Genomic DNA, 72,089 nt, shown 5'->3' with positions numbered 1-72,089 from the left:
CTAGTTTTTAGGACATAGATTTTTATTCTACTTCTTATCTAAATTTCTTAAAATTACGAAAATTTATTTTAAGTGGTTAAATTGATAGACATCAAAATTTTCTGGTTCGTAGTAATAGTTGGATTTGTACGTGGACCGGGTTATTGGAGCCAAACAGTCCTCAATTATATTGAGACCAAACGAATCCTGCCCCTCTGCTGCATCTTTTGGCTATTCGAAACGTGGGCAAAATCAGAAAAGTCTATTAATTGGATAACTTATATAATTTTTCTTTCCTTTTAAAAACTAATAGGATATTCAGTGAATGCACCGAGCAAGACGTTCACCACCTTTTGTACGTTCACCACCTGTAACTAGATCAAGACATTTAGCAAATATTACCGCCGTTGATTTTTCTTTAGAATCGTCATCCAGTCGACCAAGTACTCCAATTCAAATTTCCAATAATCCATTTTTTGAACCCGACCTCACAATTGAGAATCCGGAGAATATTCAGGGACAATTCATAGATCCTAAACCATTAATTTTTCCTCCGGAACCACCAATCATTCAAACAGAGATTGTTGAGGAACGAACCATTAAATCAGAATCCTCTAGTGATTCAGATTCAACAAATTCAATTATGGAAGTAACAGAACCTTTAAGTATGGAAGACCGAATGAGAGCTAAACGCACTGGCCAAGGTCACGCAATTACTCATCCAGACATTAATGCGCCAGATTATGAAATCAAAGGACAAATTCTACATATGGTGACTAATCAATGCCAATTTAGTGGTGCGCCGAAGGAAGATCCAAATGAACATCTTCGTACCTTTAATAGGATCTGCACTCTATTTAAAATAAGAGAAGTTGAGGATGAACAGATATATCTCATGTTATTTCCCTGGACTTTAAAGGGAGAAGCCAAAGATTGGTTGGAATCGTTACCTGAAGGGGCGATTGATACATGGGACGTTTTAGTTGAAAAATTTCTTAAACAATTCTTTCCGGCATCTAAAGCCATAAGACTTCAAGGAGAAATTGTTACATTCACACAGAAGCCGAATGAAACTCTATATGAGGCGTGGACAAGATTTGGAAAGTTATTAAGAGGATGTCCGCAACATGGTTTAGACACCTGTCAAATAGTACAAATATTCTACCAAGGATGCGACATCACTACAAGGAAAGACATCGATATAGCAGCTGGTGGTTCTATTATGAAGAAAACCGAAACTGATGCTTACAAAATTATTGATAACACTGCTTCCCACTCACATGAGTGGCACCAAGAAAAAGATATCGTTAGATCATCTAAAGCAGCTAGAGCCGATTCTAGCCATGACTTAGATTCCATTTCTGCAAAGATAGATGCTGTCGAGAGACGAATGGAAAAGATGACTAAAGATATCCACTCAATACGAATTAGTTGTGAGCAGTGTGGAGGACCACATTTGACAAAAGATTGTCTTAGTATTGAATTAACAATGGAACAAAGAGATAATATTTCATACATAAACCAAAGGCCTGGAAATAATTATCAGAATAATTATCAACCGCCAAGACCGATCTACAATCAAAATCAGAACTATAATCGAAATATTTCATACAACAACCAACAAGGTCCTAGCAATCAACAAGTATCCAATAATACTTACAACCAGCAAAGACCTAATTTTCAAAACAAACCACCACAAACCGATGATAAAAAGCCGAATTTAGAAGATATGATGACGAAGCTAGTTGAAACTCAAACGCAGTTTTTCACATCTCAAAAACAAACTAATGAACAAAATTCTCAAGCATTTAGAAATCAACAAGCTTCTATTCAAAACTTGGAACAAGAAGTAAGTAACCTAGCAAGGTTAATAGGTGAAAGAAAACCGGGAAGTTTACCTAGTGATATAAATGCTAACCCCCGGAATGAAACAGCTAAAGCCATTACCACAAGAAGTGGTACAACACTTAAACCACCTGAAATACCTGTAACTTCTGATGAAGCTATTCCTACTCCACAAGAACCACAACCTGAACAAGATAAGGAAAAAGAACCGGTAGTTAAAAAGGTTAATGAAGATAACACAGTTAAGGCTAAACCTTATGTTAAACCATACCAACCACCACTTCCTTACCTGAGTAAAATGAAGAAAGAGAAACTTGAAGCCGAGAAATCCAAATTCTTGGATATGTTTAAACAGATAAATGTAAATCTTCCTTTCATTGATGTGATTTCAGGAATGCCTAGATATGCTAAATTTCTGAAAGATCAAATCTCAAATAGAAAGAAAATGGAAGAACTCTCGGCTGTTACTATGAACGCTAATTGTTCAGCAGTGCTGTTGAATAAGATACCAGAAAAATTATCTGATCCAGGAAGTTTCACAATTCCATATTTTCTAGGTAGTCTTAGTTCAATAGAAGCATTGGCAGACTTAGGTGCTAGTATAAATTTAATGCCGTATTCACTATACACTAAACTAGACCTTGGAGAATTGAAACCAACAAGAGTAAGCATACAACTAGCCGATCGATCAATAAAATATCCTAGAGGGATAATGGAGAACATGCTAGTTAAAGTTGGTACTTTAGTATTTCCAGTAGATTTTGTTGTTCTGGACATGGAAGAAGATTCTCAAGTTCCTCTCATATTAGGAAGACCATTCTTAAACACGGCTAAAGCAATGATAGACGTGTTTGGTAAGAAATTGACCCTAAGTATAGAGGACGAGAGTGTTACCTTTTCAGTTGATAGAGCAATGCAACAACCGCAATCTGCAGATGATACATGTTATTATATTCAAACTATAGATTCACATGCAGAATTATTAGAAGAATTTCCAGAATTACAAGGAACAGGAGAATGTTCTTTAGGAGAAGGTAATGAACCAATTGATGAAGCTGAAATATTAGCTACACTAATAGCTAATGGATATGAACCAACAACAGAAGAAATTCAAATGCTAAAAGAAGAAGACAGATATCGATATAAATCATCGATAGAAGAACCTCCAACATTAGAGTTAAAGCTACTTCCAAACCATTTGGAATACGCTTATTTACATGGTGAATCTGAATTACCTGTAATAATATCGTCTTCTCTTACTGAAAATGAGAAATCACAACTCATTTCTGTGTTGAAATCTCATAAACCAGCCATTGCATGGAAGATTCATGATATTAAAGGAATAAGTCCTTCGTATTGCACACATAAAATCCTTATGGAAGAAGGTCATAAAACGTATGTGCAACGCCAATGAAGACTAAATCCGAATATGCAAGATGTAGTTAAAAAAGAAATAATTAAACTGCTAGATACAGGTTTAATTTATCCAATTTCTGATAGCCCATGGGTAAGCCCAGTTCAATGCGTGCCTAAGAAGGGTGGCATGACTGTCATTACAAATGAAAAAAATGAGCTTATTCCTACTAGGACTGTAACAGGATGGCATGTATGTATTGATTATAGAAAATTAAATGACGCCACCAGAAAAGATCACTTTCCCTTACCTTTCATTGATCAAATGTTGGAAAGGCTAGCCGGAAATAGTTACTATTGTTTTCTTGATGGATTTTCCGGATACTTTCAAATTCCAATAGCACCCGAAGATCAAGAGAAAACTACATTCACGTGCCCTTATGGTACTTTTGCTTACAAACACATGCCATTTGGACTTTGCAACGCCCCTGCAACCTTTCAAAGGTGCATGATGGCAATTTTTCACGACATGATAGAAGAATGCATGGAAGTTTTCATGGATGACTTTTCAGTCTTCGGTGATACATTTGAATCATGTCTAGCTAATCTTGAACGAATGCTGATTAGATGCGAACAATCAAATCTAATACTTAATTGGGAGAAATGTCATTTCATGGTTAAAGAAGGCATCGTTCTTGGACATAAAATTTCAAAAGAAGGAATTGAAGTGGATAGAGCTAAAGTAGATGTAATTGCTAAACTTCCACATCCCACCAATGTTAGAGGAGTTAGGAGTTTTCTAGGGCATGCCGGTTTTTACAGACGTTTCATAAAAGATTTTTCTAAAATTGTCACTCCTATGAATAAACTCCTAGAAAATGATGCTCCATTCATCTTTTCAGATGAATGCATCAAATCTTTTAATATTCTTAAAGAGAAACTTACTAATGCGCCGATCATGATAACACCAAATTGGAATCTACCATTTGAACTAATGTGCGATGCAAGTGATTTTGCAATGGGAGCCGTTTTAGGACAAAGGATTGAAAAACGATTTCAACCTATATATTATGCTAGTAAGACGTTACAAGGAGCACAAATGAATTACACAACTACTGAAAAAGAACTCCTTGCTATTGTCTTTGCTTTTGACAAATTTCGATCATATCTCATTCTAGCAAAAACGGTGGTCTATACCGACCATTCTGCTCTCAGATACCTATTTTCGAAACAAGATGCCAAACCAAGATTAATCCGTTGGATCTTACTCTTACAAGAATTCGATATTGAAATCCGAGATAAAAGAGGAGCAGAAAATCTCGCCGCTGATCATCTTTCTCGTCTTGAAAATCCCGAATTAGAAGTTCTAAATGAATCGGCCATACAAGACAACTTTCCTGATGAATATCTATTGAAGATAGATTATAATGAAATTCCATGGTTTGCAGACTATGCAAACTACTTAGTATGTGGATACCTTGAAAAAGGATTGTCGTACCAAAAACGAAAGAAATTCTTCAGTGATATAAAACACTATTTCTGGGAAGATCCACATCTGTTTAAAAGTTGTCCAGATGGAATAATACGCCGATGTGTATTCGGAGATGAAGCTAGTAAAATTTTAAACCATTGTCACACAGGACCAACAGGAGGGCACTGTGGGCCTCAACTAACAGCAAGAAAAGTTTACGATGCTGGATTCTATTGGCCTACAATTTACAAAGACGCACACCTTCTTTGCAAATCCTGTGATGCTTGTCAAAGGGCCGGAAAAATAAGTCAACGTGATGAAATGCCACAAAATGTCATTCAAGTATGTGAAGTATTTGACATTTGGGGTATTGACTTTATGGGTCCATTTCCAAAATCTCATAATAATCTATATATTCTCGTAGCCATTGATTATGTATCTAAATGGGCAGAAGCACAAGCTCTCCCAACTAACGATGCACGAGTTGTAGTCAACTTTTTAAAACGTCTTTTTGCAAGGTTTGGAACACCGAAAGCTTTAATAAGTGACCGGGGTACTCATTTCTGTAATAATCAACTTGAGAAAGTTCTCAAAAGATATGGAGTAACTCATAAAATCTCCACCGCATATCATCCACAAACAAGTGGACAAGTTGAAAATACCAACCGAGCTTTAAAACGTATTCTAGAAAAAACCGTAGGATCAAATCCGAAGGAATGGTCCATTAAATTGGAGGATGCACTCTGGGCTTTTAGAACAGCCTACAAAACTCCAATTAGAACCACACCTTTTAAACTCGTCTACGGAAAAGCATGTCATCTTCCAGTAGAAATTGAACACAAAGCATTTTGGGCTTTGAAAACATGTAATCTTGATTTACATGAAGCTGGACGTCTACGATTAAGTCAACTAAATGAATTAGAAGAATTAAGACATGAAGCATACGAAAATTCGTTAATCTATAAAGAAAGAACGAAGAAATGGCATGATAAAAGAATCAGAAGTTCAAAAAAATTTAAAGAAGGAGACAGAGTTCTTCTTTTCAATTCACGATTCAAGCTATTTCCTGGAAAATTGAAATCAAGATGGTCTGGACCATTCATAGTCAAAAGAGTTTTCCCATACGGAACGATAGAATTAATAAATTTAAATGGGATTGAATTTAAAGTTAATGATCACAGAGTTAAACATTACATACATGGTCCGATGGAAGTTGACAATGAAGTTAATCATAATTTCACCACCCAAGAAAACCTTCAAAATGAAAACATAAATATGTTATCAACAACATATGAAAAATCAAAATTAGAATATAAGGAGGATTCAAATTTGAGTGATGAAGAAGAATTCTTATACAAACCTCCCATTCCAAGAAATGAAGAAAAATGTGAACAAGAAATTCAAATAGAAGTGAAAGAACCAACGAAAGAACACCCGAAAAAGGTTTACAAACCAACTCGACTTACTAAAGCAAGAGACCCGGGTGAATTTATAATTTCTTGCTTGCTTAATGATGGTGCTGTATATAATGGACTCGCAGATTTAGGAGCAAGTGCAAATATTATGCCTCTTTCCTTATACAAAAGACTAGGCATAGGTAGATTAAAACCAACCAAAATAGGTGTTCAATCATTTGACCAAACCATTAAACACCCGGTTGGAATAGCAAATAATTTACTTGTTAACGTGGGAAGTTTGACCTTTGTTGCAAACTTCATAGTGATTAATATGGAGGAAAACCTTGATATTCCTCTAATTCTAGGTCGCCCATTTTTAGCAACCACCGAGGCATTCATTGATGTAAGAGAAGGTAGAATGACACTTAGGGATGGTGATACATCGATCACCTTTGTGAACCGAAAGTTTAGATCTCCACCAACCAAAACTGTTAGACCAATAAAAACGCATAAGTGTGGGGAAGATGAAGAAACACTTAATGATGATCCAATCACAAAGAATGCCGTTGATGATATGAAATTAGATGAACCCATTTTTAACAGTTCAACGAAGAAACTTTATAAACGGATTCACGATGCTAAGATTAAAGGAAACTTTAAGTTATATAACCGATTAATATCCAATTTATCGTCAAAAGAAAAGGCGATGTTAGTTGAATTTGTGAAAGTTACGGAGGAAATCAACAAATGGATTGAAGTAAAAGTCAAAGATATACAAGTTGTTGATGATTCAATTGAAAATAATGTTAATCACAATTTCAACTAAGTATAGGGGGGTTTATGTATTTCTGTTAGAGTTAGATTTTCTGTTTTCGTGTAGTTCTCGAAAATGGAACTCGAATGGTCTTTCCCTAGCAGACCCTAAAGAACTAGTCTTCTCCCCCCATTCTGAATTTTTATTTTTTTAGGTTTTTACGAAATGAAGACTTCCTGTGAACTAAACCATGGTCTAATGCTACACGCTTTGATCACTAAACGTAATAATGACACACTTTCGAGTGAACTAGTATCAGTAATCAGAGAAAGATTGGACGGAGTAAGAAAAGAATCCAGATGCGAAGATAACAAGTTACAATTTGGTAAAGGAAAATCAAAATCCGCAGCGAAAAGAAGAGCACGACACCTTGAAAAATGTCACAAATGCGGAAAATGGTCACATGGAGGTAAATGTTCAAATAATCAAACCTATTCAAACACCGAATTTGTTACTTTATGCAGAGACGGACCGTTCATATGTTTAGAAGAAAAAACACTGAATGCTCGAGGTTACGCCTATGTAGCTATGGAAAACCAATTAAACCGACTATCTTATGAGTGGGATAGATCGTATCACTAAGAATACTATCTCACAGGTAAGTCTGTACAGTTTTTATTTTTTATTTTTATTTTTAACCTTTTGATAATAAACGCTAATTTATTCACTATAAAGTATTAAATTGGTATTGAATAAAATTAAGTTTGGCAACCGAAATTATTGATATCATACAAAAAATTTATTACATCACTGCGTAATTTAACGTTTATTCTTAAGGTATAAATATCTTTAATCAATCAACCCAAAATATTTCAAAAATTCGTCATGAGTTAAGTTAGGTCATGGAACCGAAATTACTTTACCGAAAAGAGGGGCGTATATTTTTGATAATATTTGATTGATTAAAGTGGGATAAAAGCCAAAAAGATTTTTAATTTTATTTTTACCATATTTTTAAAATTAATATATAAATATTAATTTAATATTGTAAACTTATTTAAAATTGTAAATATTTGAATATTTAATATAGGTTTGTATGTATAAAAACAAAAATATAAATTAAGTTTGGTGTGAATTTTTAATTTTATGCATTCTAAATTTAAGTTTGGAGTGAATTTAAAAACAAAAATTTACTTTATTTTGCTAAGTTAAAAATATGATTTTTAAAATTCGTTGTAAGTTGAAGACTAGGTCGTTGAACCGAAATTGCTTTACCCGAGGGAGGGACGAGAACTTTTATTATCATTATTTTTAATCTTATTGAATTAAAGTATGCCAAAAACATTAAAAAAAACCCAAAAATCTTAGTTTTTAAAACAATCGCTACAAAAAGACAAATTTTAAAATTTTGTCGAAGGACGGACTAGGACATCGATCTGAAACGACCTCGTCCTAAAACAAAGGAAAACAAAATTTTAAATTTATTTTATATTTGTTTTATAAGTTAAGGCTTATTTATAAAATAAAATATAAAAAAAAAAAAAAAAAAAAACATCACCGCGACTCGCGGAGTTTGAAGTGAAAAACCACCGCGACTAGCGGAGCTTGCGAAATTCAGAAAAAAATAAAAATGCTGGAAACATATCAGTTGCACACTACCACTCACAAAATACTGCGAAAAACACCCAAAAACACACACGAAATTCGCAAATTTTCACCATTTTTCATCAAATCTTTCACAAAATCATGTTGAGAAGGATGCTATCAAGGAATTACTAAAAAAAACGGTAAATTTCTACACCTAAACACCATTTAATCCGAAAATTAGTGTTCTTGAGCAATTTTATACCCAATTCGATTTTGATGCTTTTTAGTGTAATTATGCTTAAATTGTTTATGTATTATGCTTGTATAACCTAGATTGATGCTATTTAACATGATTAGAAGCTTTAAACTTCAAATTTTGAGTAATCTAGGGTTTGTGTTCTTGAGCAATTTGGGGATTTTTGATATAAACAGGTTATGGCCTATTTTTGTCATGAATTGTTGCTAAATTGAGTAGTGTAACATGTTTAGGTAGTTAAATGATCCAAACTTTGAGCCTAAACATGATTTTGAGAATTAAAGTGGACTTTTTCAAGTCTAAAATTCATGAACTTGATTTTTGAGAGATAATGCCATTTGAAACTTGTTTAATTGCTAGTAATGATTATTTTGACATGTTATTTGAGTTGAATGCTTATGAACTTGGCGAACATTTTCGTATATGCTTATTTGAAAAAGTGTAGATTTGATAAAAATATGAAATTGAGCATAAGTTTGATATAAATTGGACATGTCATTGTAATTATTTTGATTGATGATTTTACTAACACTAATGCATATTTGGATGCACAAAAATTGTGTTTGATGTGTTTTGCAGACTGAAAGGGGTGAATCTTCATCCCAAGCTCGCAATGCTCCTCCTGAGAATGCGGAACAACAGGATGTTGATAGCTATTATAAACAAGATATACCTCATCCAGTCATGACATTTTCAGATATGCACTTGGAAGATTTGCACCCGAACTTGAGATTTGACAGACGTTGGATAGATTATCCAAAATACCAAAGGGGTTTGCATACTCTTCATTCTAAAGCTGTTGAAGTACCTAGGGTAATAGAATGGGCACCGTTAGAAGCTGTAGAATTAGCCGGGCCAATTAGGGAATTACTTACACAGAGGTATGGTAATTCTACTTTTAACGATTGGGTACGTTTATTCAACATGCGTAGACCTGTATATAAAGTATGGTGTGAAGAATTATAGTGTAGTATAGAAATAAATGATCGGGTAGTTAGTTTAACCGATCGATCTTTTATTAGATTTTTGTTAGGAGGTTCGATGCGCCACATGTCTTTACTAGACATGGCTCAGGCCTTACGTATATAAGTGCCTGAGGAGTTAGCATCTGCCGATTGTAGAGGGTTGATATTGAACGGTAGGAAAATTGATGAAAATTTTGATACGCATGGTGTATGGAGTCAAATGACTAGCCATCACCGATTTAAAGGGGGAAATTACTCTTATTTGGATATAGATAGAGCAGAGTTAAGAGTAATTCATAGGTTTTTAGCCAATTCGATTACACAACGAGGTAAGAATAAGGAAAAGGTAAATGAACAGGATTTGTTTTACCACATGTGTATTCGAGACCCACAAAGCGCTGTAAGTATACCTTATTGTGTGGGTTATTATTTATCAGCTATGGTTAGGGGGATGAGACCGCATAACATAATAGGAGGTGGTATATTTATTACTTTGATTGCTGAATATCTCGGTGTGGATATAAGTCGGGGGGGATTATTAGTCGAAGAACCAGAACCCCGCGATACAATAGGTTTAAATGTATACCATGGTGCGAAGGTTTTGAAGAGGCGAAATAACGCCGTAGTACAATACCATGGTAGACATCCACAGGTTGAGAGAAACCAACAGCCAGGTAATATGGGAAGAGGAAATGAAATGACAGAAATGCAAAGGTTTATAGCTTCACAAGAGTATGAAAATGCTAGACATCGAGCATTTGAAGATTGGCAAGTTCATCAAAACTAAATCATAGCTCATTGCCAACATGTAGGTAGAAACTATATTCCTACTCCATCGCCCGTATTTCCTCCCTGGTCTATAGAGATCCAACCACCGTATCCTACGTATAACCCAGCCGAAGCATTTTATAACACATATGGTTATGCATGGAACCCCTACTGGTATCAGTATCATCCCTAGTCTACTTAGTTTTATTTATTTTATAATTTGTAATGTTGATACATTTAATACTTACCAAACCTGAAACCCACCAAACCCACAAAAATATTTTGCAAACACCGGTGAAGGGTTATTTCGGAAAACTTATCTAGGGTAAAAGCTAGATTAAAATTTTCAAAAGATCAAATGTTTTCATAAAGATCCAATTTCCTTAATGGATCTAAATTTTATAGTCATGTGGGACTGTAAACCATATCGTTACTACCATTGTTTATACCGCCGTATAGAAATCACTGATGTACAAAGTGTGAAGAATAAAGAAGTGATTCTAGTATTTCAAGACTATATTGCTTGAGGACAAGCAACGCTCAAGTGTGGGAATATTTGATAATGCTAAAAACGAACATATATTTCATAGCATTATTCCTCAAGAAAGACAAGCTTTTAGTTGCAATTGTTCTATTTAAAAGTGATATTCGTTTAAATAATAAAAGGTGAAGACAAAAGACAGATTCGACGAATTGAAGACGCAAAGGTCCAAAAAGCTCAAAAGTATAAAATACAATCAAAGTGGTTCCAATTATTGATAAGAAACGTCTCGAAATTACAAGAGTACAAGATTCAAAACGCAAAGTATAAGATATTAAATTGTACGCAAGGACGTTCAAAAATCCGGAACCGGGACATGAGTAAACTCTCAACGTTCGACGCAATGGACTAAAAATTACGAGTCAACTATGCACATAAATATAATATAATATTTAAATAATTCTTAAAATTATTTATATATTATATTTATATTAAAAATCCGTCGGCAAACAAAGAGCCAAAGCTGGGTGAGCTGTAATTTCAAACTCCGTGAGTTGCGGAGTTTGAAGGCAAAAAATTACGCGACTCGCGGAGCTTCCCTGGACTAAAATCTCTATAAAAGCCAACGCAGTTCGATCGTTTTTAATATCAAAAAATCAATCTCTCTCTATATATGTATACGTAAATATTTATATTTATATTTTAATTTTAATTTTAATTTTAAATCCTAATAATACGGGTATGTTAGTGAATGTTGTAAGGGTGTAAGTCGAAATTCTGTCCGTGTAACGCTACGCTATTTTTAATCATTGTAAGTTATGTTTATATTATTTTCATTAATGTCTCGTAGCTAAGTTATTATTATGCTTATTTAATACCGAAGTAATCATGATGTTGGGCTAATTACTAAAATTGGGTAATTGGGCTTTGTACCATAATTGGGGTTTGGATAAAAGAACGACACTTGTGGAAATTAGACTATGGGCTATTAATGGGTTTTATATTAACTAAACAATACCTTGTTAATTTAATATACAAACTTATAATTCGACGTATTTATATATAACCACATACGCTTGACTGGGTACGGTGGGCAGGATATCTATAAATACCAATAATTATTCATTTTACCGGACACGGAACTGGATTAATAGTTAATAGACTTGTTGAAACAGGGGTGAATTACATTCAAGGGTAATTGGTGTAATTGTTAACAAAGTAGTAAAACCTTGGTTTACACGCAGTCGATAACCTGGTGTATTCATTAAACAAAGTATTAAAACCTTGTTACAATTCGAATCCCCAATTAGTTGGAATATTTGACTTCGGGAATAAGAATAATTTGACGAAGGCTTTCGCTCTTTATATTTATGACTGATGGACTATTATGGACAAATCCGTATGGACATATTAAATAATCCAGGACAAAGGACAATTAACCCATGGGCATAAAACTAAAATCAACACGTCAAACATCATGATTACGGAAGTTTAAATAAGCATAATTCTTTTATTTCATATTTAATTTCCTTTATTTTATATTTAATTGCACTTCTAATTATCGCACTTTTATTTATTGCAATTTCATTATCGTTATTTACTTTACGCTTTAAATTAAGTCTTTTATTTATTTTTAATATTTTACATTTGGTTTTAACTGCGATTAAAGTTTTTAAAATCGACAAACCGGTCATTAAACGGTAAAAACCCCCCTTTATAATAATAATATTACTTATATATATATTTGTATTTTTATAAATTTAAACTAATATAGCGTTAAGCTTTGTGAAAAAGATTCCCTGTGGAACGAACCGGACTTACTAAAAACTACACTACTGTACGATTAGGTACACTGCCTATAAGTGTTGTAGCAAGGTTTAAGTATATCCATTCTATAAATAAATAAATATCTTGTGTAAAATTGTATCGTATTTAATAGTATTTCCTAGTAAAATTTAAGCTATTTTATATACACCTCGCATAACATCAATCTTGTTGATGTCAGTTACCAGGTGTTCACCATATGAATGATTTTTATCTCTATGTATGAGATGTATATTGAAATATGAAATCTTGTGGTCTATTGTTACGATTTGATATATATAGATTAAACCTATAACTCACCAACATTTTTGTTGACGTTTAAAGCATGTTTATTCTCAGGTGAATATTAAGAGCTTCCGCTGTTGCATACTAAAATAAGGACAAGATTTGGAGTCCATGTTTGTATGATATTATGTAAAAACTGCATTCAAGAAACATATGTCGATGTAATATATTTCTATTGTAAACCATTATGTAATGGTCGTGTGTAAACAGTATATTTTAGATTATCATTATTTGATAATCTACGTAATGCTTTTGAAACCTTTATTGATAAAATAAAAGTTATGGTTGTTTTAAAAATGAATGCAGTCTTTGAAAAACGTCTCATATAGAGGTCAAAACCTCGCAACGAAATCAATTAATATGGAACGTTTATAATCAATATGAACGGGACATTTCAGTAAAGACCAAAATACCCTTCATTTAACTCAAATTAGAAAAAAATAGAAATCTGTCGCCAGGTCAAGTGCGCGGCGCGCAAACTTTACCGTGCGCGGCGCGCACACAGGTCTGATCAGTTTCCAAGCTTTTCTTTTGCACCACAGTTCACACACCTTATGTACATCATATATACTCCATGTACAATAAATAATCGGGTCTTACAACTCTCCCCACTTAGATTGGATCACGTCCTCGTGATCCGCACCAAATACTAGAAGTTAAGCACTTCTACCTTGAACATTTCCGTCTCCAATGCGGAATTACACATGTAGCAATCACCCGTCCGGGTTCTCACTTCGAACACTAACGCATCATATTACAACATCCGTAGTTCACACTTCCATTCGATCAAAATTTCCACTACTCATACGGAAGTATACCGTGAAAACTTCATAATATTTTTCCAAACCATATCATTCCATCATTTCGACGATATCGGGTAATCAACTCACGAGACAACATAACCACAACCGTTTGCTCCTACGCTGAGTATCCAAACTCGCACCATACACCCCACAATCATCCTAAAAGTAGTACAATTCACCGACAATCATCGTCGTTATGCCTTTCAATCGTGGAATATTCGGGAATCATCCCAACACTTTCCGAGAATCTCTCGTATCCCTCTATCGGGAACCTCGCCATTCCGACTCACGTCGCTAACTACCTTCGCAATTCATTCCAAAGTCCAACTTGGGACTTTTTCGAAGACCACCAAAGCTTTCCTTTCCTAAATAAGCGACACCTGTTCGCTCATCACGTCTATTAAATAGGAACTTTTCCCACATTCTCCTTTACTTAACTCCCCCATTTAGGGTTTTAACCCCTTACTTTCACCGTCGAGATAATAACACCCCACGGAATTTCGACTTTCCACAACGCACATTACCCTTCCGGCGTTGGTCATACTCAATAGTCCTTCCAAGGACTCGCTATAAGATATTCGAACCTCGTGATCCTCGTCACTTAACCACCCGGAACCACACTCTATGGTCCTCAACAAACGTTACGATCCGATTTCCACCACATTACACATTAACCCGAAGATTAATCCAAAAACTAAATACACATTTGCACGCATTTCGAAACGTGCAATACACACAACATCCGAAGTCTATAACGATCACTCAGAATAGGCGAGACCGCCACGTACTCTTCCAACTCCTCTAGGCAATCCTTCTCTAAGAGTCGCCAGTAATAACCAAATCGTCACCCGCGATTTATTAAAATCCCCAAATCCGAGCACAAGAACCTGCTCAATCCCTTACATCGGGAAAAACTCAACTGATCTCGTATCGAGATATCAATCCCTTAGCGTACCCTTACCAAGTACAATGCTAAAAACAACCAAGTCTCAATACTAAACGCATGAAGGTTATTTCACACAAAACTCAAGGTGTACAAAAATGGCTATTGTCACACCCTCGAGTACACGAAAACGGCTATCGTGATATATCCTTAGTGTGCAGAAAAGGCTATTGCAACACTATTACCAATATGTGAGTAAATAAAAAAAAATCGGCTATTACTCACCATCATGTGCACAAAATGGCTATGTGCACAATTCAAACTGGCAATTAACATCATAATCCTACAAGTAACGGTTCTTTCCGAAAACCGCTCACCATCAATCACAACCAAGAGTGGTTAATCGAAGAGCTATTCCTTCCGGATATCACTCATCACCTATCACTAGTCAAACGCAGTCAACCTAGAGATAACCCCAAATAAACACACACGTAATCACCTCGTAGTACACAAAATGACTATTGTGTAACTACCACCCAAAGTATACGATAATGAGGCATCATAGCCTTCCTCAAAGTCCCATTACTCTATTCCCTAAAGGTAACCAAACAGATACCACAATCGAGCCAAGAACCACCCATTTTGCGCATAGACACAACAATAATTCCCTAGAAGAGAATCCGGCACGCACATCCCTTAACCGAGGGATCTTACTTCGCTCGTCGAACACGTCCATTATCTCACAATGAGACTTACCACATTACCACCTCGGTGATAATTTAAATCCAAAAACCACAAGTACAATTTATTCCAAACCGTACTTTTACCAAAATCGACCAACGTAGGTCTCAACACTAGCTTCGAATCCATACGAGCATTGTCCAAATATCACCACACTAGAACACCTTCGTGCGAGAGTACAACTCCCCCACTTAGAACTCCGTTCCGTAACACGTCGTCGAATACTAGCATCCCGTGGAATGACCACTTATCAACATACACAACCAATATCCTCATTGGTCATAGTCCTAGAATTCTTACGAATTCGTCTTCAACAATAAATCTCGACGATAAACACATGCTCACTCTCACGAAAGAGTGACAACTAAATCAACAACTAATGCGCCAAGTCGCATTATCCTAACTCCTACAATAGGGACGAGGTTCACCCGTCTTGCATTTCTTAATATGTACGTCACCCAACCTTGTTCATACTAAGGATTTTAACCTATACTTAAACACTTCGAACGAAGAGTTTACCACGATTACACAAACTTAAAACTGGCAATTCTCTGATTTCTCTAGCTTGTCGAATTTCATCTAGTCACTCATGTACATAAGGGTTTCTCCCCGGTACCCTAAATACAATGTAACTGCAACATCATCGGAGTCGAATACCACGCTAGTAGATATGAAAGAGGCACCTAACGTTGCGTCCCGTAGACTCCATTACCAACATTCATCTAGGCCAAACGCTTGATCTCAAGGGTTTCATCCACCCGACGAACCTCATGGCTCATCAACTTCATCACAAAAGCGAACACGCGCTCACAACCTAACACCAAAGTCCGTTCTCATGGCTTAGTAGAATCATTTACCCCATCGCTAAGAAATGCTTGGTTGCACCAAGTCCTACGCCCTCGTCCATAAATACAACGTCATCATAGGGTGTTTCCATTAGGAATGTCACCCATATCAATACTACGTATTACTGGCATGTATTCGTCCCCAGGGCGCATTTCCACAAGTCAACGACTCAAGCGCTACCCCGGTGCACTAACATCAAAACCACCAACAAACCGAATCTTCACTGAGTTCACTAACCCCGCACACTTGTGAGTACCTTCGAAAAATACGTTCACTTGAGACTAATTAGATCTCGAAACAAAGTCTAAGTCTCTAATACATACACGAATCCATCGGCACACAATAAACAATAATAAGGCATATTTGTACCAAAGATGAAAATACCTGAAGCATCATCATTGGACCCTTGCGCTTCACTGATCATCAGGTAGTCACGCTCTAACCTCCTAACCCGATCGACAAACGATTCGGAACACTCCGACTTTCGGTGTCCCTTCTTTTGGCAAATAAAACACTTAATTGTGCTTAAAGGTACACTCGTACAATCCCGTGCCAAATGACCTCGTCCTCCACACCTAAAGCACGTAGGCCCATAACCTCCCTTACTCCTCTTTTTTACGTTTTCAACACCTTCGGGCGTACTTCTCGCCCTTTTACTAGGAGCACCTCTTGATTCGAACTTTCTCTTACCCAAAGAGTGATCAGCAAATTTTGGAGCACGAGATTCAATCCCCATAGTTGCTCCTTCGTCACCGTCACCTTGAGGTTTAGGAAACCTCTTTTCTAACTCTTCCTTCACGACCTTAGGCACTTGGTCTCGGACCATCTCGGTCACTATTCCCTCAAATGACTCTTGGAGAACTTGCTTAACCTTGTCGGCAAAAACCAAGATATAGCGTTCGAACTCTGCCTCAATCCTTAATGTTAACTCTTCCTTCCTCTCATGAATAGGCGCGTCCGTTCCGGTTCCATCTTTCGTCTTCATTCTAAAGAATGCATATAGATTAAACAACGAAACGAAAGGGAACGACATACATATACCACACCACCCCATCTTGATTGATACTCATCGTACATTGCTTGTTTGACACAACTTGAACCCGTAACAATGGTAGCTAATCATTGTTACGCGAGCACGTCGCATTAACTTGCTAGTACAACGTCTATCTTGCTTGATGATTGCTAACACAACACAAAATAATTAGCGCATGGTTAGTTCACATAAACCTAATCACTAATCAACTCCCAGTCCGACCCGTCTCCTACAAGTCCCACATAAAGCGCATACACAAATAAGTCTAAGTCTAGGCACCTATCTCAAGTCACCTAAATCCCTTAGACCATGCTCTGATACCACTTGTAACGACCCAACCCGTTAACCAACCAAAACTGTGAAATAAAAAAAAATATTCGAAGCAGGCCTGCCCAGGATGGGTGCGCGGCGCGCACCCCTACCTGTGCGCGGCACGCACAGGGCCTGGCAGCCCGCTGTCCAAAATGTTCCATTTTCGTAAAAAGATCTAACACTTCCCATCATTTTTAGGCGAAATGCTTTTCACATCATATTAGTATAAGTAAAACAAGCACGAATCAATGATAAAACGAGTTTTACATTGCGAGGCCCACATATGCCCAAAATGCCATTAAGTACGAAATACGAGTTTCGACCACAAAAAGTTTAATTGCCAAACGTCACTAGAGCATGGTGTTTGGGGTTAAACTACCCAAATCTTGGTCGAACTTCAAAAAAGCTAAAACCCCGAGGCGCCACTAGTCCAAGCGAATAACTTTTCCTTTAACCAAGCCGGATCCTAAAAAGGTAAACAACGAGAGGGTAAGCTAACGCTTAGTGAATGCAATAATTATACATATACATATATAATACACCTACTTGCAAGCACTTACACAATTACCTCATACACGCTAGCAATTTACATAGCATACCATCGCAAGTATAACTCTAAACCCTTCAAGATCACAAGCTAGCACCACAATAGCATATATATAACCCGAATAATATAATATACTACAATACAACGCGTAATTAAGGTTAACAAACACACAAGGGAATGGTACTTCGAATTTCCCATCGGTGTTCATAACAACCGTTAGTATACAACGAAATATATCACTAACCCCGAGGTGACACGGACAACGAAATATCCGTTCAAGCAATCGTTAGTGTACAACAAAATATATTACTAACTCTTGGGCAATTTGGACAACGAAATATCCATCGTTAGTGTACAACGAAATATATCACTAACTCTTGGTGGTATAAACAACATATACCCCGGCCCCTTCCCCGCCCTACAAATAGATACATTATATACACACATGTATAATCATTCTACTCACCTTGGTGCCTTGAACAATGCAATACCAAAATCCGCAATCGTCAATGGAAAGTACCTATTTCATAAATCACACAACAATAATACAATTAGGGTGGATTTACAAACCAACCCAATTTAACACTTAGTGCCATTTCGACCCATTAGCCCTTACTTCCAATTTGACTAAGTCAAATCTCGCCCAAAACACCCATAATCACAATCAACTAGTGATTATGTTCTAACACCACATTTTACTCAAAGTATCATCATCAAAACACATTACTTGCATCATTTGACACAAAACCCAATTTTGACCTAATCTCAAGTCAAAACACCAATTTGCATGTTTACACCTCTAATCACTTATAACCTAAGTTAACTAGTGATTTTAACACCTGAACATGATTATCAACTAATCAAACCCAAAACCCACCAACAGTGGTCATCAACACCATTTACTAGCTTATTTACCCATTTATCAACTAGTGGGTTTTACAATTAAATCAAACTCAAACCCTAACTTGAATATCAAATCTAAAAATTGAAATTCGGAGTTTGAACTTACCAATACTACCAAAAGGTAGCTAGGAGTGAAATGAACAACTTTAACACTAGAGCTTTTGATTGATTCAAGCTCCTTCTTTCCCAAATCACCAAATCTCTCACTAGAAATCTCTCTCTCTCTCTAGGAATGAAATGAGAGAGTTTGTGGACTTGAAATATGATCCAAAATTGGATCCCAAACTGATAATATGGCCACACATTCGGCCTTAAGTGAAAAGACCAAAATACCCTTCATTTAACTCAAATTAGAAAAAAAAACAGAAATCTGTCGCCAGGTCAAGTGCGCGGCGCGCACACTTGACCGTGCGCGGCACGCACACAGGTCTGATCAGTTTCCAAGCTTTTCTTTTGCACCACAGTTCACACACCTTATGTACATCATATATACTCCATGTACAATAAATAATCGGGTCTTACACTTTTAGCGGACAGTTTTCTGACAAAATTTTCTGTATTGTGTTATTTGGTATTTATGGACATAAACTAACTCGTGTATATGTATTTCTCAGGAGAAAAGGAGAAAGAGAAGGTTCAGTGATTAGATAGCTGAACACCTTCCCGTTTGTTGGTATTTGGTGAGTGGGACTAACTGAAGAATATAGTATATAGAAGCATGTTATATTATGATTGTCATGCTTGTTAGATATACTTATTGTTGTGGTTAGTTATTTCTTGTGATGACTGCATGTTAGTTGATGCTTGTCTGCTGGAGCCCGGTGCGTCCCTATTGTGTGGTAGCCTCGGTAGAAGAGATCAACCTACGGGTTGGGTTCCTCTGTGGTAGCCTAGACAATCGTGGTGTATATATATGTGAATGACGCGTCCGTCGCGTGTGGATTATGTATATACATACGGTGGTGGAGGAACTTCTGGTAAGCCCCAGTCTGATCAGCTGGTGGTTAATGGTTTGGCCGAGCCGCCAGAGTCTCTGTAGACAGCACTTGGGTGATGTTTGTATGTTAGACTATGTGACATGATTAGTATAACACTTGTGTATGCTATGGCCTGTAGTTAGTCGTACTCACTTACCTTCGTGCTAATTCCCCTTTATCTCCTCCCTGCAGGTTGTTAGCTTTTGTAGATAGTACTTTGGGAGAAGACGGGCATGATGATGTTATGTTTGACAGGGTTAACTCTGATGTGGTCTTTTGGAATATGAACCGTGTACTTTTGATAACAGAATGTATTTATGTCTTTTCCTGTTAATATGTAATTTGTTTTAATGACACGTGACATCGGTTTGTACAATTGTTGATATCGTATTTAATTAATATTATGCTTCCGCCACGTATAAAAAAAATATTTAGCAGTGTCACACACCTACTTCGGCCTAACGAAAAGGAGAATGACATTTGCTGTCATATAAGGTTTCGGAAAGTGCGGCGTTAATACACGAGTGGTAACTACCATTGTAATAGGAATCAACTAAAAGCGACAATACAAGTTTGTAACATGTCTTTCCAAGATTTGAATCGTACGTTTGCTTGTTCCGTCGGGTTGTGGATGCTGTGCGGTACTCATGTTTAAACGTGTTCCTAAGGCTTCTTGTAAAACTAGAAGTGAAACGAGTATTTCGATCCGGGATAATTGACAATGGTACACCGGGTTGGAAAAGGTTTCTTTAAGATATGTTTGAACAAGTTAGTTAGGGTTCGAAAACGTTTGTTGGAACAAGTTTCTTATCGGCTACTGAAAATGTTCATCAGGGCTATTCACCCTCGTGGCGAATACTAGTAATACGTGAAGAGTCTCTCTCTCCATTGAGAATTTAGATAAAAGGTTTCCTTATACGGAAGTACAAGCGAAAAAGATAGGAGTGAAATTAGAACTTAGAATAGGATGAGTTTACATCTTGAGGTAGCCATATCGCGCATCTAGTGGTCAAATGTTGAGACTTGGTGGAAACTAGATAGTACATGTAGTTGTATAGTTCGGAGTTGAGTAGTAGTTGGCCGTATATCAGAAGCATAAGGATGATAAGTCAAAGAAGGAGGAGGTATCCTAGGATTGTGTGTTATCTAAGGTTCCAGTAATATCAGACGGTAACAGAGAAATAACAGAGTTATGTAACGTGGCACGTGGTGATGAGAAGATTGATGGGGTCCATGATTAAGTGTTCCAATTCTTCAGGCAAAATAACGAATTTCAGTTTCCTTGATTTCTAGTCGAAAGAGGATGCCTTTCAGGCGTTCACGTAGAAATATTTCCATATTTGAGTTCCATTATGTGCTACATGAATTTGACTAGTAAGGTTGGTGTGAATAATCACGTTCAAAGTTCGGACACAGTGAGGTTTAATTCTTCCCTTAGTGAGTTAACGAGGTTAAAGGACGAGCAAAACGAGAAAAGTCGGAAATGAATCTTCGGTAATAACCGGCGAGACCTAAGATTTTACGAATACAAGTCAGAGTCGTGAGGGTTTCCCGATTACATGTGGCTTCGATTTTTGCGAGATTTATTGTAATACCTTGACCACTAACAACATGGTCTAGAAATTGGACTTTGTTTAACCAAAATTCACACTTGGAGATTTTAGCATAGAGTTGCTCTTTTCTCAAGAGTTCGAGCGTAAGACAGAGATGTTGTTCGTTTTCTTCTTTACTTGAATAGATTTAGACATCATCTATAAATACGATAACGGATTTGTCTAGATATGTTTGCATACGCGGTTCAGGAGGTCTATGAATACGGACGGAGCCTTAGATAAACTGAAGGCACTAAAAGAAATTTATAACTATCGTAGCGAGTTCGGAAAGCGGTTTTGGAGATACCTTCTCCCTTAACCCTCAATTGATGATAACCGGAATGGAGGTCGATTTTGGAATACACACGAGATCTTTGCAATTGACCAAGAGGTCATCGGTACGGGAAAGAGGATATCGATTCTTATTCAAAAATTATTTAGTTCACGATAATCTATACACATGTAAGGAATCATTTTCTTCTTAACGAACAGGTTTTGAGCTCCCTAGTTCTATAGGTATCAAGTCAAAATTCAAATTATCTACCCAATAAGTTTAACGTACACCCTCCGATAAAATTTGTCGGTACGCAATAGTTTTTCGTTGGTCACTTGAATGGTATAAGTAGTTTTTAAGGAAAATGGTGAAGCGCAAAGAGTAGGAGTCAAAGCCTTGGATACAAAACATTCATCGGCACCCAAATCGAATAAACAAGAAATATAAGAGTTGTTGAGAAGAAACGTACACGTGACTAGTTCATCCCGGGCATCCTAGGTGTTAATGTTGAAGGCTCATCCGCGCACATTGGGGTTTGCTTTCTTCTTTGGACACACATTCCTAAAATGACCCGGTTGGCCACATTCGAAACAAACACCCGCTTTTGGCGCATTGGGCCCCTTTTGAGCGACGGTAACGGTACTCTTACAAACATGGGCCACATGTCCACTTTCTTGACACTTGATGCAAAATAGATTGCCACATTTTCCATAATGATGGTTGCGGAACTTGTTGCAAAATGGTTTGCTACATTCACCATAATGATGTTTGTGGCACTTGTTGCAAAAAGGTCGAGTTCCGGCATAGCTTTTCCTGCCGCCGGGGGTGAAAGGCTTCTTGGTGGAGTCGTTGTGGTTGTGGTTGCTTGATGGAGAGGCTTCCCATTTTCTTTTGTTGTTACCCGGTTGGTCCTCGTCCGTTGGTGCCGGCGCTTCAATTTCATCCACCGTTTTTATAAATCGGCGGGCCATCGTCAAAGCCTCTTGTAGGTTGGCGGGTCTTGATGGCATTACCCCGTATGGAATGCTCTTAGGGAGGCCATCCATGTAAAATTCAACTCCTTGGGGCCCGGGAGCCATGAGGTTTGGACAAATTGAGGCTAGTTCGGCAAACCGTTGATTATAAGCTTCGAGGTCATTTCGGGCCATTTTTAAATTTCTTGGCCCTTGTTCGAGCCTTCGAGTCTCTTAGCATGGGAAGTATTCGGTGATCATTCTTTCTCTTAATTCGGTCCAAGAGAGTGTATGGGCTTCATCGGTACCCACCGATTGTACATACATGTTCCACCATGAGAGAGCAATACCGGCGAAAGCGAGGGTGGAAAACTTGACCTTATCTTAGTCCTGACAGCCGCTTATGCTAAAAATGGATTCCGTTTGTTCGAACCATCGGGTGAGAGCAACTGGTCTCTCGGTTCCATCGAAAGTGGGAGGTTTGTACTCCATGAAGTTTTTGTAGGAGCACCCCTCGTTTGAATCACCGGCTACATGATTGTTGTTGTTGTTGGAGAAGTGACCGGCCACGGCCGCACCCACGGTGGTGGCTATCATTCGTTGAAGAGCTTGTTCTAGAGTTTCGGGAGGAGTATTGTGTTGACTTTGGTGAGCCATTGTTCCTTGAAAACATAAGAATATCGTGGATTAGTATTCTCAATAATACTAACCGTGATATGGAAATAAGGATGAAGAGAAATTTTTCCTTGACTCTCCTTAAATTCTTTATGTCGTAATATCGGAACATCCATATGAGTCACTGTAATATAATCCCGGCAATTATATTACCCTAATTCATATGTTCATTCGACATTATTTCACAAAGTCAAGGTGGCGTGCCAATCAAATTAAATAACGCGAGATTAAGATAGAATAAGAGTTAGGTATGAATAAAAGAGTTTGAGTATAAATGCACAAGTAGTCAAGTAATTCCTACTTCAAGTCTATATGCCGGTTGTAGTCTAGACTCACTAATGTACCCTATGACTCGGGGTTGACACCAATGAACTCTAAATCCCTACAACCAATGCTCTGATACCATCTGTAGCGACCCGACAAAATCGTCATTGACGGCGTCGTCTACTTAGGTCCCGTTACGTGGTCATAAGTCTTTAAAATGACGTTTGACCAAAATATGTCGCATTCATTTCAAATGTAAAGATATTTCAAGTTTACAAAAATAGTTCAACGACTAGTTACATTACAACGTTTAAATTACAAATGAAACCTATGCGACACAATTTAAAAGTAAGTCAAAAGACGCTCCATGTATGCATATATACTCGACATCCAAAGCAAGTATCAAAATAGTGAGCGGAAGCATGTAACACATATCGTTCAAGGACCTGAACAAAATATAGAAATCTGTCAACGAAAACGTTGGTGAAATCATAGGTTTAAGTAAGTGAGTAAGTAAAATGAACCACAAGATTTATAACATTTCAATAATAGTAAACCATTCCAAAAATTGTTATCACAAGCACCCAATTATCAAGGCTTAACTTTCCATCCATAGAACCCCATCACAATAGTGTTAGAACATACACTGTTTCTCGAAAATATATTTCATCCGAAGTAACGGTAGCGAACCGTCCGAATGAGGGTTTGTCAAACCCATATGGCCATACAACATAAGTTCTCGCTTACACCCGGCAAGTGGTACTAATGATAATCGAATTGAGGATTTTGATCTAACTCGTATGTAGAATGTTTGTTTTCATACTTGTGTTCACTTTGTAAAATGAAACGTTTATGTTTTCTCATCCCAAATGTAAGTTTAAAAGAGTAAAAGTGGGACTATGATCTCACCTTGAGTGCACGAGAATAAATATACTTCACAAAGTTAACGTGTGTAAGAACGAACGCTAGTCTTGACCTAAACAATAGGTTGTATCAATATCGGTAAAGTATAAAGTCGGTCAAAGTGTTCAATTAGTCCTATGGCTCGTTACGACTCGATTAATATAGCATGTGAGTCAAATTGTCAAGTTTCATGCAAGATATAAGTATAAATGCAAGTTAGAACGATTGCATAAGAGTTTGGTTAAGTTTGACTAAAAGTCAAACTTGGTCAAAGTGAAAGTCAACGGGGTCGGGTCAGGTTTCCGACCATTACACATAAAAACGTAGTCATATATAAGCATGTTGGCAAAATTTCATGTTAAACGGAGTTGCGAGTAAGCGGGAACGAACCTTGAAAAATCAAAAAAAATTGGGACAAAAGATTTCTCGCTATAGTGAGATTTTGTGCACACCAGGGCTCGCTATAGCGAGGCCCCTGGTTTCGGGTGCTGTTAACTTCAAATAACTATAAATCGAGAACCGTAAACATTCAAAACACGTATCTTATATCGTTGGAAAGGTAATTTAACGAGGAACACAACTAGGCACTTATCATCCAACAATAACATCATTTACAATAACCGAAAACTCGTCAAGTGATCGTTAAATGTTCATAATCAAGTTTCAAGTTCTTAAAATGCATTTCATGATTCGGGCAACCAATTTACATGCATGATATGCCGTTTCGAAGGTAATTAAACATACAATACAACTAAACACTTACTAACAACATCTCATGTCATTCAAGGCATCAAAAGTCCATTTTAAAGTTCATCAAACCCTAACCCAAAATCGCAAAATCAATAATCATGTTTATGAAGTTTTCTTAATCAACCTATACATCAAATTGAAGCTAATGATGTTAGTAACACATTTAATACATGAAATTTAACATAATGACAACATTTAATCAACCAAAACTCAAGATTAAACAGACTCATTTCAAGTTCATGCTAGTTTATGCAAAACAACAAGATCGAGCAAATAAACCATATATTCATGCTAGACACGAGCCATAGATACTAACTAACACACTTTTAAGTTTAAAGGTCTAATTTATGAAAATTTGAGATTTTGAAAAGCTTACCCCAAGTAGTGAAATTGGTACCAAATTGAAGAGGATGAAGAGAGGATCACGAATATGCAATTTGTTTTGATGTTTGCTTGTTAGATTTGAAATGGATGATGAATTAGTGAAGTTGGATGAAGATGGTGTTCTTGAACTAGAGAGAAAAGATGAGAGGTGGAGTGGAAGTGAAATGAATGGATGAGATGGTGGGTTGACTAGTTGACCTAGTCATCTAGTTTGCCTACTAGCCAACTTTGGTCCCTCGAGTTTAAAGCGGGTGCGTGAATTAATCAAACGAATTATTTTAAAAATGCTAGAATAAACGGGAGATGTTATAATCGAATAACGGAAATATCACGAATGTTAGTTGACGAAAGACACGAATTTAGGTAACGAAAGATATTATTTAAAAAAAAAAAAGACGGTGTTAAAATAAATTTAACGGAAAAATGCGAGATGTTACATTTGACCTCCACTCTTCAAACGAACTGTGTAACATATTGGATATATTTTTGACTATGACTCGTGAACATATTGATTTTAATTGATATATATTGGTTTTAATTGTTTGTTGACTATGACGTGTTTTTGTTTAATTTTGTATCGATTGTCCTGTTAATCTTCAGATCTATTAATGTTATTATTTTTTTCGCAAATAAAAAATATAGATGGATAATATAGATATTATTTATATTTATATTTATATATTATCTAATAGACAAAAATGGTGAATAGTAATTATGAACATTTTCGTCCTTTCACCTTTTTTTTAATTCTAATTAAATTTCACTACACCAACAAAGACCCCCACACTTTTTTTCAAATATTCAAATCGTCTCCCCAAACAGGGGGTAAAGTGTCAAATAACAATTTTTATAAAAAATCTTAAATAAACTCCATTCAAATATTCAACGGGTCATATCTTCTCGCTCGCAACGAGTTAAATTTTTCCGACACCATCGTTAAACTCGAAATAATTTTAGGAACACAATGTCACTAACTATACGCAAAACGGACGCTTTTTTAAAAAACGCTAAATATTTGCGTTAAATTTTTAAAAGTCGATAATTACATAGCTAAACGCGGAGATGGACATATATTGTTAATTTAAAATAACATTTAAATCTTTCGCGGGTTATACCTCTTAGTTCGACTCGAGTTGCGCTTCAACGACATCATTCTTTAGTCACGAAATAATTTTACAAACTAAACGCAATAAAATACATTGAAAACCGAACCTCCGGCGCGAAGCGAGGGTTCAACAACAACTAGTTTATTTTATTTTATCATCAAAATGATATCATATTTATATTTATGTTGTTTGATGACCAAAGGGCATTTGGCCTAGCGGTATCGTGGTGGCCCTCCAATCAAGAGGTTGAGGGTTCAATTTTCACTTGGGACATATTCGTGGTTGTAAATATTCGTGTTAGTGGTGTGTGTGGGTTTGACTTTAAAAAAAAAAAAAAAAATTACGTTGTTTGATAAATTCACTATCTATCAAGTAGCATAATGCATAATTGGAAATATCTATCACCCGTAGACCAAGTTACAAGATTTTTACCAAGTTGAACGTCTCAATCTCAAGACTTTTAGTATCTAGTTGTGTCCCGTACCATTGGATGTTGCGCCCCATTGGCCCTTCTTGGGTGATCTCTGCCTCTGATATTTTATTTTTAGAATTTTTTATTTACCTTTTTTTATATATAAATATAAATATAAATATATATACACGATTCATTCATCTAGGGTTTAAGTGGGTGGGAGGAGAGAACAGAACACCGTCTTTGTTTTTCTGGGTCTCTCTATCACAATGGCTGCAGGATTGGTGTTATCAGGTTGTGCCGTTAAACCTTTTACCCAATCTTTAGCCATACCCACACAACGGTTTTTCCATAAAACCAAAAACCCTTCAAAGATTATTCATTTAGACAATAAAGATCAAATCTTTTTATCAAACCCAGATGGGTTTTCTAAATGGGCAGTTAAAGTAAGTACCCCATTAAGGATTCCATCGATAGATGAACAAGATTTTAAAACCAGATTTTATAAAGACATGTCCAAGGAAGAAGAAGAATTTGATGCAGGGGCACCACCACCATTCAAATTGGCTGATGTTAGGGCTGCTATTCCAAAACATTGCTGGGTTAAGGATTCATGGAGGTCAATGAGTTATGTTGCAAGAGATGTTACTATTGTTCTTGGGTTAGCTGCTGGTGCTGCTTATCTTAACAATTGGCTTGTTTGGCCACTTTATTGGGCTGCTCAAGGGACCATGTTTTGGGCTCTTTTTGTTCTTGGTCATGATTGGTAATCAGTGATATCTCTCTTCTCTTCTACTTGACATTAATTTTGAATTTCTGTTACTTGTTTTTTTGACTCTTTACATGTCAAAGTGGGCATTTTAGAGTTCAAACTCAATAAATATCCATCTAGATGAAGAAGAACCGTGATCCTAATTTTAAATAAGACGTTATTTTCTACTAATTCTTAACCATAAATGTAGCAAAACTCTCATTAATGTTGTATTACAAAAAAATTCAACCTTTGACTACAAAAACCAAAAGAGTATGCTTCATTTTTTGATTTTGATATTGATATTGGTATTGGTATTGGTATTGATATTGTTCTTCTTCTTGTTGGTTCAGGCTCTCATTTTTTGATTTGTTATGATTCGTAATATAATATAAATATAAATAATTCATCTCTTGGCTTTTACATTACTCATAATTTTTTGTTATCAATGTCAAAATCAGTTACCACATTTGAAGACTTGTAATGTCCGCATAAGAAACTAGTTACATTTACGATTCAAACTTGAGTTTTTAATGGTCCAAGTAGTCATATAAAAAGTCTGCTACTTGTATGTACCCATTGACTATTTTTAACCTTTTTTAAATTTATATGAAAGGCATCATAATTGTACCAGAAAGAATCAAGCATTTGATAGTTGAAGTCAATGGTGGAACATTAGATAGAATCTTTTGGTTTTTGATCCTGTTTGTGTTGTTTTGGTTTGTAGCGGGCATGGAAGCTTCTCAAGCAACCCTAAGCTGAATGGTGTAGTTGGCCATATTTTACATTCTTCAATTCTCGTGCCTTATCATGGATGGTATCAATGCCTCTTTAAATAACTCCACTTTGACCAATTCTACACTTTTTTTTTTTTTTTAATCTTATACAGTATTATACTACAGTATGTGTTGTAAATTATAACTTATATTATATATATATACATATGCTGTTTCTGTTCTTCCGTCCAGGTCAAGGGGTGGATGTCAGCGTATGCATACACATATTCTGATAAAAACTTATGTTTAAATCATATAAAGTAAACGTCCCCTAAAAATGTCAGTATAATTCATATCATTTAAAATTATCAGTGTAATGCATAATATAATATAAAAAAATCTGGATCATTCTTTGGTTTGCTGATTAATGCCGTCTGCTGACATAAGTGAGACAAATGGTCGATAAGATAGACACACTTATTTTATTTTTGATCATACAATAGAAGTAACAGTATTTAGATAGTATTGAATCATTGGATTTTTTTTTATCTTGACGCTTATTGATAAAGAATAATAATTATGTTACATCCATTAGTTAGGAACTGACTCTAATTATAGGTGTGATTAACCAGACCTTCTCCCTAATGGCTAATGTACAATATGTTTGACTTTTCTAACACTTAAAAGTAAGAATTCTAGTTACGTTCTAAAACAAGTACTCGTATTAATCACATAAACCATTTTGTTATCTTGTTAATCGTCCTTACGACTTTACAAAAAAACCAACATTAAAAATCTTTGCATAGTTCCATATACTCGCAAATCTGGGATCAAAAATCTGTACACGATAAAAAGAGATGAGAAGCTGTTAGATAAATCTGGTTAAGGGTGTATACAGAATCATATGTGGATACGACAGATATACTGATCTTGCTGTCTTGATCAAATGAATACGATTCTCCAAATAATTGATGGATTTCGTACCATTAGAATCATGAATGGATGATACTGATGATCACAAATATACATTGTGATTCGAAGATGTTATGCTTTAAATTGCCGAATTAGAGTTTTTATTTTTTATTTTTTATGAACATTAATAAATATGACAGGAGAATTAGCCATAGAACGCATCATCAAAATCATGGACATGTTGAAAACGATGAGTCATGGCACCCGGTATGTGTCACTCACTATTAGCTCTAAGTTTTGACTTTTTCCTTGAAAAAGTCAAACCAATTTTGATTTGTTGTCTTATTATAGTTATCTGAGAAAACATTCAAGAGTTTGGATTGGATAACACGAACACTTCGCTTCACCCTCCCTTTTCCAATGCTTGCTTATCCCTTTTACCTCGTAAGTTTGCATCTTTTGTAACCATTCGTTCAAATGAATACTTTGCCGTTTCCCTTTTTTTCTTTTGTGGATTTACATTCCATGCATTGTTTTTTGATTTTATATATATATATATATATATATATATATATATATATATATATATATATATATATATATATATATATATATATATATATATATATATATAGTGGAATAGATCTCCAGGAAAGACTGGTTCACACTTTGATCCAAGTAGTGATTTGTTTGTACCGGTTGAGAGAAAAGACGTTATTACTTCAACAATTTGTTGGACAACAATGTTTGCATTGCTAGTTGGTTTGAACTTTGTTGCTGGTCCAATGCAAATGCTAAAACTCTATGGCATTCCATATTTGGTAATATTCATGTCTCCCGGTCTTATATTACGATTTTGATGTTGTTGTTGCTGTTAAAAGTTAAAAACATTATCGCGGGCTTCTTCTAAAATTAGGTAAAGCAAAGCAAAAAAAAAAAAAAATATATATATATATATATATATATATATATATATATATATATAATATCTGATTCGGGATGATTTTGGTTTGATTTCAGATAAACGTGATGTGGTTAGATTTTGTTACTTACCTGCATCACCATGGTCATGAAGATAAACTTCCATGGTATCGTGGAAAGGTATCCACCACCCTTTTATTGCTTTCCTATTATTTGGTAATATAAAGTCCTCTACATTCTTCCTTGATTTATTTATTTTATTTTTTAAAAATATTGTTACCACAACCCCCAGTGGCAAATTCTCTTAAAACACGTATGTACTTATTTTGTGTAAAATTTCATTCAAGTATTATGTCTATTTACTTACTTAGTTTCATCATTACAAAGTATCATTATTGCGGGTGTTTGTCCACAAGATTTGCCGTGTTAGTTGAAGAATGTTGAAGAGTTAACAACTTGGATCAATAATAACTTAATTAGTTGTGTGTTCCATTAATGAATGGTTCATCCTGACTGACTGAGGCCATGTTTGTTTTCAACTTAATGGACTTAATAGAATGAAACTTATTACAGAAAGTCATAGAGGAGTGTTTGTTTTTGACTTATTAAATAAGACACGTCTTAATGAAAAGAACTCAAATGTGAATTTCTAATTATTATTATTTGCAGGAATGGAGTTATCTAAGGGGAGGGCTGACTACAATTGATCGTGATTATGGGTGGATTAATAATATTCATCATGATATCGGGACTCATGTCATTCACCATCTCTTCCCTCAGATCCCACATTATCACTTAATTGAGGCGGTAAATATCCCCATTCCCATCCCTTCATGCATTCAATTTCAGACCACTCATGATCCTTTTCTTTGTTTACTATATAATTATATATGCAGTTTAAGAATTTAAATATTCAACTTATAAACTAACAACATAACTATCATCATTTTATCAACTGAAAGTTTTCCAAATTTAGTTACGCAGAGTTTAGGTTCAACTTCGGTCAACTTATATATTCTTAAAGATGAAACGGAAGGAATAAATAAATAGTAAATACTATTTGGAAACCAATTCGATTATTATGCATGTATATAGTAGGTATAATATTCTAATTTCTCGTGGACTACCTGTCTTACAAAAGTTTGGTTAAAAGTTCAAGCTGTATTCTATGTAAAAAAGAAGTAAATTGACTTTTTTGTCAAACCTAGCTCTACTATTTTCAAATTGTTATATCCTTATACTATGGTTTAAAAAAGGGTTTTTCTATCGTGCCTTTTCATGATAGTATGACCATGTATTTAGTAGTATATCTAAACTTTCTTTATAATAAAATTTAAACAATTAGTTGCAACATTTGACATGTATGTATACTACTACTGTGTTATAATGTTTACACTAGCTGTATGGTATACTCCTGATTTATAGCTACAGTATGAAGCATGAATTATGCAGTCATGAATTTGTACTTAAAATGTGTTGTTGTGTTGATGATCTCTTTTTAACTTATAGACGGAAGCTGCAAAGCCGGTGCTGGGAAAATACTATCGAGAACCAAACAAGTCATGGGCACTACCTTTCCACCTATTCGCTGAACTAATCACAAGCCTTCAAAAAGACCATTTTGTTAGTGACACTGGAGATGTTTTGTATTACCAAACTGACCCTAATCTTACCCACAAAAATTAAATAGGTAGACATTATTGATAATTACTTGTCAATTCTTTTTTTTGCTATGGCTGATGATCCTACTGTGCATTCTTTCACACAACATTCTTTTAAAAAAGTGTTGTTTGACATCGTGTCAATAGGGTCTATAGATATTAGTTTGTTCGTTTAACTATATACTGTATTACTTTTTATTTTATTATTATTATTTTTTTGATGTAACATTAAAACATGGATTATGATTGTGAATTTAATAGAATAGGAAGGAAGGAAATTTGGTCACCTTTAGCTATTGTGGTTGTTGCTGCTTGCCGCTAGTACTGCAACTGCTACTGTTAGTTCTATTAATAATAATAATAATAATAATAATAATAATAGTAGTAGTAGTAGTAGTAGTAGTAGTAGTAGTGGTGGTGGTGGTGGTGGTGGTGGTGGTGGTGGTGGTGGTGGTGGTGGGCGGCGGCGGGGGCGGCGGCGGCGGCGGCGGCGGCGGCGGCGGCGGCGGCGGCGGCGGCGGCGGCGGCAGCAGCAGCAGTAGTAGTAGTAAATGAGATTTCTAATCATCATATATAGTCTTTTTTAACTGAAAAGATGATCTCAACAGCAGCACTGCATGGCTGCCGTTTCAACCGTTGCCAGTGAAAGTCGGTTAGATCCGACCTATAGGCAAAGGTTGTCAGTTTGTTTGTGGTTTAGTTTAAAACGTTACATAGCTATTAATGGATTTGCAAGAGTTTTAAATTCTGTTTCATCATGATAATGAAAATCAGTGGCCGAATTATTTAGCGCCGTTGGTGGCCAGAATTTCCACCACCACCGGCAGGATTCACCCCAAATATCATTAATTATTAAATTAATTAATTAATGGCAAAAAGAATTTCATTTAGTGGCATGGTATTTAACTTGGGAGATGCTTTTTTCTTTTTTTTTCAATCATGCATGTAGGTGGAAATGATTTTGCTTTTTGTTAACTGGGTTGAATGATTTTGCTTTTTGTTAACTGGGTTGAATGATTTTGCTTTTTGTTAAATGGGTTGAATCGCTCTTCTATGTGTATATAAATAATTTATGTGTTTTAATTTTTCTGATTTGGGTTTCGCTTTTCAATTTTCAGTTCATATTTCAATTTCGAGTTTCCATTTTCTAATTCGTGTTCTGTTTTTCATTTTGCGTTTTAGTTATCAGTTTCGTGTTGTAATTTGTTGATTAGCGTTTCGGTTTTCAATTTTGCATTTCAGTTTTAAGATTCGCGCTTCAGATTTCAGTTTTGTTTTTAGTTTTTAGTTTTAAGTTTTGCGTTTCAGGTTTCTACTTTGCATTTCAATTTTCTAATTTTTAGTGTTTCACATTTCAGTTTTTAGTTTCGTGAAATACAAATACAAAACTGAAACGCAATGTGTTGTATATATAAAAATGAATGAGTAAAATGTGAAACCATTTTACTTTAATTGAAAAATAAAACGTGAAACTAAAACAAGAAACTAAAACTGGACGTTGTATCTTTACAAAAGACACCACTATAAGGGGCGTATGTCATGATCACACAAAACGACCCTGCTGAATCTTTACACCAACCCAAGAGATTCTCATATAAAATATATATATAAGTAGTAACATAAAAAAGATGGATCCCAGAGAGCATGAAATTAAGGCTTGTTCATCATTTCAACCCCTTTCTTTGATCATCTGTTATAAAATACTAGTCAGCAAGACAACAATTTTTCAAAAGGTAACATGGCAAGAGCTGTTAATGTTATTCCTCAAAGCTGTTTCAGTTGCAACAAGTAGACGAACTACATATGGCTAATTGATAGGAGGTTGTTGTTTGATGCAAGAGGGGCATTTGTAGTGGTTGATGGCGTCGGCCTTGGCAGGGGTAATTTTGACGCATTTACCGTGATACCATCTTTCACAAACGTCGCACCCAATCCAGAATTCATCAGCATTATTGTAATTTCCACCACACCTACCACACTCTGTGTCACCATGTTCATCATCCTCCTCCTCCTCCTCTTCTTCTTCTGCTACTGCTGTCTTTTGGATGATTCTTTTCACCTGCCCATCACTTGATCTCTGTGCACAGATGATCCAACTCATTTGTCAGATTTATTTAGATGTTGATCAGTGAAATAGTAGTAAACATTCTCTTTTATTTCCAGTCAAATCAAATAGTACGAGTACATGGTTACGGGTACCTATGTATAGGAGCACAATGGATGAGTATAGGTAGGTTCATCAGTCAGTACATGAGTTGGGGGTTGTTGGTGTGTGTGTGTGTGTGTGGGGGGGGGGGGGGGGGGGGCTATGATAATCGTACTGCAAATCACGGGGATAACTTCTTTGCAAAATGCATCCACGAGTTGTTAAATAATTGGGTTGATATTTTTTATCCAAAAACACTTCTTAGCCAACTATGCAAATTTCAACCTGTTTAGCAGTTCGATTGATAAAAAGAAAAAATGTAGCCCAAATCAACCTATGCATAAGTAAATGGATCAATAAATATTTCACTCTACACCTACTCCCAATAGACACTTTTTTAAAATTAAAAAACTCTACTCCTAGTCAGTCTCATGCAAAAATGTTGCGGTTATTTTTAAATGCATTCAACTAATCTCACTCACCTTTAGATTACTTGCAATTTGTGGTGGTGGTGTTGGTGCAGTGGGCTTGTCTTTTACAACCAGTTTCTTTTGTGATACAACTTCAAAGACAGTGGGCATGTCATTAATCAGGTTGAACAAACGTTTCCTGTTACACACAACAACACAAACAAGGCGATATAGTAACATGAATGAGTGAGCCATTGAAATTACATTACAGTGCTTTTTTGTCAAAAGAGCCACAACCACATATATATACAAATATCAGAATATAATTCCATGGCATGAAACCTAAAACATATGCAAATACATTGTGGTTCACCATCTCAATCTTGTTTGGTTCGTTGGTTGAGTGAACCCGCGTTTTCTTATTTATTCTTTTAGAACGGGAAAAGCTCACACACCACAAACCACCTATAATTATATACAACTACTACATCTCATAGACACTACTACTCTTGTCTCAAGTGAGACTTGAACCCATAATATGGACGATGGGACACTCAGTTATGTTAATGACAGAGTTGGGATATATATTAACTGAATGAAATTGTGATATTGACGAAACATAATAAAATAGAGCCAATTTGAGCAATTACGAACAAGTTTCAAGAGGGAGTTAATAAGGAAGGTTGAAGCTAATATAGGTCACAGGTTGAGGACGGGAAAGGAAGTCTATGAGATAGAATTATTATTGGTTAATGAAATGGTGTCCAAATTTAAGCTGAATTTAGTTCATGAGATGTCAACTATAAACTCCAGATGATGTCAGCTATAAACTCCATCAAATTGGAATTCTAAGTAGTATCTGCTACGTATTGTACAAGACTGACTTTAGAGAGAATCTCAGATGAATATGAATTCACAAATTAACGTAATACCAACATAATATATATATATAGACAACAAGGCCCCCCAACAGAAAGTAGGGAAAATAAATGAAAAAGGTCCATGTAAAAAGAAAGTAAAAGGTACCTTTGATTAAAATTTAGGGTGGCTCCAATAAAAAAAGCGACAGAAAGCAGCCAAGAGTCACTGTGGACGGCAACAAGTGAGAGCCAGTCTTTGCGGTTCATGCCATCTCTTGCAAAGTTAATACCAAGTGCTGGCTCAGGATACTCTGGAGGTACTTCCTCTGCTGGAACACTCACTTCCCATTTCTCATTTGGATGTCCGTACAGACACAAGTTTTCTATTTCTGAAAATACCATCAAATTTATCAACATGCATGCAACCTTTACCATCTAACTAACAAACATGATTCATATACTACTACTACTACTCCTCTAGAACATGATGATGATTACGGAGTATTATTTAGTGTAAAGTTACTACTTTTCATGACCCTGAATTATACCCAAATTTGGAGTTTCAAACTTGTCCTGACCTAGAAACCAGAATTACCCATTTCGCTCAACACCATTAGTAAGTACTAAATAATTATTCATATTTTTAAAGAATTACTATATATTATATTATTAACTTGCGATCTGCAACTAAGCGATCTGCAATTAAGTGGAGTAATAAAAAATGAAACCCGGAATTACCTGGGTCACAAATTCCATAAAATTCATCAACATCTGCGCATGCATATAAAATTATTATTAAGTTGTTGTTGTAATATTAAATTAAATTAAACAAGAAAGTCGGTAACTTTAGAAATAAAGGGTGATTAAAATTGAAATCAGGGTTCATTACCGTAAGTTAAAGCACGAACTATGGCGGCACGACGACCAGTATAATCTTTGAAGATCTCTTCAACCGAACGAACAGGACCACAACCCATTTCCATTTTAGTATAACTTTATATTCCCCTGTCTGTCTATTTTTACTTTATAAATTACTATAAATTTATTTAATTGTGTAGAATTATCTGTAAATAATTTATACGGAGTATCTATATCTATATTTATGTATAAATAAAATACAAATTCAAATAAAATAAAATACTAACCGAAAGAATCAAGATCAAGATCCGGATAAAAGTAATTTCTTGTTTGTCAATTGTGTTACGGAGTAGTTTTCAGCAGCGATCCACAAGTAGTATAACAATATTAATATTAATTAATTATTATTTATATTTATATAAATTCTAAATTAAATAAATCTGAAACTTCTATCTTTTTTTTTTATTTTTTTATTTTTTTTACATCAGTTTGAAATCACCCATAAAACTAAACCACTCACGCGTTCATCTCTCATAGTTGTATGACCCGCCATCAATTACTGTCCCGAAGGAAACCCGAACAAATCCGAAAGCATGACCATTAAAAACCCACATGCTTGCTGCCCTCGCACTAAGCGAAAGGCGACATGTGTGGATACTTCAGGTCAGGGATAACATCAAGTGCAATCTAGCAGCCCAGCGAAGTCGAACTCATGACCTCTCGCTAAAAGAGGTAGACCACTACCAGTTGAACTACAACTCAATGTTAATCTGAAACTTTGTATTTCAGACTTTTTTATTTTATTTATTAACTTTTCTTCCGTTTTTCCCCACCACTCTTCACCGGTGGTTTCGTAATTTTGGGCGACCTTTCTTGATGGTATCGGTTGCAGGCGGCGAACGGGTGGTTTTATCCACATGCGTTCTACGATATGATGTCGTTTAGGTGGGTTTTTCGGTCTTCGCGTTTCCTCCGGCTTGGGTATCTCTATCGCCGTGTTTTTCTGGTTACCAAAGCCTATGGGGGCTTGATGGCTGCCTCATTTTGACGACAGCAGACGGTGAACACCGTTACGTGTTATGCTGCCATTAAGGTACAACGGTGAGTGTTTGGTTCCTTTTGTTGCTTCTTCGGTCTTTTTCCGACTTTGGTTGACGTTATTACACTTTTTTTCAAGCGAATTTTTCTATATTGTTTTTCGATCTATTTCCTTAGGTTTGATCTTGTCAACTGTTTCTTTGGTTCCGGTTGCGGACATGATGCCGGAGTATTGGCCGGATCCAATCAGCTTCTTTGTCAGGTCCCACCTGCTATCTTTTTGGTGGTAGTTTGTTGGGTTCGAAGCTTCAGTCTCTCTGTAGGAATCTGGGTTGCGGGTCTACTATCTTTTGCTTTTCATTTGGTGTTTGCTCTATCTTCCCCGTCGTCGTGTCCTTTTCCAGTGTGTTGACGTTGTTGTCGACTTTGCGGAATCTTGGTCTGCTCTAAAAAATCAAGATTTTCGAGGGTGGTCTCTCGGGGGTTTTATGCCGCTTGAACGGTTGTTTCTTGGTCTGATTGATGGCTCTCGGTGGTTCGCGGGTTGTGATTCATTGGTGAGTTATTTCGGGCTTTATTGATTTCGAGATATTTCTTCGGTTAGCTGGTCTCGGGGTGGGTGTTATTGGATTTCCCGTAAGGCGCTTCATGATTTGGTTTCTGTTGGCGGGGTTGTGGAGTCACATGGTTTTGGATTTGAGGTCTTCCGGTGTGTGGTCGTTTGGCTTCGAGAAATGGTTTGATCATGTGGTCTTTCACATTGATTTAGTTCGTGGTCGGTGACTTTTTGTATTTTTAGGTTGGGTGCTCTGGGGGGTTGCACTTTTATTTTCAGTGTTGGGTAGTTTGTATTGTTACATATGTGCAATTGTGGTACATGTATGTTGGTGTAGTCAAAGACTTGTACAACTACTGATCGTTCGAATCTGCATAATACGTAACCTACTTGATTATTTGATATATATATATATATATAATATATATATATATATATATATATATATATATATATATATATATATATATATATATATATATATATGAGTAAAGTGAATATGTGAGTGTTATACACCTAGTTGAGTGTAGAACCAATATATCATTGGTTCACGTGATTATAAAAAGTTTAAAACTTTGATAAATGTGTTTTTAGTTGTTTTTTAACCAATAATTTATTGGTTCTACACTTAGCTTTTATGAATTCTACACCCAACTTGCAAGAATAACAGTCACATACTCTCCATCATATATATATATATATAGTCAAAATTTCAAACGAGAACAAAAAAATGGGCGAGAACTGCGAGAACCATTAAATTACAAGGATTTTCATATGTGAGTAGGATAAATCACATATAAATGTTGATTGAAAGTAAGATTAAAAAAATATAGTTTGAAAAAAACTTATAATTTAACTATATAATCAAATATATAATTTCTCGTTCACATGTGTTTGTGAACATGCTAACATTTTATATAATTCAGAATTGAACATGTACTATGATTGTGAACATTTGTTTGCTATGAACATTGGTATATTAGTATATTTTTGCCAAAAGAAAAAAATGTTGTACTAGTACAGTTGACACAAGCTCCCATCTCCTCAGTTTGTGCATCTACCAAGATAAAATCATGACTCCCAACACCACCACCCCTCTACACCATTATCTCCATCGTCCCAACAGATCATCCATATCATGTCTCCTTGATTATTATTATTATCTAGATCTAAATCCAGATTATTATGATTATGATCTTTTTGAAAAGATGGATGATATATTTAGAGACCAAAAGCTCAATACAACCAACAACAACAACAACAACAACAAATCCAATCCCATTTTGTGGGGTATGGGGAGGTGGGACGTAGACAATCCTTCCTCTACCCTAGAATAAAGAGAAGTCATTTCTCCACTCCGAGTGAAACACTCCAAGAGTAGAGAAAGTCATCCCTCTCTATGTTCGACGAATAGAGAGATTGCTTCTAAGAGGACCTCCGGCCAATAGGTAAAAAAAAAATAATAATAAAAAAAATAAAAAAATAAAAGGACGCCATGAAAATGGTAGGATCAAATTTTCATGGGTTTTAAATAATGGCTGGTATTCAATCTAGGCTCTAAAGATAAGTCAAGTCGCCAATAAATTGACGCTTGCTGATAAATCACTTAATAGAGCCGGATGCATATATATATATATATATATATATATATATATATATATATATATATATATATATATATATATATATATATATATATATATATATATATATATATAAAGGAAATAAAAACGTACCCTAGAGTGTAGTGCAGGGCGCAAAAGCTCAATACAAACCGCTATAAATTAAATGTTGATCGTAATATCAATAGAATGTCAAATAGAATTTGCTTGTTTAAATCAACGTTGATCGATAATATTTTTATTAACCTCATTATTAATAACAAATGTAATTTTTCACAAGTTTAAAGTTTTACTGGTGTAAATATGCAATCAAAGAATAGCTTTCTAATTGTTTATTGTGAAATTAGGACAAGTAAAGCAGAATAAGGGTAAAACCGACCCTTCGACAGCTCTCCATCAACCAGTCTCACAGCTAAAATGGAAGTGAAAAATCATGGTTAAAGCTACTCGGGATGAAAATGAACCATGTCCGTATCACTTTTTGTTGCATGTCCCCTAATCATTAGGCGGGTACAGTAAAGTATACATACAACACACGCTTGTAAAAGAGAAAGTGTTGGTAAAACAAACTTTCTCCCTTTAACACTATTTCTAGGTTATTGGGTAGCGGCTAGCAAATACTAGCAGCATAACACTCACAAGTTGTATACCAATTCATATCAAGTCTACACAAAGCAAACCAAAATCTAGCCACCAAACTTGATGACCACAAATCATAACATTAATTAATTAATTTAATATCTAATTAAAAACCAAGAATGTATCTTTATCTCAACCAAATCAACAACTACTACTCGAGTGAGTGTACCTGTGACTTGTTACAGAACCTCCCTTGCAGGGAAGATTAAGATGACAAGAGCAGCTTGATACCCTTCTTCTGATCGGGTGTCAATCTTGCAGGGAACTTGATATCAAACTTTATCCTCAAATTCCCCCTTTTACTTGGTTCTTTCGGTATAGGCATCCCTTCACCTTTAACTATTTCTTCATATGTTGGGCTGATTACACTATTAATACCAATGCTTAAGTTCCTTCCATCAAGGGTCGTGATTTGTGCTGTGTAACCACTTAGAGCTTCAGCTAAAGGTATCTTTTGGGTCACAACAAGATCGTTTCCATCTCTCTTGAACACCGGATGCGGTTTCTCATCAATGATGAACACAAGATCCGAAGGAATTACACCGCGCTGCTCATTTCCTTTTTCTGGGAACGTTATTTTCGTGCCTTTTTTCCAACCAGGTCTGATCTCTATTGGAAGAATTTCTTCCACCGTCGTTGATCGCCTAAGTTCAAATTTGAAAAACCGAATATTAGTTATTAGAGATAAACACGGAAACCATCTAAGCATGTGATGAATGTAAAGTGTGACACCTTTAACAACTCGTTTTATTATTTATATTTGTCATAAACATGGTCAAGTTACCATTAAATCGGAAACTTGTATATAGGTGAAGCTATTGTAATTGCTTAGCGTCCAAGGAAACATGTTTAATGAAATTTTATACTCCCCTGTACAACTAAAGTCTAAGCATACACATATACTTTGCATGATCAAGAAAATAATTAACCATAACTGGAAGGTGGATGCATCAATATTTTTTTTAAAGAACACACGAAAGAAAGTGTTGTGATCTACTACAAGACTGAATGGATGACATTTGCTATACCTACAGCCTAGTTTATGTTTATTCATGCACATATACATATTTCATATTGCATAAGCAATCTGCATATCTCAAGTATCTATCTACTATTGTCTATTCATAACTAGTAGAGTATACCATGTATCCATAAAAGAGTTGAGCTTATCATCATATACATTCATCCAGCTTCTTCTGATTGGTAGTGTTCATGAGCTTTGGACATTTGCACAAATGGGAAACAGGAATCAAAAGCAATGCACTTCCACTTCATATATGGAAGTTAGTTATTAGACTTTACAATTGATTACTAAAATAAAGCCATCAACTTTTTTTTTGGCTACAGAATAAAGCCACCAACTTCCAGGTACATTTACAAGGATTGTTCAATCGGATTAAGATCTTAGTTGTTTAGCAATATGCTTACAAACATGAAGTAGGAAACCATAAGCAGTTGCTACATATTGAGCATGGAACTTTCTAAACTTGTTTATGAGTGTGTATATAATCCAAGGCAAATAAGGTGTCATACAACAATTCATACACGCTTTATCAGTCCTATTATATACTTGAATTCAATCAAAATGAACAAAGTTTGATGCTTAATAAGTAAGTTGAGAAGTTGATGAAAACAAATCAAAAGCTTACCCAGTACCATCAGAAACATCTCTTGAAATTTTCATCTTCTTTGTAGTCCCCTTAAACAAGTCCTCCAAGCTACATGGTAATGTGCGCTCAATCATAGCTCCTTTCCTAGGTGCCATGCTTGCTGATCCTTCACTAGCACCTGAACCAGAACCGGGTACCCCTCTCATGTGAGAAAAAATATCATCACTGAACATACTCCTCTGAAAGGGGCTACCTCCATGAGCATGATGAGACCCACCCATTCCTCCAAACGGACTAGAGAACCCAAAAAACTCTGAGAAAATATCATCAGCATTACGGGGGTTAAACCTAAACGATGATGTTGAACCACCATCATGGCTGTGCATCCCGGAAAACCCACCAGCACCAGGAGGTGGCACCTGCCCTTTCAACCCCTCCTCACCATACTGATCATAAATCGCCCGCTTCTGCTGATCACTCAAAACCTGTTCAATTCATGTATTTATTTAGATGATGATTATAAATTCTAATACTTGACAAATTAAGTCAACATACCCACCCCCTTTCCTAGGTTGTATGTCATAAAACTGTCAAATTTGCAAAAATTATCAACTTAATTTAGATACACACACAGAGATCCATATCCATATTAAACTTACAGTTAAACTTATAATAATAATAATAAACTACCCAAAAAAAGGAGGCCACATTTATATAAAGCAGACATGTTTAGGTGGATCTTTTGAGAACGGCAATGAGCTATTACGATAACAAACAATACCCAATCCCACAAAGTGTAAGGTAGGGGGAGGTGAGACGTAGACAATGGGGCATAGTAAATGAGCTAAGCGTGTGAAATTAAATTAAATAGATCAAATTTAGGTTGAGATAGATTATTAGTTGAATCAGATCAAGTGTACAGGGATAGGAATTGGAATTATAAATATAAATATAAATATAATTATAATTATAATTATAATTATAATAAAGAGGATAAAAGACAGAATAGATAGATAGTACATCGTAAGCCTCGGAGATAGTTTTGAATTTGGCTTCAGCATCTTTTTTGTTATTAGGGTTTTTATCAGGATGCCACTTCATAGCAAGTTTCCGATATGCTTTCTTCAAATCATCGTCGTTAGCGTTACGATCTACTCCTAATACCTTGTAGTAATCAACACCCATCCTCTCCTATCTTTTGTCTTACTGTATTACTGTATTGTGCTTGTTGCTCAAATCTCTTCTCTGTTCTAACTATCCTATCCTATTCTATCGTATCGTGTGTGTATATATAGTTTTAATTTAAGGGGTTTTTCGTTTATTTTTAGTAATTGAATTGAAACAAGATTTGATTTTTAGTACGGAGTACAAAAGTTGGATTCAACGGAGGTCAGCAGGATTTATAAGAATGGGGGTGTTTGGATATACGCAAGCCAACAAAAGGTGGATGGCTTTGTTTAGGATTACACTTGTATATGTAATGAAAATTAGTAAGATAGGATCCATTTTTTATGCATAAAGGTTATTGTTAATATAATCAAGAAATAAGGAGGTTGTCAAATAATTAATATGGGCTCAAATATAATTTATGGATAAATAAAAGTTATTATGAGTACACTATAATTTGCCCATTTGAGGGTAACGAAACATCCACATACATCCTCTATATCCGCCTGACAAAATAGCAGTGACCGGAAAAACTGTTTCATCATTGTCGAAGGTAAATTGTTTGAAGTTATTGTTTGGATATATTCTGGTTTTGAGTTATTGTTATTTAAAGTTGTACACCATGCCGTCAATTTTGAGTTCATATGTTTAATTATAACTAGTGTTCGAACCCTTGCTTTGCGCTGGGGGTTCGGTTTTCAATGTATTTTATCGCGTTTAGTTTGTAAAATTATTTCGTGGCTAACGATGATGTCGTTGAAGCGCAACTCTAGTCGAACTAAAAGGTATAATCCGTGAAAAATTTAAATGTTATTTTAAATCAACAATATATGTGCATCTCCGCGTTTTGCTATGGAATTGTCGAATTTTAAAAATTTAACGCAAAATCAACGTGTATGAAAAAGACCTCAAACATTTAGCGTTTTTTAAAAAGTGTTCGTTTTGCGTATAGTAAGTGACATTGTGTTCCTAAAATTATTTCGAGTTTAACGATGGTGTCGGAAAAATTTAACTCGTTGCGAGCGAGAAGATATGGCCCGTTGAATATTTGGGTGGAGTTTGTTTAAGATTTTTTTTATGAAAATGAGTATTTGACACTTTACCCCCCTGTTTGGGATTTTAATATTTGAACAAAGTATGAGGGCTTTTTTGAGAAAAAAAAGGTGGAAAAAAAAGGTGAAAGGACGAAAACTTCCCTAATTACTGTTCATCTTTTTTTTATGTTAGATATTAAGTTTGGTGTGCATTTGTGAAGCTTGGAAATAAAACAGTTATTAAAAATGAGTTACGTAGTTAATTTATAATAAGAAAAAAAAGTTAAACAATAATAAATTGAAGAATTATTTGATTGGTTTAATAATAATAATAATAATAATAATAATAATAATAATAATAATAATAATAACAACAAAAATAATGAATAGTTATTAGATAGTAAAAAGTATGTGGTCGATATATAATGGATGAGAAGTATAATGGTGAATTTATGAAATGTGAAAAGTTTGTGGTAAGTTTATAAGAGTTATAAAGTTAACTATTATAGAGGTGTGGTTGAATTATAAAAAAGTAAAAAGTTTGGCGGTTGAATTATAAAAAAGTAAAAAAGTTGGTGTACATTTGCGAAGCTTGAAAAGTTCACTATTCATTTTAACTTTGCCTTTTAGATATATAGGTATAATATAATTGATAAGAGGGGTTTAATTTAAATTATTGTTCTTATAAAATACTTGTGTATTTTAGATTTGAAAGAGATGATGTGTGTCAACATTGGCAAAACAAGCTCGATTAGCTCATGAAGAAGGGAAAACAATTTGTATTTGTATATGTATTCAAATAGCATGCAAAATCCTAAATATAGAGCATTTGATGTTTTTAAAATTAAAATTAGCTGGGGATGAAGAGATTGATCTACAACAGTAGTTGGCAGTTGTACATAGTTGAGATTTATACGTTCTACAAAACCAAAAGACCATAGTTTGGGTTTATACGTTCTACTGTGTTAAGTTTAAGATAACACCCACACAAGGAGTCGGGGTCAAATCAAAGTAAGTAACCAAAGTCAGGTCTATTCACTAATGAAAACATTCTTCCTAATAATCAATCTAAATCTATCTATTCTATTATCTATTATGAAAGAATACTTGGTCAGCTACAAAGGTTCAACAATGAAATCCCATCTGATTTAAAGCCATTAATTAAGGCTGGGGGAGATGGAGCCTCGGAAAAAGCAAAACTAGTCAATCTTATTAATACAGAGAGTCAAACATGTTGGTCACAAGTTATAGAAAATCTCAATCTCAACTTTAGCTTGTACTAGCTTCTTCTTTTGGTTCCCCCGCGGCTACTACTTGTTTCTCTGAATTCCCTGTATCTCCAGTCACAGACTGTGACTGTGACTGTGACTGAGCCTGAGAATGCGTTTGTGACTGTGACTGAGCCTGAGAATGCGTCTGTGACTGTGACTGTGACTTAGCCAGAGAATGAGTTTGTGACTGAGCCTGAGACTGCGTCTGTGATTGTGACCGAGACTCTGTCTGAGACTGAGCCTGAGACTCTGTCTGTGACTGAGCAGCTTGAGACTGTGCCAGTGATAGTGTCTCAGACGGAGTCGTTTGCCCCTGATTTGCACTTTGAGAATCATGTGGAATCCCAAGAGCCACCAGTATGGACCTGCACAACAGCAATTCGTTTCAGTGCAACAAACAAACACACAACCGACTGAGGGTGGCCAAATGGGAGTGTCGAACAATTTGGAAAACGGGTCAAAAAAGGGTCCCTTTTTTGGCAGTTTGAAGACGCGTCGAGTTAGGTTGATCCATGGTGTATCAGTTGTGGTTACAAATTTATTTTTCAGAAAATAATAAATATTATGTAATAAAATGATTATGGAGGAGGCTATGCATTACAAAAACATTTCAGAAAATAACATAACTCCGCTCGTCCCGTTCACAGGTAAAAATGTGTCAATACCACCACTTTTAAACAACATGAAACATGGGTTAGTTAATAAACGAACCTTGGAAGTGAGGATCGAATGTCTGGTTGGTTGGCATATGAAGCCAAGGGAGCTTTTAGTACAGGTTGTTTATGCAATGCTATTTCAAGCTGTGCTGGCGGAAGCTATAAATAAACATATACATACATCTCTGTCAGATACATACATACATACATACATACAAGTGAAAATTCATAGAACGGACAATAATAAAATTATCAACATGGCCCACCTGAAGAAGCACACTGAAAGATTGAGGTTTAGTTAACTGGGCACATTTCAAGAATCCTACCCACAGCTTTTGATTTTTCCAAATCTACAACACAAATAAAAATAGTTACTTCATCAAATAAGTCTCAACTTTGTAAGATATATGGGTGTAGCGTCAGATATAAAAAAAAACATTTCTCACCTGCTTGCTCACAAGACGAGATAGAATCTCCATGATAAATTCCACCTGCATTACAATTTGACTGTCAAATCTTCTTCGCTTGAGCAAGTAAAAAAATGAGTGAGTACATACATACATACATACATACATACATACATACATAGATAGCATAGCATAGCATAGCATAGCATAGCATAGCATAGCATAGCATAGCATAGCATAGCATAGCATAGCATAGCATAGCATAGCATAGCATAGCATAGCATAGCATAGCATAGCATAGCATAGCATAGCATAGCATAGCATAGCATAGCATAGCATAGCATAGCATAGCATAGCATAGCATAGCATAGCATAGCATAGCATAGCATAGCATAGCATAGCATAGCATAGCATAGCATAGCATAGCATAGCATAGCATAGCATAGCATAGCATAGCATAGCATAGCATAGCATAGCATAGCATAGCATAGCATAGCATAGCATAGCATAGCATAGCATAGCATAGCATAGCATAGCATAGCATAGCATAGCATAGCATAGCATAGCATAGCATAGCATAGCATAGCATAGCATAGCATAGCATAGCATAGCATAGCATAGCATAGCATAGCATAGCATAGCATAGCATAGCATAGCATAGCATAGCATAGCATAGCATAGCATAGCATAGCATAGCATAGCATAGCATAGCATAGCATAGCATAGCATAGCATAGCATAGCATAGCATAGCATAGCATAGCATAGCATAGCATAGCATAGCATAGCATAGCATAGCATAGCATAGCATAGCATAGCATAGCATAGCATAGCATAGCATAGCATAGCATAGCATAGCATAGCATAGCATAGCATAGCATAGCATAGCATAGCATAGCATAGCATAGCATAGCATAGCATAGCATAGCATAGCATAGCATAAAACAAGCACCCTGAAGTGACAAACAATGCCTCAAGTTGAAACAACTGACAATAACATTATTTGATCATAATGAAGGTTAATAAATAAATAAAGATATCGTATTTAAAGACAAAATCGAGCAAGTAGTCTGTTATACATACCAGTTGAAAAGTTTATGGGCACTTATATAAATTAATATCAAATGATTTTGACTTCAAGTCGCAATAGTCAGTTTCTAGTGATAGGGGAACCAACCTCCTTATTATGTGATTGTTAATAATGCATTATTAGTTGTCTACTAGCTACAGCAGTAGAATTATTATCAAACAATAAAATTTCAACTTTATAAAGCCTAGCTTTTCATCTACTACTTGATATATAATTGAAATGTACCAAAATACCCAGCACCATTAAAAAACGATGATTACAACACAAGGCATCAGAAGCACATCCAAACACACTTACAGCACCATGTTTTATTACACTTGATTATTATTTATTTCTGTTTATTCAGCATCACTTAACTAGTATCAATATCCACATCTAATCAACTCATCATAGTTTTTTCACATCCAAAACCATCTTAATGGAAGAAAAAAAAAAAAAAAAATAGTGACACTACTTCATCTATTTCATCATCTTACGATCTTACCAGGGAGGGAAATGCACCAATTGTCTGTATCACTGTCCTCATGAACAGCATTGGAAGGGGAATCTGCTCAACCTGAAACATAATAACAATAATAATGTAAGGAATTTTTGAAAGGTTTTTTTGTTAGTAACCAATCATAGCACGTAACCTTCACCCCAGCCCAGCGTTAGAAGAGGACTGGATTCCTTTCACATTAAATGTGTTGGAGGGTCAACCCAACCCAACCAACCCAACCCATTTCTAGCCATCTTAAAAACATACCAGTTTGCAACTTGGCTGAAAGTTAAAAAAGCGTACCAGTTGATTTAAAACCTTTGCTAGAACTTGTTGGGTAAAGAATTGCCGTTGCTGAAAGCATGTGTTGCATGCATCTGTAACCTGCTTTTTGAGATAAATAAAACAAAACTTTTAGAATGAATGCATGATGATGGTGGCACATGGACGGACGGACGGACACATGGTAGGGTAGAACTAAAGAAAGTGAGAAAACAACATGCCTTCTTGAGAGGAATCTCATCCTTTTCAGGGTCGATTCCATGGATACTGATCAGCACTTCAGCTGGTGTAACAACTGAACCACCTTGAGAAGCTGTTTCCTGTATAATAATAATCGTTTCAAATGACCACCCATCTCAACTCAGTAGATGATGCATATTTACAATTGATATATGATCACTAACGATGTTACCTGCAAGATACGGGCAAGTGCGGTCTGGAATCTATCTGGAGGAAGATTTACAAAACGAGGGAAGATCTGAAGAACCTGGGAGGAAAACATCAAATATCAACGTATGTCACAATATATTATATTATACTATCTATCTTCCACCATCAAACAATGAACTTGTCACAATCCTAAGAAAGTAGTACTCCGTAGTTCATATACTAAGCCACATAATGGAGCATCTAATAGAATAGAATTCAACATGTAGTTGACATTAAAAAACATGCTCAAGACAAATACATTTATCATTTATCAAGTGATTAGATTCTGAAATATTGATTATCTAAGGTCAAATTTAAAGAAGGTGGTAATGAATTGATTCCTTGGATAGATGAAAATACGTAAAAAAAAAAAAAAAAAAAAACAAAAAAAAATATTACCTATCCTAAGCTTAAACAGATTGAATTAAATTTTCATGTTGTAGTAATCACACTCTCAAAGGGTATATATTATATTCAACACCCCCAAAGAGAACACCTTTTTATAAAACAATTACAGTAGGTAGGTAGATAGATAGATACAAGAGAAAATTATGTAGCACAACCAAGTAATTCAAAATGGTTGCAATCAAAGAATAATAAAGAAAGAAGAAAACCTCATGTTTTGGCAAGAATGGTAATACCGGAATAAGAATCTCCACATCCTGTCATGTGACAATTTGTAAACAGATCGATGTGATGAAAGATTTCTATTTCTATCTACCATACAAAGACAATGCAGATAACAACAAATAATATACCTTCAACTTTGTTTCATATAATTTTCTAATGGTAGCTATTAAATCGGCAGAAGGAGTTGCCCCATCTGTTAATGTTTGTACAACCTATTGAAAAAAAATAAATTATATATATAAAAAAAAAAACTTTACACCAGCTGGTGAAAAGAAATAGAAATAAAATTCTCTACTTCTTTTAAGGATAATAAAATATAATATACATAAAGAAAACACAAAAACCTGCATCAGAAGGTTTTCGCTTGCAGCAGGTGGATCTGCAATAATTTCAAGAAGCTGAGGTGAAGCCCCAATGGTGCGAACTAATTTGGGTATTTGGACGCTAATTGCCTGGCCAAAAAGAAATAGAAAAAGAAAAGAAGTGACACAAACTTAGTACTAGCATTTTTAAGTTAACCGTTGATTTGAAATCATAAAAATGGTACAGTTCAAGCTACTTAACCTGCTTTGCTGCTATCGACATATTCTTGTAGACAATTAACAGTTGGCGGAAAAGAGAATGTTTCTGTAATTCATAATATATATCAGATCAAATAATTGTAACTTACACTAAGAAATCAGACTATGCAGGAACTTATATGATGATAAAGTTGTAAGATACCTTTGTACAAAGTGCAAAATATAGTGACATGCACCGCTGCGCATCAGTTATTGAAGAAGGTGGAATGCTTTCAGATACACCCGATTGACCAGCCTCGAAGGAACTATACTTGGAGATGGCATTTATTGATTCAGTACAAGGTTTTTCCAACTCAGTGTCCTCCTACACAAATGAAATGAAATGAAATCAAACATGAAATATCAAATTAAACATCTGACAAATGGTAACTAATCAAATATTTAAAAGCCACACCTTTGCTAAATCAGAATTAGATCCATCACCATGGGTCTTATCAGTCAAATGGCCACCATTCACTGCAGACAATAACATTTCCTTGGCAAAATCTTCAATTTGCTGGGAGATGGAGGGTATAGGGTATAGTCTGTTTGCCACCTAAAGAGTGAACACTGAATCAAACTCTTAAAAAAGAAAGATTAAAAACTAGAGAGACAAAACCTTATCCCTCTTCAAATGATAATCGAAAACTCGAGATATACCAGACGTATCGCCTTTGTTTGCACTTCCTCCAGGTGGTGCACTGCACTCTATTCAAATGGCCCATTAAGGTTAGAAAAGTTTGCACAAGCAAATTAATTCTGTAGACACAGGAGTACAAAGCTCGTACTCATGTGAATGCATATATATGCGTACAATAAAGTTAAATCCTTGTTGGGTGCAAGTGAAATGTTTGAGTACTAGAAGGTCCCTTCACCACTCACCTAAACTTAATGCTTTATGGCCAACAATTATGTGTATGCATTCATGCAGATAAGGTTTCATATTCATATATATGTATATATATCATACATACATCTAGTGGAGTATAATAATTTTAAGTAAGTATTACAACTATACCTGTAAGGCAACTTTTAAGCAGACATCTCTAGTTGGTGGTCTATTTAAAATTAAGCTCCAAACAATGCTAAGACCTTGATGCACTCTTTCTCCACTGTGCAACTCCTCATTTTTATCACTATTTCCAGGAACGCACAAGCACTCTAACATTTTAATAACTGATTTCGGCAGATAAGGAACTTCAAGTAGCAGATTAGTCAAAGATTTATCGTTGGGTGGAAAAGAGTCTCTGAGTGTTTCTGCCTGCATTAAGAATGAACGTACATTATACTTTTCATGCTAGAAAATGATAATCATAAATATATGAAAAAAAATTACAAACCACTTTCAGAAGAAACATCTCATATACTGAAGTTGCCGTCGTTGAAGAAAAGAAATCATGGTCTGCTTCTGCCTCTCTAAATAATCTATAGAGGACACACATGGTTAACTCGTGGCCCTGAAAGAATACGTTATTGTCATGGTGTCAAATACTTATATTATATACAATATAAAAATTGATGAAGTTATATAAAACAACCAAAAAAAAGTAAGGAAATGCCACCTCATACAAAACGATGACTTATTATTTATGTAATGTATGTCAAACCTAATATATCTATCTACAGTTAAAGACCAATTGGGATTTGATGCTACACCGGTATCTTTCATAGTGATGCACTTGTTCAAGCATATAACTTAATTGCCATTGATTTACAAGTCAATTGCTGTATATTAAGATAGAGGACATATTTTTTCCCCTAGAATACATGTTGCGTCAGTTATAAAAGGACTTTAAGAGATTACCTCATGACTGATATAATCTGACAGTATTTGTGTTTGCAAAATTTTCCATGGGTCCAACTCCAAAGGAAACTGCCACATTATGCAATTAGTCAAGAATCAAGATCATAGGAATTAATTGAAGGTTAAAATATGAAACATGCGATTAGTGATGTTTTGGTTGGGGGTAATTACCTCAACCCCTAAATATGAAAGTAAAGAAAATTGAAGCTGTGAACCTCCAGCAACTGATATATGCTTATAAGCTTCAATGATGCGTATAAAAGCCGATCTCTGTATGTGATCCTTTTGTTCATCGGTAAGGCCAATAACAGGAGCAGCCATCTTCGGCAGAACAACTTTAGGTGTTAAGTGAACAGAAGTTGCGGTTGAGGAGGAGTTGATGTTGTTGTTTGCTTCTACCGTAGTTGACTTTGGACTAAGTTCCTCAGACCTGGACCTGTCTTCTGTGGACATTGAAGGAAGTAGTAATTTCACTGATGGTGTATCCAATTTGGTAATTTGTTGTGGACTGTTTTCTTCCAATTCAACAGAAATCATCGAAGAATCAACTTGAATTTCAGGCATATCGTCATTCCGGGATGATGAATCTAGACCTGGTATGCCATTTTCAAGTTCCTCCATATCAGTATCTTCTTCTTCAGATGGAATTGCTACTCTTCGGACACTCATTACAGGAACTGGTGGTACTACTGAAGGCACCAAGTCTTCCTCCATGGAAGACTCTAGAGTTGAATGTGCAACATCACCGTCTTTTGCTACAGGCTGATCACCCTCCACTACAGGCTTCTGTAAAAAGATGAACAGCACAAAAAGAAAATCATATTTAACTTACATATTTTATAATAATGTGATTCGAAGGAAACAGAAATTCCTTTAAAAAAGAAATGGTACAATATGACTCTTTTGAGCAATCTGAGCTCATGTAGCTCATCTGCAGACCTAACTAAAAGTCTATAATTCCAAGATACACCAACCTAAGAGCTATGTTCATAATAGTAAATGTATACCTCATCAATGTGTGTGTCCATTACAGAATGTGCAAGTTGAGAATCGGAGGAGCGTGATAATATGTCGGTCAAATATGCAGACAGCTTATTATCTTGGGGCCCACTGTTGAGCAACTCTTGATCTCCATCTTGTTTAGGGCGAACTGGAGGAAGATTCGGCATATTGGCCATTACAACTTGAGCCAATAGATCTGCAGAAATGCTACTAATGAGAACTTCTAACATCGCGGCAGATTGTTCACCCTGTGCAACCAATGAACTAAACATAGCAACCAGCTGCTGCACACGTCCATTGTCTACATTTTCTTTTGCTTTATTTGACAAATTCACATCGTCATGTAACTTAGGTGTTGCTCTGACACGCTTTACTGGTACATCATCATCTTTTACTTCAGGCCTTTTTCTAATGGCGGTGGAAGGCGCGGCATTGCTTGCTTCTATTGAGGGTTTAATATCCTGAATAAACTAGAGTGTTAACGACCTATCTACATGAATACTTTTGACTATACAGATGAGTGCTACATGTATAATGGCAACGCACAAGTTGGATAATGGGATAAAGTAGTTAAATTTTAACACGAGTGTAGTCAAGTTGACTTGTTAACATCTTTTGTCCATTTTGTGTATCTTATGAATAACTAATGTATTAAACATGATAGAAAAACTACACTATCAATATAAAGGTATTAACTTTTTTGAAGTAAGCGTCTGAATAAGCTTTTTGATCTGTTTGGATATAGGTAGTTACCCAAGCCCACCATAAATTATGAAAAGCCCATATCAAAGGCATCAGGTACCTGTGCAATTGACGAATTACTCCGAGAAACTTGTTGAAGAGCTTCTTCAGCCAGCCCTCCAGCGTTCATTTCTCTAAGTGATCCAACTAGACGATCCCGCCACTAAAAGAAACAAGACAAATTTTAAGGATGGTAAAACACCCAAAACCAGATTTGTAGCATTCTTCTGATTATTTGTGATGTCAATCGTTTGAATCAAACTAAATGGGAACTTACAGGCGTAGCACCCGGGTGTGTGCACTTCAAGCAGGAGAGGAAAGCATTTTTTAGGGCATGATGCACCCCAGAAACACGACCCGCTTTCACAGCAGAGTTTGATGGATCTAGACCAAGTAAAACAGGAAGAATGCGTCCATAAAAGGCAGGTCGTTTCTTTGCAATCGTTGAAAGACTGTAAAGGCATACAAATGCAATTTGTTAAGGTGTACAAACATCGAGTATAGAGAAAGCGCTATTCCATGTACATGTATGTTGAAGATTAAACACCTCTTAATAAGCACAATGACTGATTTCACAGCTGGGTATCGTAATTGATCAAGCAACAAACCCAAGTTCTTGCTAGCTTCAATTGACAAATCGCCAACATTAAGTATGGGATGGCCTCCACGGAGCCAGGCTATGTTAAATTCATCTGTCACGTAATCATAAAGAGAGTATCGATAACCACACACACACAAAAACGTGATACATAAATAAAATAGATCAATAGAATTACCTCCTCCAGAAGTTTGATCTTCGGGTGGTTCGGAAGAAGCACTAGGATCGGTGGTGTATAAAAGAGTTACTGCTTCAATGAACTTTAGTGCAAGCAACTTTCTCCCGTCGGTTTCAGGCTTGTAAAACATTTGGTTAGAGATAATCAGACACGGGTGGCATAAGTTACGTAAAATGTTTGTGCTAATTAGTACAGTAATTAATTAATCAAGACCGGTGATTACCTGGTAGGCCATGGAATATATTTCATCTTTAAGCTTCAACACCCATGACCATGAAGACTCAAGAGCCTCGTCCAACTCACTTGAAAACAGACCCTGAAAGATTGATACACACCAATGAGTATCAATCATCAATCTTTTTATATAATAATAATGTTGCATAATGATGATAATGTTTACAGCAGCATACAACAAGGTATGAATTGCGTAATGAACCTGAAAAGCAATTTTGGTAAGAGCGCGTCGAAATAAAGTGATGCCACAGGTGATGGCTTGTCTAGCAACAGCAGGTGTTCCATCTCTTAAAAGAGTTAAGAGTGAGGGAACAATAAGAGGTAATAAATCTGTATAACTCAACCCAACATCACCAGCAATCCTGCATGTAACACATACTTAATGTATTAATAAATCAATCAATTGAACAGCAGAACAGTGGTAAGCATCACCCAAAGCATGATCTAACACAAACTTGTGAAATTGAAACATATTGACATTGCCAAATTTAGGAATAAATAATACAAAAAAAAAAAAAAAAAAAAAAAAAAAGGTTTAGGACTCGGACTCTGCAACGAATCTACGAACGGGACTGCAAGGGTCGGTGTGAAGATCGATAAGTTGAGGAAGGAAATCAGTGACAAGGAGAGAGTCTTGTGCAGCGTGAGTGAATTCATGTTTAAGTTTAGTTAGGTTATCCAGCTTCCAACTAATGTCAGTTGACAATTTGGTGGATTCAATCAACCCTGCAAACTTCTTTTTCGAAATCATTGCAACCATGATTTAGTTTTTCATCAACCCTAATGTTTTAAACCTTGTCCAAATAGAATATGCATATACAGAAAATAAAAGATTAAATTATAAAAAGGTGTTTACTTTTCATTCTAGAGTTTCGAAAAGGAAAGAAAACAAGAATTTTTTTTTTTTTTTTTTTTTTTTTTTGTAAGTAAAAAGAAAGATGAGATGAATGGAGACTATGTTAACAGAGAGAGATTTGGTGTTTGTGGATAGGAAAAAAAGCAAAGTGGAGATATTGGGATTTTTAGCAATGAGGTTTTCGAAACTTAATAAGTTCTGCTTCTAGCTTGTTAGAAAAAATAAAAAAATATTATGAGGAACTCAAAAAATTAAAAGCTAATTTAATTAACGTTTGAAAAAAACTTTTAACTTTTTGTCATTTTATCAAACACACAAATACATATAAAAATAACGGCTACCAGTTACTAGTAACAAGCTACCAGCTACAAGCTCACCGCTAATTTTGTCAAACATAGTCATTATTGAGGTAATTTTTCTTTAGAACTGAACGATCCATATATCAATTACAATTTCATTAAATAAATTATATTATTTCTTTTAAAGTAATCACTATCATTCCAAATTTCAAATATGTCAAAAATTGTCTTGCAATTCTTTGTCATATATCACATCTCTGGTCCAAGTAGAGGCGTACACCATTTAGTTTCAAACCAAATAAACCGAATATCGAATCGAATCCAAAAAAAAAAAAAAACTGAATTTTTTAAAGGGTTTTCGGATCGATCGAAACCGAAACCGAATTCGTAATTTGGTTTTTGGTTTTGAAAATTTTAAATTTGGTTAACCGAAAACCGAATTCAAATTAATAACATATTAAAACATATTTATAATTGTAATATTTATATTATATATTTATATTATATTTGATGTATTATTACATTTTTATTAAACAATAAACATGTTATATACCATGTATACTTAAATTAATTCTACAACCGTTATTCCTAATTTATATGTAAGTTTATGTCGATTTGGATTTATATTTTTAATGATTTTCGGCTTTAACCGAAACCAAACCTAAATCAAATTTGGTTTCGGTTCGGTTTTGGCTATGATTTTGATATTTTAATTTTGTTTCGGTTTGGTTTTCGGTTTTTATTTTATAAGTTTCAAAACCGAAAAACCGAACCGAATAAACCAAAAAATAAAAACCGAACCGATGAACACCCCTACGTCCAAGTAGGTCCTTGTAAATTGTTCACCAGCAACGATATCTAGGGATGACAATGGGCGGAAAAAACCCGCGGGTACCCGTGACCGTGACGAGCGGGTATTTATGAAAAAATGTACCCGCAGGGCACGGGTCGGGTAAAAAAAATTTACTCATTGGTGGGTCTCGAGTATTTCATACCTGTCCCGGGTAAAACCCGACCTATGAATCCGTGATGCCCGTCTGAGCTACCCGCGAATATACTCGTTTACCCGCATACATATACTTAAGTATATATTCTATAATTTAAATTTTTTAATATATTTTTATAATTATTCATGAAAACCCGCGAGTAGTGGGTATCCTTGACTAGAAATTAGTTAACTTGCACATTTTATAAACCCGCGGGTTGCGGGTACGGGCAAAATTTTTTACCCGTTGGCGGGTAAACGGGTACCCGCTGGTAAAGAAAATCTTGACTGGCGCGTCGCGGGTAGTAAGGACCCGTCGCCCGCAGGTGCCATCCCTAGCGATATTAAAACAACTATCTTCAATAATCATGTTTATGCAATACCATGTAAGCATACATGAATCTTTATATAGTGTTTACGCTATAAGCTCTTGCTGGCTGCAGTAAAAAACCTCAACGGACTTGTAAATACTAAATGTTCTTTCAACATCTTTACGGGTTGTCGCTTGTTTTCTTGTAAAATATGTTCTTTTTGGATCAACAACACTAGAAATTCCCTTAATGAAATTTGTCCACGCAGGGTATATCCTATCGACGAGATAGTATCATTGTTGATAATCAACATCTCCAACTTCGTATGGAATATAGGCAGCGTTGTCATTAACTAAATTTCGAACAATCAAGATTCGTTACAAACATTCAAGTCAATGTTCAAGTTAACAACCCCAAAATATGCACACGCTAAATCTAGTTCTCATACGAGACACTGACTTTTATCTCCTCGTCATGTTGCGTTTGACGTTGTATTAGCTTCTAAACATATTGAATCTTTTATGAAAAGCATCGAGATTGACGATATTACGTGTCTGGGTTGCCATATTTCGGTTGAAGACAATGATTATGTTATTTTTGTTACAATCTAGTTGCTATCGTCTGGAGGTGTATTCACATTTGGAGCAATTGTAAAATGCCAAATGTTGATATTGGGTATGACTTGAAGCAATGATTCGATGGGTGGGTGATGTGGCCAAAACGGACGGTTATGTTTTAGTGTGCAGTGTCGTCAGGCCGCACGGCCGTCGGTCGAGGTCTCCCAGCAGGGATGTACCCGTGTTTTAAATTTATAATGTCAGGGCCTAAATCTACTACTCCTTAGGGTGAGTAAGGGAAGTATGACCTAGGGTCATTTTTAAAGAAGTCTACAGAATCGAATCTAAAACCTGACAAAAATAATTAACAAGGAGTAGTTGTGTTTCTATTTTGGGTTTTCTAATTTTTTTAAAGGATAAAGTAAATACAGATAGGTAAAATTTGTATTTCAGATAAGGTTAAAGATGTGCATGCTATGATTTTGTTAGTTACTTTGCTGAGTTGTGTAATGACGGCTCATGAATAGTTAATAACCCTTTACCCGTTATATTGGTCCTACCGCCCCTGTCAGAGGACTGGCATGTCATTAGGCATAATGTATGCGATAGGCTTGAAGATTCTGAATGAGCAGCAACGCCTCTTCCCTCGACGCCAGAGTAACACAGCTACTTGTTAACACTAGAAGGCTCTTTTATTATGAGCGACCCGATAAGGCAGCGTATTAATCTATCCACTTGGCCCAAAATTTCTTAAACATAAGCTAAAGTAGAGGGTATCCCTTATCCGAGAGACATGATACATTTCCGATGCTTTCATTAACGATTGGTCTATAAAGATTGGTTAGGTTCTTATTTAAAAGAAATCAACCATAAAGGAACGACATGGCCAGACAATAATCTCCATGTGAACGTTTGGTTATCCTAACGGTTCTAATCATTTATGGGTTTAAACAAACAGTTCTTATTACTAAAGAATCCCTCAGACGGAGTGCAATGTCTGAGACCGCGTTATGGTGCAATGTACTCTTCAACAGTGAGGTCGTTTCCATGGCCATATATAGTAGAGGTATAGAGTACTACAACCGTTGTACCTCCTCGATATACGTACTATGTTTATATGCGTATTAACTACTCTAGCATAGCCTGTGGCTGGCCTTGTACTCCTAGTATCAATTAGGTTTTCTATTACGAAAGAACCTCTGTCAGAATCAGTAGGGTAGGTTGTCTTACAACAACCGTTGTGCCTCTGACAAACGCCTTATGTATCCGGCAGAAGTGTATTACCAAGGGATGACACAGATAGTGTACTCTAAATCGGGGTTCGCGACTTCCCAATCACGGAGCCGATAACCACGTTCTATTAGTCGAAAAAGCGATTAAGTTTAATCATAATCGAAAAGCATCTCAACAGTATCTCATTACACAATTTTATATTCAGACAGCGTAACAACTACATCACAGCATGTACATAATATAACTACTGTAACGACCCGTCAAAATCGCCATTGACGGCGCCGTTAACTTAGGTCCCGTTACGTGGTCATAGTCACTAAATGAGACGCGTTTGACCAAAATTATGTCGCATTCATTTGAAACGTACAAGACTTACAAGGTTTAGTTTACCAAACGGTTCGACAACAAGTTTAAAGTTTACAAAAGTTATAAAGTATAAATGAAATAACTTGCGACATAATTAGTTTAAAATCACGGTTGCTATAAATAGCATAAGTATGTATGCTTTAAGTTTGAATCCAAAAGTGCTATCGCTAGCGTATGCATGTATGGTTGACCCCAAGCAAGAAATCAAAGTGTGCGGAAGCATGTATCAAGTAGCCAAGTATGAACCTGAGAAACATATAGAAAACTGTCAACGAAAAACGTTGGTGAAATCATAGGTGTATTTGTAAACGTTATATTTTGAACCACAAGATTTAGTATTTCCATAACGTTGATTATCTAAATCGTTTGCATTCCAAAAGTATGTTCGCGAGCACCCAACTATCAAGACTTAACTTTCCTTCCATAGAACCTCATCACAATAGTTTTAGAACATACACTATTTCTCAAAAATATATTTCATCCGCATAATGGTAGCGAACCGTCCGAATGAGGGTTTGTCAAACCCGTATGGCCATACAACATAAGTTCTCGCTTACACCCGACAAGTGTAACTAATGATAATCGAATTGAGGATTTTTGTTCAAACTCGCTGTGGAATGTTTGTTTCTTCGTACTTGTGTTCAAAGCATAAAAGTATGTAGTATTAAACTGTATATGTTTCTCATCCCATGATTTAAAGTATAAAAGTTGTTGAAAGATGGGACTATGATCTCACCTCGAGTGCACGAGTATAAATGTACTTCACAAAGTAAACGTGTGCATGAAAGTTGCTTAACCTTGACCTAAACAAGTAAGTTGTATCAATTAACCAGTTACGACACAAGGTCGGGAGAAATGTGTTCAATTAGTCCTATGGCTCGTTATGACTCGAATAGTATAGCATGTGAATCACGTTGTCAAGTTTCATGCAAGAATCAAGTATAAAGGTACGTTAGAACGATTGCATAAGTGTTTGGTTATGTTTGACTAAAAGTCAAACTTGGTCAAAGTCAAAGTCAACGAAAAAGTCAACACGTTCGGATCGGGTCCCGAACTATTTTCCTAAGCTTAGAAATCATATATGAGCATGTTGGCCAAGTTTCATGTCAATCGGGGGTGCGTAGCATAGCTAGAATTAAACGAAAACGGACATTTTTGGACAGTCTACCTCAGATGCGCCGCATCCAAGGCAGATGCGCCGCATCTGTGTCTGGTTCAGCAATTCTGGGGCTGTTTAACACTTAGACGAATCCAACTTCAAACAACCATAACTTATGAACCGTAAACATTCAAAACACGTATCTTATATCATTGGAAATGTATTTTGACGAGGAATACAACTAAACACTTTTCATTAATCAAGTTCATCATTTACAAAAACAAAAACCTCGTCGAATGATCGTTAAATGTTCAAAATCAAAGTTTCAAGTTCATAAAATGCATTTCTTGACTCGGGAATCCAATCCACACATATGATATGCCGTTTCGAAGGTAATTAAACATACAATACAATTAAACACTTACTAACAAAATTTCATAGTGTTCAATGCATCAAAAGTTCATTTCAAAGTTCATCAAACCCTAATCAAAATCATGAATTCAATCATTTTGTAAATGAAGCTTTTTCTAAATCAACCTATACATCAAAATGAAGCTAATGATGCTAGTAACACATTTAATACATGAAATTTAACATTAAAACAACATTTAATCATCCAAAATTCAAGATTAAGCTCACCCATTTCAAGTTCATGCTAGTTTATGCAAAACAACAAGATCGAGCAAATAATTCATATATTCATGCTAGACACGAGCCATAGACACTAACTAACACCATTTCAAGTCAAAAACACGAATTAGAGAAATCTAGAGTTTTAGAAATGTTACCCAAAAGAGATGAAATTGGTACCAAAATGTAGAGGATGATGAGAGGATCACGAATATGTAATTTGTTTTTATGTTTGCTTGCTTGAATTGATTTAGATGATGATTCTTTGAAGATGTTAAAAATGAGTTCTTGAGCTAGAGAGGAAAAAGAAGGAGGGAGGTGGTAATATGAATGAATGGATGAGATGGGGTTGACTAGTTGAACTAGTCAACTAGTTTGGCCCCTTGGCATCTTCGGTCCCTAGAGTTTGAAAGCGGGTGCGTGAATTAACCGAACGAATATTTTAAAAACGCTAGAGTAACAGGGAGATCTTATAACCAAATAACGGAAATATTTAGAACGTTAGTCAACGAAAGGTACGAATTTAGATAACGGAAGATATTATCTAAAAAAAAAGAAAGACAGGCGTTAAAATAATTTAACGGAAAAATGCGGGATATTACATTACCTACACCTTAAAAGAAATTTCGTCCCTAAATTTAGTTGGAAGTAGTAGTCGTGGTTTCTTCCTCGAGATCTTGCGTTGCCAATTCTACGAATAAGTGAAAGTACTTCCTTGGGCATTTCAACGAACTTTGACAGTCGGGATTTTTACGTTGTTTTAGAGTTTGGTTTCATTATTCATAATGTCAACCGTTTTTCCTATGAAGTGAAGTTTGTCATCAATAGTAAGCTCATCGAAAAGGATAACAAGTTCTTGTTTGCAAGACAGGTCTTTAAGTTTGATACATAGAATGTAGGGTGAACGGAATTTGTTTGAGTTGAGAATTCGAAACGGTAAGTAACGGGTCCAATACGCCCCAAGATTTTAAAAGGATTAATGTATCGCGGATTTAGCTTCTGTAACGACCCGTCAAAATCGCTATTGACGCGGCACGTTAATCATTGATTCCACAGTGAGGTTTTGACCTCTATATGATACGTTTTGATAAAATATTGCATTCATTAAAATAAGTGACTTTCTAAACATAGAAAGTTATAAACATATGGGCAAGTGCTTAGGTATAAGCAAAACCCCGAAATACATAAGTCTTTAATTTACAGGTTGACATCACAGTCCAATTATTTATTACACAACGCAGTTTTATTTTGAATGCAATAAACTTTGTACAAAGCATGAGAGACTCCATGCAGGCAACAAGCACATCACAGCGGAAGCATTCTAAGGACCTGAGAATAAAATATGCTAAAAAGTCAACACGAATGTTGGTGAGTTATAGGTTTAATTGCTCGAGTCATAAACATATATAAAGATATACCACAAGATTTCATCAAAAGTTTATCAATAGATTCTACGTAACAGAGCACCCTGGTAACTAAACTTAATGCTATAGTGATAATTACCCCATTCGTTTTAATACACGCAAACCAACGTGTCTTAAACTCAAATAACATACGTCCGTTAAAAGGCTAGCGCTCTAGCTCGGACGGGGATGTCAAGCCCTATGGATCCATATACAATTATTCGCGCCCACCAGTCCATATCCTATGTACTGGCAGCTACTAGTTACCAAAGCTAAGGGATTTTCGGTTTAACTCAGTGTAGAATTTAGTATGTACTTGTGTCTTATCGCGTTTAAAATAAATTGCATGTATTCTCAGCCCAAAAATATTTAAAGTATTTAAAAAGGGAGACTATAAACTCACAGTTCAATATTGCGATTCAATATTGTAGGCAAATTGCGTAGACGTAATGATGGTAGATGACTGTATGGTTGGCCTTGGATTCAAGAACAATACCCTGAATAATACCTAATATTTCCTTAGCTTAAAGCGGTTTGAAACCCGAATTAAAAATACCCTCGTATATACCTTATTATTATTAAACTTAAATTTAAAATTATAATTATAATATAAATATAAATATTAAGAGATAAATGTGAAAAACTTCGTCGAATATTTATATTACTTTTCGATTTACTGTAGCTTATGCGATCGCATGACTTTTCAGTGTTTTTGCCATGCGATCGCATGGCCGCCTTTTCCGTTTTTGTTTGCTAGTGCGTCGACATCAAATAGTGCTACTGTAGCAAACAGTGTTTACTGTAGCAAATAGTGTTTTACTGTAGCAAATAGTGTTTACTGTAGCAAATAGTGTTTACTGTAGCAAATCACTGTAGCAAAGTCGTTTTCACTGTATATATATATATATATATATATATATATATATATATATATATATATACATACATACATATAATTGTTCATGAATTGTTGAGAGTAGTCAAAGGTAATTGTATATATGAAACAGTTCTAAAATTTTGAGACTCAATCTAACAGACTTTGTTTAACGTGCCAAAATAATAAATCGTATAGATAATTGGTTTAAATTAGTCGAAATTTTTCGGGTCATCACAGCTTCCTACATTTTCCGAAACGGATTACACCTCCTCAAGGTGCGACTTTTAACGTTACGTAGTTTCCCACTTGGAATTTGAGAGGTTTACATCTAACATTTGCATGGCTCTTTTGGCGACTACGGATCGTCTTGGGCCTCTCTTGGATTTGAACGATCTTAACAGTTATTTCATGAATGAGTTCGATTCCGGTGGTTTGATTGTTGCCTACGTCGGCCCAACAAATTGTAAAACGATAATTGCGGTCATATAAAGTTTCGAAAAGGTACGGCGTTAATACACGAAAGAAAATTTTGTAGTGAGAGAATTTGACTAAAGGCAAGTACTCTCAAGTAAATTTGAAGTCGATAACACGAAATCGTATTATGGTTTCCAAGGTTTGAATCGTATGTTTGTTTGTTCCTTCGAGATGTGGTTGATGTGTTGTACTCATGTTTAAACGTGGTCCCGAGGCTTTTTGTAAAGCACCCCGAAATTTAGAAGTGAACGAGGATCTCGATCCGAAACGAGGTACAATTCTTTTAAGATACATTTGAACAAGCTTGTTAGGACCTGAAAACGTTTGTTGGAACAAGTTTCTGTTTCTCAAGAATTTCGCGCCGCGGAAGATTTATCGGTTTTCGAAAACGTTCGTTAGGACTATTCTCCCTCGTGGTGAATACTAGTATAATGCGAAGAGTCTCTCTCTCCATTGAGAATTTAGATATAAGATTTCCTTATACGGAAGTACGAGTGTAATGCGAGAGAAGTTTCTGCCTCGATGTGAGCATATCAAGCATGTTGTAGTTCATCGATAAAACTGTGCGAATACGAGATAGTATACACGTGTAACATACGTCTGATGTTGAAAGAATTTGCCATTCATTTGGAAGCATAAATATGGTTCGACAATAATCGAAGATGTGTCCCGGGTATGGTTGTTATTAGTATTCTCGGAGTTTTCGGATGTTCAAACAAGAAAAATGAAGTCATGTACATGGCATATGGTGGTGATTAGGTTGATCGAGTCCAATCACCATCACGAGTAATTAGAACGTTGGTATGACTTACCATAATATAACCACGTTGATCGAGTGTCGTTATATTACGCTAACTCATACCTCCATTCCCACATCACTCCATAGATTCAAGTTCGTGTAATCGTGAAAATTTAAAATGAACAAAGTGTAACGACGTCTCTAACGTGACTCGTATTGAATCGAAAGAATTAGTGCAACTCTAAAGAAGTGTTCCCCAAGGGAAGTGTATAAATGATTGTTCACGTCAATGTGGTTCAAGTCAAACAATAATGTATTCCAGTACGAGAAGTGTAACGAATCATGATAACGAATAGTACGCAACCGTAGTGATAAATAGTGATGATGATACTCACCTAGGGTAGTGATGGTAGTAACAAGAAGTGGTAGATAGTAAGGAACACCGGTGTGACACCGATAGTCAGTTGAAACGGTGGCGAATAACAATCTGGGAGACAGAGTTCCCGAACAAGTATGACTAATGAAGTCGTCGTCGTCCTTACGCATATGAATCTTAAGTTTACGTGTGAAATGTCCCGTTCATATCGATTATAAACGTTTCATATTAATTGATTTCTTTGCGAGGTTTTGACCTCTATATGAGACGTTTTTCAAAGACTGCATTCGTTTTTAAAACAAACCATAACCTTTATTTTATTGACAAGGTTAAATGGACACCACCTAGATTATCAAGAATTTGATAATCTAAAAATATCACACTTACACACGAGCAATACATATTGGTTTACAATATTAATATGTTACAACAAAGTAAATCTCGAATGCAGTTTTAAACAATATTATACAAGCATGCTGACACCAAATCTTGTCCATATTTTAGCATGCAACAGCGGAAGCTCTTAATAATCACCTGAGAATAAACATGCTTTAAACGTCAACAAAAATATTGGTGAGTTATAGGTTTAACCTATATATAACAAATCGTAATAATAGACCACAAGATTTCTTCTTTCAATAACATACAATCTGTATAAAAATCATTCATATGTTGAACACTTGGTAACCGACATTAACAAAATGCATATAGAATATCCCCAAAATAGAAATCCATCTGTATTAATAACTCGAAGTACTAAAGCATACCATTTTCCAGTATGGGGGGAGTTAGTGCTCGTAGATCTACCTTCAGGATTCGCGTCAATTAGGGTGTCTGTTCCCTAATTCTTAGGCTACCAAACTAAAAGGGTGATATTCGGTATTCATAATCCAACATAGAATGTAATTTCAAGTACTTATGTCTATTTTGTAAAACCTTTATAAAAATGCATGTATTCTCACCCCAAAAATATTAGATTTAAAAGTGGGACTATAACTCACTTTCACAGATTTTTCCTTCGTCGGAATAAGACTTGGCCACTGGTCGATTCACGAACCTATAACAAATATGTACATATATATCAAAGTATGTTCAAAATATATTTACAACATTTTTATTACGTTTTAATGATTTGAGAATGTTAAGTCAGCAGTCCTCGTTAGTAACCTACAACTAGTTGTCCACAGTTAGATGTACAGAAATAAAGCAATATATATTATCTCGAATCAATCCACGACCCAGTGTCTACAAGTCTCAGACTCGACCACAACTCAAAGTATATATATTATTTTGGAATCAACCTCAACCCTGTATAGCTAACTCAAACATTACTGCATATAGAGTGTATATGGTTATTCCGAAATATATATATATATATATATATATATATATATATATATATATATATATATATATATATATATATATATATATATATATATATATATATATATATGGGTCGATATGATATGTCAAAATATTGTATTCGTGTCTATGGTATCCCAAGATTACATAATATATGTTAGAATACATGTATAATACAATATAAGTTAGTTAAGTTATGATTTGTATAGATTTGTTACAAATTTTACGTAGCTACAACAAGCAAAATTATCCAATCTTGTTTTACCCATAATTTCTTCGTTTTAAATCCGTTTTGAGTGATTCAAGTTGCTATGGTTTCATAATGAACTAAAATTTATGAAACTAAACAGAAAAAGTATAAGTTTATAGTCGGAAATACAGGTTACAAGTCAATATTGTAAGAGGTAGTTATTTCAGTCGAAAGAACGACGTCTTGATGACCATTTTGGAAAACATACTTCCACTTTCATTTTAACCATGATTTTTGGATATAGTTTCATGTTCATAAGAAAAATTATTTTCCCAAAAGAACAACTTTTAAATCAAAGTTTATCATAGTTTTTAATTAACTAATCCAAAACAGCCCGCGGTGTTACTACGACGGTGTATGTCCGGTTTTACGGTGTTCTTCGTGTTTCCAGGTTTTAAATCATTAAGTTAGCATATCATATAGATATATAACATGTGTTTAGTTGATTTTAAAAGTCAAGTTAGAAGGATTAACTTTGTTTGCGAACAAGTTTAGAATTAACTAAACTATATTCTGGTGATTACATGTTCAAATCTTTGAATAATATAGTTTTATATATATGAATCGAATGATGTTATGAACATCATTAATACCTCAAGTTTAGTAGGTAAACCTACTGGAAGTGACAAAAATTGATCTAGCTTCAAAGAATTCTTGGATGGCTTGAAAGTTCTTGAAGTAGAATCATGACACGAAAACAAGTTCAAGTAAGATTATAATTCGAAATAAGATTGTTATAGTTATAGAAATTGAACCAAAGTTTGAATATGAATATTACCTTGAATTAGAAAGATATCTTACTGTAAATAAGAAAGATTTCTTGAGATTGGATGATCACTTGAAATAGATTAGAAAGCTTGGAAGTAGACTTGTAAACTTGAGAGTATTCTTGATTTTATGAAACTAGAACTTATAGAATTTATGAAGAACACTTAGAACTTGAAGATAGAACTTGAGAGAGATCAATTAGATGAAGAAAATTGAAGAATGAAAGTGTTTGTAGGTATTTTTGGTCGTTGGTATATGGATTAGATATAAAGGATGTGTAAGTTTGTTTTCATGTAAATAATTCATGAATGATTTATAATATTTTTTGTAATTTTGTGAGATATTTCATGCTAGTTGCCAAATGATAGTTCCCTCATGTTTAATGACTCACATGGGCTACTAAGGAGCTGATCATTGAAGTGTATATACCAATAGTATATACATCTAGAAGCTGTGTATTGTATGAGTACAAATACGGGTGCATACGAGTAGAATTGTTGATAAAAATGAATGAGGATGTAATTGTAAGCATTTTTGTTAAGTAGAAGTACTTTGATATGTGTCTTGAAGTCTTTAAAAAGTGTACAAATACATCTTAATACACTACATGTATATACATTTTAACTGAGTCGTTAAGTCATCGTTAGTCGTTACATGTAAGTGTTCTTTTGAAACCTTTAAGTTAACAATCTCATTTAATGTTGTTAACTCATTGTTTATTATATCTAATAAGATGTTAAATTATTACATTATCATGATATTATGATGTATGAGTATATCTTAATATGATATATATACATTAAAATGTTGTTACAACGATAATCATTACATATATGTCTCGTTTCGAAATCCTTAAGTTAGTAGTATTGTTTTTACATATGTAGTTCATTGTTAACACACTTAATGATATACTTAATTATCATTTATCATGTTAAACATAGTGTATCTATATCTTAATATGATTCATATGTATTTAGTAAGACGTTGTTATAACGATAATCGTTATATATATCGTTTCGAGTTTCTTAATTCAATAATCTCATTTTTATGTATATCACTCATTGTTAATACACTTAGTAAGATACTTACTTATCATAATCTCATGTTAACCATATATATATCCATATATATATCATCATGTAGTTTTTACAAGTTTTTAACGTTCGTGAATCGCCGGTCAACTTGGGTGGTCAAATTGTCTACATGAAACTCATTTCAATTAATCAAGTATTAATAAGTTTGATTGCTTAATATATTGGAAACTCTTAATCATGTAAATGTCAATTTCATTTAATATATATAAACATGGAAAAGTTCGGGTCACTACAGTACCTACCCGTTAAATAAAGTTCGTCCCGAAATTTTAAGCTGTTGAAGGTGTTGACGAATCTTCTGGAAATAGGTGCGGGTATTTCTTCATCGTCTGATCTTCACGCTCCCAGATGAATTCAGGTCCTCTACGAGCATTCCATCGAACCTTAACAATTGGTATCTTGTTTTGCTTAAGTCTTTTAACCTCACGATCCATTATTTCGACGGGTTCTTCGATGAATTGAAGTTTTTCGTTGATTTGGATTTCGTCTAACGGAATAGTGAGATCTTCTTTAGCAAAACATTTCTTCAAATTCGAGACGTGGAAAGTGTTATGTACAGCCGCGAGTTTTTGAGGTAACTCAAGTCGGTAAGCTACTGGTCCGACTTTATCAATAATCTTGAATGGTCCAATATACCTTGGATTTAATTTCCCTCGTTTACCAAATCGAAAACGCCTTTCCAAGGTGCAACTTTAAGCATGACCATCTCTCCAATTTCAAATTCTATATCTTTTCTTTTAATGTCAGCGTAGCTCTTTTGTCGACTTTGGGCGGTTTTCAACCGCTGTTGAATTTGGATGATCTTCTCGGTGGTTTCTTGTATTATCTCCGGACCCGTAATCTGTCTATCCCCCACTTCACTCCAACAAATCGGAGACTGCACTTTCTACCATAAAGTGCTTCAAATGGCGCCATCTCAATGCTTGAATGATAGCTGTTGTTGTAGGAAAATTCTGCTAACGGTAGGTGTCGATCCCAACTGTTTCTGAAATCAATAACACATGCTCGTAGTGTGATGACCCGTCCTTATCCACCTGGATGAAGTCTTCAACATTTGGTCCCATTGCGATGATCGACTCGAAGTAATGTCCTTAAATTGAGCAAATGTACAGCGGAAGACTTAATTCGTACCTGAGAATAAACATGCTTAAAAGTGTCAACCAAAAGGTTGGTGAGTTCATAGGTTTATCATAATAATCATTTCAATATGTTAATAGACCACAAGATTTCATAATCATAAACATAATACACTCGCAAGTGTATGTAAAGCATTCTAAGTGGTTGAGCACTTGGTAACCATACTTAACATTTAATCAACATCGCATATTCCCTTTATTATGAAATCTCACTACACCGTACCAAGTGTAGTCACCAAAACGAAGTACTGTGCAACTGTTGAATACTGGTCGTCCAGTCCGGTTGGGGTTGTCAGGCCCGATAGATCTATCAACAGGATTCACGTTTACAATACACATGTAAATAGTAGTTACCAAGCTACAGGGAAATATGCAAGTAGTACAACTCAACGTAGAATGTATTTTAAGTACTTGTGTCTATTTCGTAAACATTTATAAAAGCAGCGCATGTATTCTCAGCCCAAAAATATATATTGCAAAAGCAATTAAAAAGGGAGCAAATGAAACTCACCATACTGTATTTTGTAGTAAAAATACATATAACGACATTTGAACAAGTGTAGGGTTGGTCTCGGATTCACGAACCTATATTAATTGTATATCTATTAACACCAAATAGTAATCAAATAATTTTTTTATATAGTATTATTAATAGTATACTTGTTATATTATATGTTATATAGATAAATTTATATTTAATCTATATATTTTATATAACTAATACTTATCATATTAAATTTTAATATAGTAATCAATCATTAAAATATTATTTAAAATGATATGTAATATTGATATTTATGTAGTTATGTTTTATGTCATAAATATATTTTTATGTAGAAAATCTTTATTTGATACATTAATAATACTAATAATAATAATGATAAAAATAATATTAGTTATGATAAAAATCATGGTAACCCTAATAATAATAATAATAATAATAATAATAATAATAATAATAATAATAATAATAATAATTTTAATAATAATAATTTTAATAATTTTAATAATAACAATAATAATTTTTAATAAAAATGTTAATTTCAATAAAAATATTAATTTTAACAAAAATGATAAATTTTAAAATAATGACACTTTTAGTAATAATTATAATATAATTAATGCTAATAATAATAATAATAATAATAATAATAATAATAATAATAATAATAATAATAATAATAATAATAATAATAATAATAATAATAATAATAATAATAATAATATTTAACAAAAATGAGGAAACTACCTCTTCTTGAGTTTCAAAAAAAAAAGACTACTAACTGCTGCCCCTGCTGGGTTTCGAACCAGGAACCTCTCGTTTTTCCCCCACACCCTTAACCGTTCTTCTATGTCTATATTTCTGTTTTAATATTGCAGACCCATGTATATATATACGATCCATATCTTCATGTATAAATTATCGTTTAACTTCACGATTCTTCAACTTATAATCTAATTAAACTTGGGTCTCGGCATAGAAGACATAAGTATACGGCCCAACAATTCTAACCCCCAAGGCCCAACAGAAAACAATTATGATTTAGGCCCAACGTAAGATAATTACACGGCCCAAGTTGCCTTTAAAGTTTGGGCTTTTACTTTCTGCTTTTGCTCGATGAAGAAAAGGAATAGGTTCGATCACAGAAAAGGAAACACATATGGGGTCTTCGGTTTATAAAAAAAATAGGAACGACTTGGAAGTGGGGCAGTAGTAATAATCGATATCATCTTACTAAAAAAAATAAAGAACCGTTATTTTTGGTGGCACAATCTTGGTTGGCCATAACTTTTCCATTTGTTCCACATACAATCAAATAGCAATGTGCTGTAAAGTAATAATAATTGTATCCCTTTTTACCAACCCTTTAAACTGTATATATAATCGACCCATATGAATGCTTTAATTTATTCGACCTCATCTCCATTCATTTATATTAAATGTTATTATTCAACACCTTTACCTCATAAGCTTCGATAGCAGTAAGGAACTTTGTGGTGGTTTGTTTGGTGGCGTTTAGTTATTGAAACAAAAACAGAAATAAGATTCGAGCAGATGAGTGTTTGGTGGATGTTTTAATGGTTACTATGGTGGTGATCAAGCTTGCAAATGGTTAAGGGTGGTTGATGATTCAGTGGACGATGCCAAAGATGCTGGTGGCTATGGGTTGAGTCTGATCGGAACAGTAGCAAGGAGGGTTTCCAGTCAAAACAGAAACACAGAAATGGTAGCAGTAGTAACAGCTTTATGGTGGTGGTGATTGTGGTTAGTAGGTGGTGGTTGCATGGTAATTGCAGGGTGGTGACTTGCGAGATGGTTGTGGTTGGTGCTCCGGTGGTGGAGATGGAGGTTGTGAGGTGAAAGCCTGAAAGAAGGTGGTGTCGTGAGGTTGTGGTAGTCGTGGAAGGTGGTTCACGAAAATATAAATAGAAGGCTATGGTGGTCGTGATTTAGTACATGGAAGAAACAACAGAAAGTGGGTTCGTGGTTTGATTGAATTGAAACCAGAAAAATATAGTCGCAGTAGCATAAGCAAGTCGAGTGGTCTATTGAAGATAACAGATTGATGATGGTTGTCGAAAATACAAAACAAGAGAGGTATATGGTGGTGTTCTCGTTTAGAAGAGAGGGAGAGAGAGATATGGGAAGGGGGTGATGATCTCTTCAACAGAAGTGGGTTTTGCAATG

The 72,089-nt window shown here is 35.2% G+C and overlaps 4 protein-coding genes across 6 annotated transcripts; 1 reads left to right on the top strand and 3 right to left on the bottom strand.

The window, feature by feature from the left end:
* Positions 1-27,514: 27,514 nt before the first annotated feature.
* Positions 27,515-32,520, top strand: LOC139873255 (sn-2 acyl-lipid omega-3 desaturase (ferredoxin), chloroplastic-like). Its single transcript, XM_071861189.1, has 8 exons — positions 27,515-28,089; positions 28,802-28,891; positions 29,903-29,969; positions 30,054-30,146; positions 30,338-30,523; positions 30,723-30,803; positions 31,293-31,430; positions 32,133-32,520. Exons 1-8 carry the CDS (start codon positions 27,593-27,595, stop codon positions 32,307-32,309), a joined length of 1,329 nt encoding a protein of 442 aa, XP_071717290.1. The 5' UTR covers positions 27,515-27,592; the 3' UTR covers positions 32,310-32,520.
* A 1,245-nt stretch (positions 32,521-33,765) lies between these two features.
* On the bottom strand, positions 33,766-36,925 carry LOC139872209 (PHD finger protein ALFIN-LIKE 2-like). 3 transcript variants are annotated; one of them, XM_071860049.1, is made up of 6 exons: positions 36,846-36,925; positions 36,590-36,713; positions 36,439-36,471; positions 35,867-36,089; positions 34,913-35,039; positions 33,766-34,361 (listed from the first exon to the last, which is right to left on the bottom strand). In XM_071860049.1, exons 2-6 carry the CDS (start codon positions 36,681-36,683, stop codon positions 34,092-34,094), a joined length of 747 nt encoding a protein of 248 aa, XP_071716150.1. In that variant the 5' UTR covers positions 36,684-36,713; positions 36,846-36,925; the 3' UTR covers positions 33,766-34,091. The 3 variants fall into 3 exon arrangements, with proteins under 3 accessions (XP_071716150.1, XP_071716152.1, XP_071716151.1); XM_071860051.1 differs by having other exon boundaries at positions 36,590-36,709; positions 36,846-36,916; XM_071860050.1 differs by lacking the exon at positions 36,846-36,925 and having other exon boundaries at positions 36,590-36,776.
* Positions 36,926-40,370: 3,445 nt separating this feature from the next.
* On the bottom strand, positions 40,371-43,487 carry LOC139872208 (uncharacterized). The gene is made up of 3 exons (XM_071860048.1): positions 43,044-43,487; positions 42,063-42,508; positions 40,371-41,057 (listed from the first exon to the last, which is right to left on the bottom strand). The coding sequence occupies exons 1-3, from the start codon at positions 43,206-43,208 to the stop codon at positions 40,619-40,621; spliced, it is 1,050 nt and encodes a 349-aa protein (XP_071716149.1). The 5' UTR covers positions 43,209-43,487; the 3' UTR covers positions 40,371-40,618.
* A 1,806-nt stretch (positions 43,488-45,293) lies between these two features.
* On the bottom strand, positions 45,294-55,453 carry LOC139871800 (uncharacterized). Its single transcript, XM_071859532.1, has 27 exons — positions 55,131-55,453; positions 54,785-54,944; positions 54,572-54,664; positions 54,349-54,466; positions 54,120-54,264; positions 53,850-54,024; positions 53,634-53,735; positions 52,837-53,292; positions 52,001-52,615; positions 51,830-51,898; positions 51,366-51,482; positions 51,044-51,286; positions 50,686-50,733; positions 50,441-50,581; positions 50,189-50,350; positions 50,030-50,092; positions 49,810-49,917; positions 49,594-49,677; positions 49,450-49,497; positions 48,819-48,893; positions 48,628-48,726; positions 48,428-48,508; positions 48,131-48,202; positions 46,598-46,642; positions 46,418-46,501; positions 46,207-46,310; positions 45,294-45,860 (listed from the first exon to the last, which is right to left on the bottom strand). Exons 1-27 carry the CDS (start codon positions 55,340-55,342, stop codon positions 45,494-45,496), a joined length of 4,086 nt encoding a protein of 1,361 aa, XP_071715633.1. The 5' UTR covers positions 55,343-55,453; the 3' UTR covers positions 45,294-45,493.
* Between the last annotated feature and the right edge of the window lie 16,636 nt (positions 55,454-72,089).

The sequence above is a fragment of the Rutidosis leptorrhynchoides genome, chromosome 10, assembly GCF_046630445.1.
Source record: "Rutidosis leptorrhynchoides isolate AG116_Rl617_1_P2 chromosome 10, CSIRO_AGI_Rlap_v1, whole genome shotgun sequence".
Lineage (NCBI taxonomy): Eukaryota > Viridiplantae > Streptophyta > Magnoliopsida > Asterales > Asteraceae > Rutidosis > Rutidosis leptorrhynchoides.
The sequence above is the reverse complement of the archived record's forward strand: the minus strand, read 5'-3'. Positions and strand labels throughout refer to the sequence as shown.

Coding starts and splice junctions, on each gene's coding strand:
- LOC139871800 (XM_071859532.1), bottom strand. CDS start 55,342: ATGGTTGCAATGATTTCGAAAAAGAAGTTTGCAGGGTTGATTGAATCC. Junction 53,293..53,633: donor GTAATTCGTCAATTGCACAG/GTACCTGATGCC, acceptor TAGTTTATTCAG/GATATTAAACCCTCAATAGA. Junction 50,093..50,188: donor ATTTTGCACTTTGTACAAAG/GTATCTTACAAC, acceptor TATGAATTACAG/AAACATTCTCTTTTCCGCCA.
- LOC139873255 (XM_071861189.1), top strand. CDS start 27,593: ATGGCTGCAGGATTGGTGTTATCAGGTTGTGCCGTTAAACCTTTTACC. Junction 30,147..30,337: donor TTGCTTATCCCTTTTACCTC/GTAAGTTTGCAT, acceptor ATATATATATAG/TGGAATAGATCTCCAGGAAA. Junction 30,524..30,722: donor TCTATGGCATTCCATATTTG/GTAATATTCATG, acceptor GTTTGATTTCAG/ATAAACGTGATGTGGTTAGA.
- LOC139872209 (XM_071860049.1), bottom strand. CDS start 36,683: ATGGAAATGGGTTGTGGTCCTGTTCGTTCGGTTGAAGAGATCTTCAAA. Junction 36,472..36,589: donor AGTTCGTGCTTTAACTTACG/GTAATGAACCCT, acceptor ATGCATGCGCAG/ATGTTGATGAATTTTATGGA. Junction 35,040..35,866: donor ACCCTAAATTTTAATCAAAG/GTACCTTTTACT, acceptor TGTGTGTAACAG/GAAACGTTTGTTCAACCTGA.
- LOC139872208 (XM_071860048.1), bottom strand. CDS start 43,208: ATGGGTGTTGATTACTACAAGGTATTAGGAGTAGATCGTAACGCTAAC. Junction 42,509..43,043: donor CTATCTCCGAGGCTTACGAT/GTACTATCTATC, acceptor TGAATTGAACAG/GTTTTGAGTGATCAGCAGAA. Junction 41,058..42,062: donor GATGTTTCTGATGGTACTGG/GTAAGCTTTTGA, acceptor ATTTGAACTTAG/GCGATCAACGACGGTGGAAG.